General features: G+C 46.2%; 2 long non-coding RNA genes across 2 annotated transcripts; both read left to right on the forward strand.

Moving 5' to 3' along the window:
- Positions 1–27,892: 27,892 nt before the first annotated feature.
- Positions 27,893–28,420, forward strand: LOC141168875 (uncharacterized). The gene is made up of 3 exons (XR_012252278.1): positions 27,893–28,031; positions 28,123–28,195; positions 28,294–28,420. It is a non-coding gene; the product is annotated as an uncharacterized lncRNA (long non-coding RNA).
- Positions 28,421–34,790: 6,370 nt separating this feature from the next.
- On the forward strand, positions 34,791–56,389 carry LOC141168886 (uncharacterized). The gene is made up of 4 exons (XR_012252279.1): positions 34,791–35,210; positions 37,830–37,900; positions 52,016–52,126; positions 56,134–56,389. It is a non-coding gene; the product is annotated as an uncharacterized lncRNA (long non-coding RNA).
- Positions 56,390–72,089: the final 15,700 nt, after the last annotated feature.

Raw genomic sequence — 72,089 nt, forward strand, 5'->3', positions numbered from 1 at the left:
GAGATTCTTAATGATCCCATACATGGTTGATTTAGAGACAATATTTCAAGTAGCAATGTCCTTGCCTGTAAAGCCCTCTTGATGCAAAGCAATGATGACTGCACTGTTTCCTTAGATGTAAACATGGTTAACAGAAGAAGACAATGAATTCATGCCTCAGCCTCCTTTTAAAGCAACCAGACTGTTTTTATCATTTAATTTGCATGACAGAGTGAAATCAGATGCCTTGTCCTTGTGAACACTTTCTCCTGAGCTAACCAGAAGATACTGAATAAATGTAAGTAGAAAATTTTATGGCAGTGCTGAAGTTTAGTGAAAATGTTTTTTTGTTAATTTTCATGACAAGGAATGACATTGCAATTTATCTGATCATTCTTCGTAACAATTGTTACTATAAAAACTGAAGCGCAAAACTTCACTATAAAACTGTCAGTCTCAAAACTTTTGAAAAGTTAAAAAGAAACAGAAAGATGGAAAAGAGAGGGACTGTCACCTGTTTACCATGCCAAAGAGGGGCCAGAAGACCGCGGTGTTTGATTCCACATACTCCTGCACTGATTTGAAGCACTTCACCATCATATTAAATGGTGCTGGTTTATGCTAGCAGTGCAGGAGTTAAATCTATTCAATTGACAGTCTCTGAAGCCTTCCTGCTTTGATGATTTCAGCTGTTCAGTGTTGGCCACTCCCCTCTGCTATTTATACTCGCCTCTGGCAATCAAGATTGCCAGTTTTAGTTTTATACTGCCTGGTTCTGGAGTTGGAGGGGTTTGTTAAGGAGGTGTTTGGAGTGTTGATCTAAAGACTGTTGCTTGGTGATTTGTCTGTGTGGATATCCTCATCCTCTCCTATTTTGTTTTTTCCTTCCTTTTGCTTCCCAGTGTTCCACTCTGTTGTTTGTGAGTGCATATTTGCATGATTGGTATTTTCATTTATCCCTGTACGTCTTCTCTTGTTAGTCTGGTTTGTGTATACTTATATACATCTACTCCCCACTTCCCTGGATGGGAGAGGGGACAGGTAAGGGCTGATTCAGGAGCTCAGCAAGGTACGTGGCCCCGGCATCTTCACCATTAGAAGTAATCCGGGGAGCAGAGAGTGGTAGGATGCCCCTAGCTTTAGGGATAGGGAAGGAGCCCCTAGCCCCCGGATATCAAACTACAGTCACGTGACAGGGACCTTGAACTGGGGACGCCCCTCTAATGATGTCCATATGCCCTCAAGAACTATAATATTATGACTAATCCTTAGGCGACTACCATAGCCCAATCATTGTGACAACCAGTGTGGGTGCAGAAGGTTGGACTGCCATCAATCAAGAATAGGATAGAGACATAGTCCTGAAGGAGCAGCTGCAGGACTTTCTAACCAGAACTGAATTTTATCTGCAAATGCGTCAGACACAAAAACTTACAAATTAATGAATAAGAAGCTTTGAGAAAAGTTACCAAATCCATTCCATTGTTAACAGGAGCTCCAGCGTGCTGCGTTCTGACCTTTTACAGTATAAAGTTCTGACATTTTAATCCTAGATCTGTATTTGTGTTTTAAGCTGAATTTACTTCAATGCAAAGTCCTGCATTTACTTGTCTTGAAAGAACCAAATAACACATTCATCCAATATAGAGCTCGTGTGGCGGCGAGCACGCTCTGTGCAGAGGAAACAGCAGTGTCCAGCCGGGCCGTCTCTGTAATCAATGTAAAGTTAATATAATTACTGAATTTCACAGTTCACTAGGAACAAAGCCCAGAATGTCAGGACTTTCTGTTAATACCTTTGAGAACTGGGAGTGCCTAGAGAACTGAAATGTATTAAATGAAGAAAATAATTCATTGGCTACCGAAAAAAAGGGTCTCCAAGATGGTCTACAGACTGCACCACAAACTGATCGTATGACCATCCCGCCAAGTCAGGTAAGAATAAAGATCACTGTATCCATCCTAATTTTGAGCCGCCTGAACAGACTGGTCGAAAAAAATAGGTAATAATTGGAAATAAAATATACTGTTCATTTCAATGCAGTGCTCAGATAATAAGGAGTAGGGGCCCACATCACTGGACACCTCTGAATAAGAAACCCATTCAAGGAATTTTAATAGTAGGGCCACCAAACTATTTGACATAAGCCATGAATAAGTTCAGTAGAACTCAATGAATGGGGTCTGAACCACCAAGGTTACTAAATTAGCAATAGAAGATGTAGCCTGTAGGCATAAGGGATAAGTACCATAGATCCCTATGTATACTCATGCTCAAAAGTGTATCATGTAAGGATCTTCTCTGGGGCCATCTGCTCAAAGTATAATGCTGGTGGGTGTGGACTCACTGCTCCACGTGGCTTACTATAGAGGGGTATAACTAAGTGACCATCAGGTATTTACTAGAGCCTCTGGTGGTGAGGATAGGCTTGGCTGCCATTAGCCACCAGGTACAACTCCAGAGCAATCCTCGGGTCTGCAGCAGCTGACCGGAGGTTCAGAAACACGGGTACGAGGTACAGGTGGATGTAGGCAATACATGGTCAGACAATTCAAGGTCAGGGCAGGCAGAATAGGTTCAATGTACGTAGCTTCCATCTCACAGGAAGACAGGTTTGTAATATTGTTGCAATACAACAGAGCTCAGAGAGCTGCAAAACATGTGTTTGCAAGAAGTTAATTTCTCCTGTTTTGTGTTAGTTACATGTCTCCCTTTTTTTCAACTGTCTATAACCTGTATGCCCATATTAATAGTTTACATCGGTCAAATGTGGTGACAGATTCTCTTTAAATTCTTTCAGAAATTGGCCGCACCTCACTATAGCCAGGTGGAGACTTATCAGCAGCAGTAGGATTCAACAGTGTTGGAAACGCTACAAGAGGCAGCTCAGCCAGGTAGCCCACGATTGGGGAGAGCAGAGCAGTGACTGCAGTGAGTAGGACGGTGCTTACCAACTGCGTGAGATACCGGGCGAGGCACAAAACAGCTATCTCAGACAGACTTGGTGCAGGACACTCTGCTTAGTTGACCCCAGATGCATCCTGGCCTTCACCCTTCGAGTACTGTACATGGATCTGGACTTACAAAAAGGCCCCCTGAGTTGCGTTAAAGTGAAAAGCTGCTGGCCAGAAAAATGAGATTGAGGCAGGAGTGGTAAAACTTGCCAGATCAGTAACTGGAGTGTCAAAAAGGGACAAAATCTTGAGATGTAGAAAAGTCAAGGAAATAGATACCAGGAGATCAGTAAGATCAGAGTCACACAAGCCGAGGTCAACATCAGGGGATTCAAAAAATAAGATGAAGTTGAGGTCACAAGCTGGGTCAGGATCAGGGACAAAACAGCCAATAAATACCTATCAACCCCGATAGGGAGTTTTAATAGGGTGGGTGTTATCCTATTGGCCAAAGCAGGTAAACTAATTACATCAGTTGACCAGCCCAAATAAGCTGGTTAGCAGAAAAACCCACCATTGTGGTGGCACCATAATCCCCATCAACACCAATATACTTAAGTGAATGGCCAGTGTTCCGTCCAGGTGTGAAGGGTAAAGGGGCGTAGTTGTGGCGAGGGGCTGCTGATGTTCTCCCACACCCTGGCTCCCTACAAAGAGAAAATAGTAATGGTAATGGTGTAGTGCAATACACTCACTTTTGTAGCTGCTGTTGGCTCCATGATTCCGGATCCAGTCTTCATCCCACATACAACGTCAGACTCAGTTTCCTTTTTCAACAGTCCAACTTTACTTAACAATTGCACAGTCTCAAAAGCAGATACAGTACAGCACATGTAATGTTGTTCATCCTGAGCTCTCCCTGCATTCTCTGTTACCTCAGGCTCTGTAATGCCTTCCTCTTCTAATACAGGTTTCATCCTTCCTGACCCACTATTCTGCTGGTTCAGCATCCCATCCTGCTCCATTAGAGAGGTGAAAGAGGCATCTGCTTTTCAGCCTAATTCGGGCTGTAGGCCCCGGATTTACTGGGATATCCCACTGAACAAAATGGCGCCCGTCCGCACACTCTCCTTCAGTGTGCTTCTCGTACTTTCTCCTGGCCTAATCTGCTTCTCCTCAGTTCTCTCCTCTCTAGCACTCACTTAACAGTTGCAACTAATGCTACTGAACACTATCTGACTACACCAGGAAGTACTACTTCTATTTGTAACTTCACTGACCCTCCCAAATGGAAAAACCCCTGGACCTAATAACTAGACATTACAGTTACCTAACTTCTTACACTGCAGGGCCCCTATTGCATTTCCCATTCTTATTTTCTATATCTAAGACCTAATTCTTTACGATAATTGTATCATAATATCAAAAACATACAAAGTAGTTGTAAAACCCATACACAATATAATAATCACATTATTATAAGCAAGGTACACATAAACATTGTTTACATTATATTACAATTCCTACAAAGTCTCTTTAGGGGGAGAGGCACCTGACAGCTCCTGTCACACCCTTACACAGGTCAGATAGATGATGTTGGTGAGTCGGCATCTCTGCAGTCCAGTGCTGCAGTAAATCACCAGTGCCGCTCATAGATCATTACAAATGGATGTTACAAATCATTATATCATTGCAAAACCTTAACTCATTACATTCCTGTAATTAAAGCTGTAGAGTTAGTGATTGGAGACTACAGAACCATGTAATAGGTGGTTTTGGGGATCTCCTTTAAGCATGATTGTAGAACACAGTTGACGCCAGTAATCTTTCTTTTTCTTTTCCAAGAGGACACAGACATTTAATGGTTACAAGAAATGGTGAAGAATGTCTCAGCACCCAAAACTTTTATCAAGTGGTATTTCATGGGTACATTGTTGTTTGAAGCCTTTAGTAAATTGTATCTGCAAGCGCCAGGGGCAGAGGCATCTGCACATTAGGGTCCTGGCAGCCAAATTATCATGATTAAAATGGTCCTTGTAATTTCAGGCAACTTCATCTCATTTGATAGATAATGTGATACATAGGCACAATCTGCAAATTTGTCTTTATTTGAATCAAACCTGCAAATCTCTTTTTTAATAGTTGTTTTACCCTCAAAATATCACTCCAAAGAGACGGCCACAAGGTGTCTTCCTTCTGTATAACTATAATTTGTTGTCCACTGCCTGTGAAATACCGGAAGTGGGGATGGCTCATTATCTCTCTTCAGAAAGTAGGGGCGGGTCATTTTCCCTCTAGAGAAAGTGAGAGTGGGTCTTTGCCTCTGCTCCTGCTCTTCTATCTGGAAGGGGGCAAACACTTTTTCACACCACTGTATATGCAATGATCACAGCAGGCTTTCAGTATGGGTGATTTAACAATGACAGGTGCAGGGGATGTGGAAATTGAGGGAATGGAAGTTCCAGTTCCTATAATGCTGTCAGAATGCTGATCAAGAGGAACTGCCTACTGAAAAGGATTGGATTGCAAGTTATAGAGCAGGAGACTCGGGGCAATTACTGGACATATTACAGTGGTTTGGGCACCAAAAGAAGTTTAAATATGCTGTGAAGGATGAGGGTAGCCTAGACAAGAATTTTTATGGGACTTGTGTGGAAGAGCAGGTACATTTTAACTGTATGTCTATGCAGTATGTCTATGAAAAAATGCAAGAGCGCAATAGGGTCTTATCCAATTAATAATTGTTACAGAAGTATTAAAAACTGCTCACCTAGTAGGGTTGTGTGGGACACAACACCTATAAAGCCTGGACTCCAGATGCTGCAGCTTCCTATGTATATGTCAGAGATAGATGTCTACGCATTTCAGAGTCCACTGACTCCTTCCTCAGGACAACCATACAACCAGGTTATGTATGGCTGTCCTGAGGAAAAAGTCGGTGGACTCCGAAACGCGTAGACAATAAACCTACATTTTTACCCATACTAATGGTTTGTCGTGACTCCAGAGAGCGCAGAAACAACTTCCTTTCCCAGCATCTATCTCTATGCAGTGGATTTGGAGTTGTATTTTGCTTTGCCTTGTCATAAGCTTAACTAGTGGTTCTGCACTGGAGGGAGGATAAATACCTCTGAGACCCCAACCAGAAAAATTCATGTTTACAACTGAAGAGACACATCCTAATTATAGTCTGGCTATTCTGCAGGTCAGTAAGATCATGTATATAACTAGGTTTCTTTGTCTTTTACAGCTCCACTGCACATAAACGCTGTACAGTACTCGGCAAGTCCTTCCCCTGATGAGCAGAATGGCCAACACATCCTCATTCTGAACTCTATCAGCTTGGTCGCTGCATGAGCTCAGTAACGCAACGTCTGAGATGCTGCTTGCTGAGGAAGGATGGACTATGTTGCTTCCAAAAAAGTAGCAGGACTCAGAGAAGTCACCAGCTCTCTAATTTTCTAGTGGACCGCTTCATGGGAGTGGACCTGGGGTTATCAGCCTTCCCTGCCAGCTACGCCTGTGTTCTACTCTAGAAATCAGCCATGACTTCTTTGGTTCTGTCTTCTACAATTGAAACCAGAAGTTTACATACACTATATAAAAAGACCACATATGCATGTTTTTCTCAATATCTGACATGAAATCAGAATAAACCTTTCTCGTTTTAAGTCAATTAGGATTATCATAATTTTTAATATTCGTCAAATGCCAGTGTAAGAGGGTGTATATGTGTGTTGGTGATGACTGTGAGTGGAGGCCACACCTGTAGCGATGACATCTGACCACTAGATGTCAGTGACACTCACTGTTGATCTAAATTTTATTAAGTGTTAACAAAACAATACTTGCATAATTTTCTGAATGCTGCGATGCAAATAATAGACGAAATGTGCAGTGAAAATGCAATTTTGCTGCTTGAGTTATAAAATACTTTCATTGCATCATTGCTCTGCCACTCAAGCTGAGGATGGATAAAGTTTGTTTGGTGGAGAGGGGTTGGGTTGCCAGGAAGACGGAGCAGAGACATGACGCGTGTGGTCTGGGAGCTCCTGGTGGATGAGAAAAAAAGGAAGGTCCGGAGTAGGCGAACCTGGTTCCCCCTTGGAGAGCAGCAGTTTCGTGCTCCTGTGATTGGTGACGTCTGGGACAATAATCCTCTATTTCTGTTCGGTGAAGAGCGCGGGGAAGTGCAACAATGGGATAACATTGAAAAGAGCCGGCCATCTTGTGAAGTGTGACAAGGCGCCCGCGGAGGGTAAAGCACCCTATGTATTAAACAAGGATGAGGTACCTCATGTTCTTCTTATTAAATTCTCCCTGACCGGTCCAACGAGTTAGTTAGGGTCAGCTTGGTGTTGAGACCAATCTAAATGACTAGTCTCTATGGGACGGTGTCAGTGAGGCACGAACTGTGGTCATCTTGTCAACGACTGTTGATAGCGCGGTGTGAAGTGCAGAAAGGCCACAGTCCGTGGTGAAGCTCCCAATGCACCCACCTGTCTGGATTGAATTTGCTGTCATCTGTGTTCTTGTAAATGGGAATTGAATTTGGTTGTTTATTTTATATGTTATTCTTGTTAGGTGAACTTGGGCTGTAATCCGCCTAGCTGTACAGCTGAGTTTGGTCATATTGGGATCCCAGAAAGTTTATTGATTGAGAATAATATTAAGATTGTGAACCAGGAGACAAGACACATATTACGGCTTCCCCTTAGGAACTAGCCCTGTTTAAGTCCGGACACATTTAGGGGAGAGGGGTGGCATTATTGGCCCAAGGGAAGACATCCCCTTACTGGGACCAGGGATATGTGGCTGTTCTCCTGGTAAGAAAAATAAAACACAATTCTTTTGTACAACTTGTTGGATTAAAAATTTTACTTTTTATGTTATTTCACTTTTCTTCCCCATACAAACAGGGGCGAGTTTTGTTACAATAAATCTTTACCACCATTTTTCTTTTGAAGCTCATCTGTCCTGTCAGTGGCATCACTGTATCAAAACGGAATCTTAGCCCCGCCGTTACTAGTCGGGGCCTTTTACACCAGAATAATGAGAGAGAGAGAGAGAGAGAGTGAATGTTTTAAGGCATTTTTATCACTTACTGCAAAGTCAAAAGTTTCCATACATTTCATTAGTATTTGGTACCATTGCCCTTAAACTGAATGACTTGGGTCAAACGTTTGGGATATCCTTCCACAAGCTTCTCACAATAGTTGGTCAGAAATTGGGCCCATTCCTCCTGACAAAACTGGTGTAACTAATCCAGGTTTGTAGGTCGCCTTGCTCGCAGCCTTTTCAGTTTTGCCCATAAATTTTCAGAAGGATTGAGATCAGGGCTTTGTGATGGCCACTCCAAAACATTGACTTTGTTACCATTTTGGCAGTATGCTTCTGGTCATTGTCCATTTGGAAGACCCATATCCACCCAAGCTTTAACTTGCTGGCTGATGTCTTGAGATGTTGTCTTCAGTATTGCCACATAATCTCCTTCTCTCATGATGCCATCTATTTTGTGAAGTGCACCAGTCCCTCCTGCAGCAAAAACAACTCAACAACATGATGCTGCCACCCCCATGTTTCACAGTTGGGATGGTGTTCTAAGGCTATGTTCACACATATTGGGGTTTTTTTACTTCACAAATCTGCAGCAAAGCTGATCTCTGGCAGGAAATCAGCTGTGTCAAAAACGCAGGTTTTGCTGCATATTTGTGATGCGTTTTTTGTGCGTTTTTTCAGCCTTTTTTCCACTGTCCTTCTGTCTCTATTTATCCATGTACATAAAGTTCTGTGAAAAAAAAGAACCCCATTATATTTTGGCATCAAAAACGCTGAAAAAACGCTGACGTAAATTTTGGTGTGTTTTTGATGCGTTTTTTCAGCATTTTTTTCACCACACATTACTTCCTATGGGTGAAAAAACGCTGAAAAAATGCTGAAAGAAGTGACATAGTCTATTTTCCAAAAACCCAACCAAGGCACAAAATACGCAACAACAAAAAAACATGATGTGTGAACAGAGAATTCTGGTTTCTCATAGACTTTGCTAGTACTGCAAAACACAACTAAAAATTTGCATAAAAATCTGCAGCAAAAAACGCTGAAAAACACAACATGTGTGAACATAGTCTTAGGCATCCTAGCTTCTCCCTTTTTTCTCCAAACGTAACGATGGTCATTATGCCCAAAAAGTCCAATTTTCGTTTTATCAGACCACAGGACATGTCTCCAAAAATTAAGGCCTTTGTTCCTGTGTGCATTTTCAAACATTAATCTCACTTTTTTATGTTTCTTTTGGAGTAATGGTTTCTTCCTGGCAGAGTGACCTTTCAGCCCATGTTGATACAGTACTTGTTTCACTGTGAATATTGACAAAATCTTACCAGCTTCCACCATCATCTTCACAATGTTTTTTGCTTTTGTCCTTGGGTTGATATGCACATGTCAGACCAAAGCATGTTCATCTCTGGGACATAGAACGTGTCCCCTTCCTGAGCGGTATGATGGCTGGACATTCCCATCTTGTTTGTACTTGCGTATAATTGTTTGTACAGATGAACGAGGCACCTTCAGGTATCCTGAAATTGTACCCAAGGATGAGCCGGACTTGTGCAAGTCCACAATTCTCTTCCTGATATCTTGGCTGATTTTTTTAGACTTTCCCATGATGCTACACAAAGAAGCAGTGTGTTTCAGGTGTGCATTAAAATATATCCACAGGTGTGTCTCTAATTAACTCAGCTGTTGCCAAAAAACGTATCAGAAGCTTCCAAACACATGACATCATCATATGGGCAGTCCAGAATTGTTTAAAGGCATAGTAATCTTAGTGTATGTAAACTTTTGACTTTGCAGTAAGTAATAAAAATGTCTTAAAACAGTCTCTCCCTCTCTCATTATTCTGGTATTTGGCAAATATTAAAAATTATGGTAATCCTAATTGGCCGAAAACGGGAAAGGTTTATTCTGATTTCTTGTCAGATATTGAGAAAAACTTCTGGTTTCAACTGTATCTGTGAAGGAAATACATTGTTTTTACATAACTGTGCACTGTTCCCATTATCATTACTTATTTATTGTATGCTTTATGTCCAATGCTCCCATCTCATGAACACAAAGCTCAGTCAGAACCAATAGAAGGTGGAGGATTTTTCTCTCCAACGGGTGCAGTAACAATAACTAAATCTGTTTGTTATGCATATCTATACGTTGACGTAAAAGCGTCTGAGATCTGATGATTTCTTACATCCAAGTGGAGAAGACGATGGAGAAGATCGCCCTCCAGCATCATTCCCTACAATAAAAAGAAGCAACTTCAATAAATATCTCGCCAGTTCGATGTTTTGCCTTTGGTCAGCCTGCCCAGTGTGCTCATCTGGACTAACTTGGTGCTATTGCAGGAATTTCAACCCTTGCAATGTCATATACATTGGATGATACCATGTGCCTTACCTTCTCCAGAGCCACCAAATGTCATCATACCGTGCTCATATAATACCAACAAATGGTACAAATTTTGCCGATTCTAGTTCTGCAATAAGACAAGCAGCTGCATTTCCTCCAGCCAGATGAGTTCTTTGCTCCGGCCCGACTGCTCTGCTGCTCTGCTGGATACAAAGAAGCACTGGGTTGTGCAAGAATACATATTTTCCCTTCCTGGCTCTCTTCACAACTCCAGAATATGATGTTGATCTCGGCCTCGTTTTTGATTATGCTCCTGGTTTCTCCTTTACAAAGTTTGCTTTTTTACCTGTGTCCGGCTCATAGTTCAGACTCTTGGCTCTCTTCTGGACTACATTCTTTTCTTGTCCTTTGTGGCATTCTGAGTAGAAGCCACGTGGTGGCCACGGTGAGTGGGGTGGTGCTGAGGGGACATGCGTGTTACTGCCGTGACATAACATAAGCTCTGGAGGCAGACTCTCGGGGAGATCTATGTGCGGCCCATAGATCTTAACAGCTCATTTACATATTAATAAAAACAAAAACTTCTTTTGAATAAGACATCGGATTGCAGATATCAAGGTATCATTTCGTTCAACTTTCTAGGACCTACATTCCCATGTAGATGTTTTAGGCGGGATGATCCTACTGACAGATTCCCTTTAAGGCCAGGTTTAGATGTCTGAATCGTCATCTACATGTCATCCGTGTGTCCATATTTTATATCCGGATGACATTCATATTTATACATCAACTGTTTAAAATGTACATAATAAAATGCTGTTTCTTAGGCTTATAATGGAAATGTATCTATAAAAACCCGATGCAATATGGATGTTCCACACGGGATTCAATTTTTAGTGAACACCCAAGTTTATAAATTTGAATGGGAGTCTCTTCTAAAATACAGAAGAGAATAGTGCATGCTGCGTTTTTTTTTCAAATTGTACACTCGGATCGTGAGCAAAAAACTGTTATCTGAACAGCCCTATTGATTTACACTGGTCAGTAGTGAGCTGTCTGCTTTTTACATGGAAAGCGCAGGCACATATAATGCACTCATCTGAACGAGCCCTAATGATAAAGTTTCCGCATGGGATTATAAGCATCCCAGAAGAAAGTTCTTGCCGTTCAGGTAATTTTTGCAGAAATTTTCCAGCCAAATTTTTGCTATATCTGTCAGAAGCTGCAGGCTCAAAATGGCTGTCTCGGACAGATTTGGTGCAAGTCACTCCATCTGACAGATTCCAGAGAAACCTCGATTCCCTTTAATCTCTTTACAGGGATCTGGTTTAACAAATGGATCCAGTGGACAGCTACCACGGAAGGGCTTGTGTCCATAGGCAGGAAAGGTTGCCAAGCAGGGTCAAAGCCAAGAAGTTGTGTCAATGACAAAATCAGGAGGCAAGCTGACAGAATTCAAGTTTGAATCAGAATCAGGAGGTCGGTGCAGGGACAAAAACGTAAAGAATGAGAATAGTCAAAAAGAAAGTCAAGGTCAAAAGTCAAGGCTGTCCACTAGGAGAATAGCAAGGCAAGTTACACAGAAGATGGTCAGAATATAACTGGCAGTGGACAGCAGGATATCAGGATCTTAAATAGCTTGTAGCCCTACCAAAACCTCACAGCAGTGAACTTTATGTCTTCCAATATGGATGGGACTACAAGTAACAGAGACCACAAAACTAGACCTGCTGCCCCGCATCGCCCGCAAAGAGAGTGCGGCGCCGCCTGGGTACAGAAGCAGAGGCAGGAAGGGCAGGCGCTGATACAGATGTTGATCAAAAGAGCGTAAAAGCCATTCCACTGCGACAAATTGTACCTAATCAGGATGGTCCCTAACGTTTGTAGTTCACCTCGCTATCTGCCAGGAAGTCTCAAAATAAATGGGGGCAGAGCAGGACCCAGAACTGTTTTGCACCTGCCTGTGGAAAGATATATACACTGCTCAAAAAAATGAAGGGAACACTAAACAACAGAATATAACTCCAAGTAAATCAAACTTCTGTGAAATCAAACTGTCCACTTAGGAAGCAACACTGATTGACAATCAATTTCACATGCTGTTGTGCAAATGGAATAGACAATAGATGGAAATTATTGGCAATTATCAAGACACCCTCAATAAAGGAGTGGTTCTGCAGGTGGGGACCACAGACCACGTCTCAGTACCAATGCTTTCTGGCTGATGTTTTGGTCACTTTTGAATGTTGGTTGCGATTTCACACTCGTGGTAGCACGAGACGGACTCTACAACCCACAGAAGTAGAGTCAGGTAGCCTGACTGCCATTAGGTACCGAGATGAGATCCTCAGACCTCTTGTGAGACCATATGCTGGTGCGGTTGGCCCTGGGTTCCTCCTAATGCAGGACAATGCCAGACCTCATGTGTCTGGAGTGTGTCAGCAGTTCCTGCAAGATGAAGGCATTGAAGCTATGGACTGGCCCGCCCGTTCCCCAGACCCGATTCCGACTGAGCACATCTGGGACATCATGTCTCACTCCATCCACCAACGTCACGTTGCACCACAGATTGTCCAGGAGTTGGCAGATGCTTTAGTCCAGGTCTGGGAGGAGATCCCACAGGAGACCATCCGCAACCTCATCAGGAGCATGCCCAGGCGTTGTAGGGAGGTCATACAGGCACGTGGAGGCCACACACAATACTGAGCCTCATTTTGACTTGTTTTAAGGACATTACATCAAAGTTGGATCAGCCTGTAGTGTGTTTTTCCACTTTAATTTTGGGGGTGACTCCAAATCCAGACCTCCATTGGTTAATAAATTTGATTTCCATTGATGATTTTTGTGTGATTTTGTTATCAGCACATTCAACTTTGTACAGAACAAAGTATTCAATGAGAATACTTCATTCATTCAGATATAGGATGTGTTATTTGAGTGTTCCCTTTATTTTTTTGAGCAGTGTAGAAAAAATGGCCAGCCTAAAAAGGGGACCCATGTCCCAGTATGTACAAAGTGCCAAAAACTAAAGCAAAACCAAACATATGAGTCGAAACGTATATTGGTATAATTGCAATGTGTTGGTGCACATTCACACTCTGGCCATTAACAGACAAAACAAAATGAGCAAATACCCTGCAGTAAATGAATAAATAAATAGTAATAGCACTTGTAAATAATATAGGATACTTAGTTGATGTTGGAATAATGCTTATTATTGTATATATTGCATCAACTACTATTTAGTACTGTTTAATAGTGCATGAGTTTCTGTCTCCAGAAATAGTGTTATATAGCCAGTAAAGCACTGTTAAAGAAAAAATGTAAAAAAAACAGGAAGTTCCTGCTCACTGTGTGTGTAGCTGGAGCACATTTTACTTTCACTTTCCATGCTGACAGACAAGATGCTAAGATCCTAAGCCAGTGGTGGCGAACCTATGGCACGTGTGCCAGAGGGGGGTACTCAGAGCCCTCTCTGTGAGCACGCTCGCCAGGGCCGCCGCACGCACGCCGCTCCGCTCCCACGTTCAAATGTATTTGCGTCTTTTAGACATGAATACATTTGAACAGTGCTGCGCCGGGACTGAGGCAGAGGAGCACCTGTCAGCCCACCGGGTCCGGATGCAGCTGTGACGCCCAGCTGCGCTTGGTATCACAGATCCTAGAAGGGTGTATTGAAGGATTCCTCCACAAGAGGCCCCCATAACCATTGACACATCTCCACCTTCCACCTCAGACCACCAGAGGGAGCCCGTTAGGGATATAAAAGGGAAGGTGGAGCCAGGCAGCAGTTAGTTGGAGTCAGAGTCTGGTTTAGCAGTGAGTCCAGTGCAGTCTGAGAAGAGTTACCTCAGAGGACAAAAGCCAGTTCCAGCTCCTGCAATTGCTATCCTGCAGTGGAGCTTACCCAGATCAAGACTCGGTGTAGCTCAGAGAGGTGAGCTTCAGGTGTGCCGGCTCCATAAGATCGGTGAAACGCGGCATGCTGCCGTTAGTGTGAGTAGCCTATTGAGAGCCCGAGTAGACTGAAGGCGAGTAGAGAGAGTTAGCACATAGGGGGCAGAGGAGCTTAACTAGCTCACCCCGAAGAAGAATTTACCGGACACCGGGTCCAAAGCTTACCGGGATCTCCACGACCCAGTAAGATAAAACCGGAATCCCTGGAGGACTACAAGTCCCAGGATCGCTAAAGTGCTGATACGTACCAGAGCCAGGAGACACATAGGCCCCATAGGTCGGGAGTGTGCACTCCAAGAAAAGGCCCTACCACAAGGTCAGCCAGCGCAGTACAGAGACAAAGTTAGGCCTAGCTCCAGACAGGTCAGAAACTTACTGCGCAGAGGCAAGGAACAGGAGGCCCAAAACCCGCTCATTGGGGAGGATCCGGACATACACCCTTCACCCTACAGTGCTCCGGGGAGTGCCTGAATTTCCATCAGTAAAAGGTACTGAAGTGATTATTGTGTCCATCCCTGTTCTTGCTCTGACCCGGCTGAGTCTCTCCGTCCTGCATACCCTGTCCATACCCTGCCCTGAGGCCTAGCTCCACCTATGGGGAGCTATACCATCCAGCTGCCTTATCATCGGCCTCAGTGGACTGCGCAGCGCTGGTGATCCTCACCAGAAGCCACAGGTGGCATCACGAACTTTTATAAACTTAACATCTATCAACGCCTTTTTAAAGAGAGACCCCAGAGTACGGGCCCGGGAGCCGACCACCGCAACCTCCTTAAGGCTAAAGGCCCGGGTAACCGAGTCATCCCCCATCCCCTGGGCTAGTCACAGCAGTATGATGACGTCATGATCCTAGTCATCTCTCCTGGCGTCACGAACAGGATCACGTGCCCGCTGCAACGACAGAGTGTTGTGCCCGTTGCCACCGGGTACTGTGCGCCTTTATTCTGAACTGTGTACATAAAGTTGTGGTGAAGGTTGCCGCCAGTGTTCGGTCGCCGAGCGAGAAGAAGGGCGTAACCGCGGGAAAATAAGGGGCGTACCTGCAAAAGAGCGCGAAGCCCCGAACCCCCCCCACGCCTCGACGTCAAAGCGGGAAGCGCCAGGTCCTGTAAGAAGCGTCGCTGAACGCTCTGACGTAGGACGCAAGCGACGCAAGGTCCTGAAGACAACCGTCATGTGCGGAGCTGCGGCCTACCGGAAGAAAAACCAGAAGGTAGGCCACGGTTAACTAGGGGGGCGCCAAGATGTCCGACGAGCAACAGCAGAACGCCGACCTACCGGTCAACGTCCCTGAAGTTCAGCCCGCGCCCGATGATGAGCAGGCCGAAGCCGCCGCTCCACCAGCAGCGCCTGTAACACCCGTTATTCCTATGACTTTACCGTACATTCCTGGAGCAAAGTGGCTCCCCCAGTACAACGGCAAACCCGATACCCTGTCTGGATTCAAACGGAAGATATGTGGTATCTTGGACATGTACTCCATGACAGGTAAACAAAGAGCCGCCGTTGTATTAGGACAACTGACCGGTGCTGCAGAACGGGAAGTGGAAACATGGTCGGCCGCAGACCAGGAGTCAGTGTCCGCAATATTTCAAAAACTACAGACTGTCTTTGAGGACCTTACTGAGGCGGACCTCCGGATGAGGTTTTACAGCTGTTCCCAACAACCAGAGGACAATGTTCGGGACTACGCTTGGCGTCTACAGGGGGCCCTGCGGGCTCTAAACCAGGTTAGTCCAACCAGCGTTGAAAATGAGAACAAAATGCTGAAGAAACAGTTTGTCTGGGGACTGAGGTCTCCAGAGGAGAGCAGGACTGTGCGTTGGTGGTCCCTGGATCATCCAGATGCCACCTTTGACAATCTCAAGGACATGGCTATAAAAGGACTGCAGCCCCTGGAAACAAATGCCATCCAACGTTACCAGGGTGGGGCTACCCCAGAGCCTGCAACATTCACCTTTTCCCAAGTGACTGTTGAAGCTAAGGTTCCAGCAACGTCCCCTAGAGAGCTGGACAGTTTGCGCTCTGAGGTGCGTCAGTTGAGCAAAACCCTGACCACTGTGCTGAGTGCTCTGCAGCTGCGGACGGAGCCTGAGGAAGGAGGGAAGATCCTGTTAGCCGATAGCCCTGAGGATGTCCCCTGGATGCGGAGGAGGAGGAGACCAACACCACCCTCGCCGAGGACCAGTGACCAGCGCCGTCCAACGAAGGACCCAGCCTGCTACCGCTGCCGCAAGACCGGACACATCGCCCAGAATTGTCCTTTAAACGAGAAAACCCTGGGTCCGAGGGCCGACACCCAGGAGTAGACTCACCAGGCCCATCAGACTGGTACAACAGGTTCGACGGAGGAAGACCTTTCCTGTCCATTGTACTGGATGGGATACCGACGCATGCCCTGCTGGACACAGGATCTCAGGTAACCATCATGCCTGAAGTCCTCTACAAGAAGTTCTGGTCCATGGACGATTTACGTCCGCCAGCTCCGAATTTGTCTGTATATGCTTCAAATGGGCTCCCCCTTAACCTACTCGGGGTTAAGAATGTGACTGTAAAGGTGGGGAGAGTGGAGCTGAAGGACCAGGGATTAATTGTAGTGGAGACTAACCCTGATGACAGCAACCCGTATATGGTATTGGGCACTAACGTTGTTATTAACTGTTTGGGAGAAGTTGTGTTCTTGCTCCAACAGATCGCCGACACTGCCAGACCGAGACAGAGGAGGGCACTACAGAGGGAGATTTGCGTCCTGATGTATCAACAGCAAGTAAAGTTAACAGATGGTGAAATCAGTAACGTGCGGGTAACAGATCCCATACCCATTGTCGTTCCCCCAATGAGTGAGATGCTCATCTGGTGTAGAGCTGCCATAGGTCTTAGAGGACAGAGCTACCAGGCGGTAGTAGAACCCCTTTGCTCCGAACACAGACCCACGCTCTTAACCGCCAGGGGAGTGGTAGACGTACGTAATGGGAGGGTGCCTGTCCGTCTTCTTTACTTAGGGGAAGATGAGGTCAAACTGCCACGTTATGCCACTGTTGCTAAATTACATGCTGTCAACAACAACTGCATCCATGAGGCGCAGTCCTTAACTTCACCAGAAGAAGTGGAGGATAATGACCCTGCAACCCAGGTGGAGGATTGGTGTCAACAGCTCCTTGTTGGGTCGGACACCACTCCTACCCATCAAAAACAGGGTGTACACCGGGTGGTTCAAGAATACTCGCAGGTGTTCAGTAAACATCCACTAGACTTCGGGAGGGTTAAGGGGGTTCAACATCATATCCCCACAGGCAACCATTCCCTAATCAAAGAACGTTATAGGCCTATACCCCCAGCTCACTACCAGAAGGCAAAAGAAATGCTGCATGACATGAGGAAGGCGGGAGTGATAAGGGATAGTTGTAGTCCCTGGGCAGCTCCCCTAGTGCTGGTTAGGAAGAAGGACGGGAGCGTGAGAATGTGTGTAGATTACCGTCAAGTAAATCGCATTACACATAAAGATGCATACCCTTTACCACGCATAGAGGAGTCCCTAGCTGCCTTAAAGTCTGCAAATTACTTTTCCACTCTTGACCTCACTAGTGGGTACTGGCATGTCTCTGTGGCTGAGGAGGATCAGGAGAAGACGGCCTTCACCACCCCGATGGGACTCTGCGAGTTCAACAGTATGCCGTTTGGACTCTGCAACGCCCCCGGAACGTTCCAGAGATTGACGAAGTGCTGCCTGGGACACCGCAACTTCAAGACTGTGTTACTTTACCTGGACGATGTAATTGTGTACTCCAGAACGTACGAGGACCACTTGAAACACCTGGCTGAGGTATTTGAGTCACTGTCCCGGTACGGGATGAAGTTGAAGCCCTCAAAGTGCCACCTGCTCAAGAAAAAGGTACAGTACCTGGGGCACATTGTCAGTCCGGAAGGGGTAGCACCAGACCCTGAGAAAATCACAGCCATCCAGAAGTGGCCGGAGCCGAAGAACCTCAAGGAGGTGCGACAGTTCTTGGGACTAGTAGGATACTACTGGAGGTTTGTAAAGGACTACACTAAGAAAGCAGCTCCTCTGCAAGTCCTCCTGGTAAGGCAGTCCCCCAAAGGCAAAAACCCCCCATTCCATTGGGGTAAGGAGCAAGCCGAGTCGTTTCAGGAGATGAAGGAGATCCTGACAGGTGATGAGATCCTAGCCTATCCTGACTACAGCCAACCATTCCTGCTGTATACTGATGCCAGCAATGAAGGTCTGTGCACTGTCTTAAGTCAAAAGCAGAATGCCCAAGAGAAAGTGATCGCATACGCAAGAAGGAAGCTCCGCCCGACTGAGAGGAATCCAGAGAACTATAGCAGCTTTAAGTTGGAGTTCCTGGCCTTGGTCTGGGCCATCACTGAAAGATTCAAGCACTATCTAGCCTCCAGTAAGTTCACTGCCTTTACTGATAACAACCCCTTGACCCATCTTGAAACAGCTAAGTTGGCGGCACTGGAACAACGATGGATGGCTCGGCTGTCAAACAACCAATTTACAATCAAATACCGGGCGGGCCGTAAGAACGCCAACACCGATGCCCTGTCTAGGATGCCTCACCAATCAGACACAGAAGAAGAAGTGGATGACCTGGAAGAGATTGAGCTACCTGCCTTTTATCGGAGTGGGATGATCCATGAGCAACGAGTCTCCAGGAATCAGCGTGGAAAGACGTTAAACCCCCTGCCTCACCACAGCTGGAAAGAGACCCAGGATAGCGACCCGGTTGTCAGCCACATTAAACAGCTGATAACCCAAGAAGGTGCCGCCCTGGAGAAGGATGCGTCTCTCCAAGCAAAGCAACTGTGGAACGAGAGAAGCCAGCTGTTTATCTACCGTGAGAAGCTGTGCCGGAGGTACATCAATCCAAAAACTCATGAGATGGTATGGCCGATAGTAGTTCCTAAGACAGACATCCAGATGGTATTAGAGGCTTACCACGATCAGGCGGGGCACTTTGGCTGGAAAAAGCTAGAGACCCTGCTGAAATGTCAATTCTACTGGGTAGGAATGCGCAGCTCCATTGACAGATGGTGCCGTGACTGTGGACCCTGCGGCCTAAGAAGGAAAGACTTCAGCTGCCAGAAGGCACCCCTGCAACCTATCAAGACGACTCGACCCCTGGAGATCGTGGCCCTGGACCATGTCAAATTGTCCCCCAGCAGGTCAGGGTACTCCTATGCTCTGACCATGGTGGATCACTACTCACGTTTCTTGGTGGTCGCCCCCGTCAAAGACCTGACGGCAGAGACAGCAGCAAAGACGTTCCAAGCGTATTTCTGTAGACCCCATGGTTACCCTGAGCAAGTGCTGACGGACCAAGGCCCGGCCTTTGAGGCTGAGTTTTTCAAGGAGTTCTGCCATTTGTACGGTTGTAAAAAGATAAGAACTACACCGTATCACCCGCAAACAAACGGTCTCTGCGAAAAGATGAACAACATCATCATCGACCTGTTAAAGACCATACCACTTGAGGAGAGAAACCAGTGGCCAGACCTACTACCTGACCTAGTGGATCTGTATAATCATATACCAGTAAGTTCCACCAATTGCACTCCGGCATATCTCATGCGGGCAAGGCCAGGAAAGCTGCCCATGGATCTGGAGCTTGGTGTTGTTGAACCTGAAGCTGATATGACCACTGAGGACTGGGACAAGACTAGACAAGAGCAGTACAGAAGGGTACAAGCTTGTGTCAAGTACAGTCTTACTCGGGTGAGAGAAAAGCAGGAAGTTCAATACAACAAAAATGCACCCGCAGAACCTTTCATACCAGGTGAAACAGTATTAAAAAGAAAAAGACGTAACCACAAACTTGATGACCAGTGGGAAAAAGAACCCTACACTGTGTTACCGTCAAGGTTTGACAACAAAAAGTCATGCATAATTAGTCGTGATGGAGGAAAAACATCTGCTACAGTGTCCAGGGACCACCTAAAGTTGTGTCCAGACTTACTGAAACTCCAAGAAAAAGTGCCTCTCACAACCCAGGAAGAACCTAAAGAAGCAGTGATCCACACTGACCTAGGAGACTTCACAGTGGATTGGCCTCAAATAGGAGGTGCAGTAATTATTCCAGTACTCCAATTCTATGAACAGCCAGCAAACCCTCCACAGCAAGTTAAACCTGTAAGTGCTGCAGAAGAGCCAGCTCAAGAAGTATCCCCAGATGAAGGATCCCCGGCAGGAGCAGAGCAAGAGGGCCCAGCCAATGGTAGACTTGCCAGTCCAAGAGAGAGGTTAAGGCAGTTTTACAACATGGTTACACGTAGAACTGGTAGAGTAACTGAGGATACAGACACTGACACTCCACCAACCACAGCACTACGCAGGTCAATACGTAGTACAAGAGGTAAACCTCCTGTTAGATACACTCAGTAGACAGATAAAAAAATCTCTGAAAATATATATAGTTACCCCTGGGGTATTGTAAATTAAATTGTAATGTACTGCATAACTGTTTATTTTCATGCATGCTTATCCATTTGTGCTTTTTCCTATTAATTCTTTATTACCTACATAATGAACTTCGTGGCTGAGGACTGTGTGCAGCCCAAAAACTCTTATTGTACAGTTATATGAAAAAGTTTGGGCACCCCTATTAATCTTAAGCTTAATGTTTTATAAATATTGGTGTTTTTGCAACAGCTATTTCAGTTTGATATATGTAAAAACTGTTGGACACAGTAATGTTTCTGCCTTGAAATGAGGTTTATTGTACTAACAGAAAATGTGCAATCTGCATTCAAACAAAATTTGTCAGGTGCATAAGTATGGGCACCTCACCAGAAAAGTGACATTAATATTTAGTAGATCCTCCTTTTGCAAAAATAACAGCCTCTAGTCGCTTCCTGTAGCTTTTAATGAGTTCCTGGATCCTGGATGAAGGTATTTTTGACCATTCCTCTTTACAAAACAATTTCAGTTCAGTTAAGTTTGATGGCATGGACAGCCCTCTTCAAATGATCCCACAGATGTTCAATGATATTCAGGTCTGGGGACTGGGATGGCCATTCCAGAACATTGTAATTGTTCCTCTGCATGAATGCCTGAGTAGATTTGGAGCGGTGTTTTGGATCATTGTCTTGCTGAAAGATCCATCCCCTGCGTAACTTCAACTTTATCACTGATTCTTGAACATTATTGTCAAGAATCTGCTGATACTGAGTGGAATCCATGCGTCCCTCAACTTTAACAAGACTCCCGGTGCCGGCATTGGCCACACAGCCCCAAAGCATGATGGAACCTCCACCAAATTTTACTGTGGGTTGCAAGTGTTTTTCTTGGAATGCTGTGGTTTTTTGCCGCCATGCATAACGCCTTTTTGTATGACCAAACAACTCAATCTTGGTTTCATCAGTCCACAGGACCTTCTTCCAAAAAGAAATTGGCTTCTCCAAATGTGCTTTTGCATACCTCAGCCGACTCTGTTTGTGGCGTGCTTGCAGAAATGGCTTCTTTCGCATCACTCTCCCATACAGCTTCTCCTTGTGCAAAGTGCGTTGTATAGTTGACCGATGCACAGTGACACCATGTGCAGCAAGCTGATGCTGCAGCTCTCTGGAGGTGGTCTGAGGATTGTCCTGGACTGATCTCACCATTCTTCTTCTCTGCCTTTCTGATGTTTTTCTTGGCCTGCCACTTCTGGCCTTAACAAGAACTGTCCCTGTGTTCTTCCATTTCCTTACTATGTTCCTCACAGTGGAAACTGACAAGTTAAATCTCTGAGACAGCTTTTTGTATCCTTCCCCTGAACAACTATGTTGAATAATCTTTGTTTTCAGATCATTTGACAGTTGTTTTGAGGAGCCCATGATGCCACTTTTCAGAGGAGATTCAAACAGGAGAACAACTTGCAAGTGGCCACTTTAAGTAGCTTTTCTCATGATTGCATACACCTGGCTATGAAGTTCAAAGCTCAATGAGGTTACAAAACCAAAAAAAGTGCTTTAGTAAGTCAGTAAAAAGTAGGTAGGAATATTTAAAACAAGAAAATGATAAGGGTGCCCATACTTATGCACCTGTCAAATTTTGTTTGAATGCAGATTGCACATTTTCTGTTAGTACAATAAACCTCATTTCAAGGCAGAAACATTACTGTGTCCAACAGTTATTACATATATCAAACTGAAATAGCTGTTGCAAAAACACCAATTTTTATAAAACATTAAGCTTAAGATTAATAGGGGTGCCCAAACTTTTACATGTAACTGTATATAATTGTGCTCCCTGGAGTGCCCTTTAGGTGACCTCAGAAGAAAAACCTGTCTGGAGTGGCTCTTTTGGAGGTCCAACTCGGGATCTTCATGCCCTGCAGCCACCCCAGGGCCTACGTAGAGGGTTTAAGACAGGTCCCTCAAAAACCACCAAGTACTCTACCTTGTGAGATGGACATCCTTCTTGGGAGCCTCACCACAAGAGACTTGGATTCTGAGGACACTCTGTATTTGTTTTGCTATGCAACGTTTAAGATTCGTGCCTCCCATAAAGTTCTAGTATTGCTTATGTTCCTATTGTTATATAAAATGTACTTCATCCCGGGAGTGCTGAGTTTAACTAGGGGGGAATGTGACACCCAGCTGCGCTTGGTATCACAGATCCTAGAAGGATGTATTGAACGATTCCTCCACAAGAGGCCCCCATAACCATTCACACATCTCCACCTTCCACCTCAGACCACTAGAGGGAGAGGGAGTCCGTTAGGGATATAAAAGGGAAGGTGGAGCCAGGCAGCAGTTAGTTGGAGTCAGAGTCTGGTTAAGCAGTGAGTCCAGTGCAGTCTGAGAAGAGTTACCTCAGAGGACAAAAGCCTGTTCCAGCTCCTGCAATTGATATCCTGCAGTGGAGCTTAACCAGATCAAGACTCGGTGTAGCTCAGAGAGGTGAGCTTCAGGTGTGCCAGCGCCATAAGATCGGTGAAACGCGGCACGCTGCCGTTAGTGTGAGTAGCCTATTGAGGGCCTGAGTAGGCCGAAGGCGAGTAGAGAGAGTTAGCACATAGGGGGCAGAGGAGCTTAACTAGCTCACCCCGAAGAAGAATTTACCGGACACCGGGTCCGAAGCTTACCGGGATCTCCACGACCCAGTAAGATAAAACCGGAATCCCTGGAGGACTACAAGTCCCAGGATCGCTAAAGTGCTGATACGTACCAGAGCCAGGAGACACATAGGCCCCATAGGTCGGGAGCGTGCACTCCAAGAAAAGGCCCTACCACAAGGTCAGCCAGCGCAGGACAGAGACAAAGTTAGGCCTAGCTCCAGGCAGGTCAGAAACTTACTATGCAGAAGCAAGGAACAGGAGGCCCAAAACCCGCTCATTGGGGAGGATCCGGACATACACCCTTCACCCTACAGTGCTCCGGGGAGTGCCTGAATTTCCATCAGTAAAAGGTACTGAAGTGACTATTGTGTCTGTCCCTGTTCTTGCTCTGACCCGGCTGAGTCTCTCCGTCCTGCATACCCCGTCCATACCCTGCCCTGAGGCCTAGCTCCACCTGTGGAGAGCTATACCATCCAGCTGCCTTATCATCGGTATCAGTGGACTGCGCAGCGCTGGTGATCCTCACCAGAAGCCACAGGTGGCGTCACGAGCTTTTATAAACTTAACATCTATCAACGCCTTTTTAAAGAGAGACCCCAGAGTACGGGCCCGGGAGCCGACCACCGCGACCTCCTTAAGGCTAAAGGCCCGGGTAACCGAGTCATCCCCCATCCCCTGGGCTAGTCACAGCAGTATGATGACGTCATGATCCTACTGACCTCATCACACTGCTGCCTGCAACGGGGCTGCAAAGGGACATAGACAGTGCGCTCGGAGAGGGCACTGGTAAGAGCTCCAGCAGGGGATGAGAATTAAATGTATTAATGTGAAAGGGGGCACAGTTTGGCTAGAGACAGTTTGTTGGCATGGGGAGCTGCTTTATTCAGACGGGCAGTGTGTATATTTGTGTGTGTATTTATCAGAGGGGCTCTGTGTGTGTGTGTGGTTTTTTTTTCAGATGGGCAGTGTGTGTGTATATGTGTATATATACAGGGTGGTCCAAAAGTAGGTGGCCATAAAATAACATTTATTTTGATTTATATACAAAATATTTACTAACACAAGCATAACATTGACAATTAAATTTTATTCTGAACAATAATACAAAAGCCCTTAAATTTTATCAACGCAGGTGCTCAAACTGTTTTCCATTACAATTTGCACAGCTTTGAAGTCGCCTCTTACGCTTCGACAAACTTTTTTGCGCAAGTCTCTTTGGGTATTAATTTCTTGAAATGCATCTCTTATGTAATTTTTCAAATCACTGACACTTTTTGGTTTTCGACTATAAATTTTGTCCTTGAGTCCTCCCCAAAAGAAAAAATCCATTGGGGTCAAGTCTGGTGAACGTGCCGTCCAATCAAGTGGGCCTCTTCGGCCAATCCATTTATTAGGAAATGTTTCATTAAGATACTCGCGGACTACTCTTGAATAATCAGGAGGGGCCCCATCTTGTTGGAAATAAAGGTCATGTGAATTAGGCTGTTGCTGTAACTGGGGAACAACTTGATTCATTAGAATTTCGAGATACTTATCTCCTGTGACTGTTCCATCAAAAAATATTGGTCCTAAAACACCAAAACTTGAAATACCACCCCAAACATTGACACCAGGCTCATTTAGTTGTTGCTCTAATGTTAAATTCATGTTCTCATTATACCAGCAAATACAATTATGTCTGTTAATATGGCCAGATAATTTGAAAGAAGCTTCATCACTCCACATTATGTTATCTAAAATTACTGGATTTTCTTCAATTTCGTTAAGCATAACCCTATTATACTTTGGCTGCGTGCACACGATGCGTTTTTCATGCGTTTATGCTGCGGAATTTCCGCAGCGGAAACGCATCAAAAACGCATGGTAATCCGCACCCCATGGTCCCCAATTGCATTCCGCAATGTCAATGCACATGCTGTGGATTTTTCCGCAGCGTTTCTGCAGCGCTCATAAATCCGCAGCATGTTCATTAATTTTGCGGAAGCGCAGCGGAAGCGCCGCCATTGACTTGCATTGAGACGCATAGAATGCGCGTCTGTACATTTGTACAAGCGGATTCTATGCGTCTCTATGTGCGGATGGTACCCAGTTCTGGAGGAGAGGAGACTCTCATCCAGACCTGGGTACCATTGTACCTGTAAAAAAAAGAATAAAATAATAAATAATTTATATTCACCTGTCCGGCGGCCCGCGCAGTGCTTCTCCTTCCAGGACCTGAGATGACGTCGCGGTCATGTGACTGCAGCCTGTCTCGCGAGATGCCGGCAACCCGGAAGTAGCACGACAACACACGCGACAGCTCACGCGGCGGGGGATCGGTAAGTATAGCTTTATTTTTTTATTTTTACGGTCACACTGTATAAATCCATGCTGTTTGCATGGATTTATATAGTGTGACCTAGTTGTCAAGCACTTTCCAAGTGATGCTATCGCCTGGAAAGTGCTTGTCAGTCCGCATGCGCAAACACATGCGTTAACGCATGTGGATACGCATGTGAATCCGCATGTATTCCGCATGTATTCTGCAGGAAAAACGCATGCGTTTTTTCTGCCAGGGAGATGCAGAAATGCTGCAGAAATTTTCTGCTTCATTTCTGCATCGTGGGCACATAGCCTTTCTGTCCACCTACTTTTGGACCACCCTGTATATTGCAGAAGGGCAGTGTGTGTGTGTGTGTGTATACTGTATATGTGTAGATATATTTTACAGAGGGGCTGTGTGTGTATATGTGTATATATATTTTGCAGAGGGGAAGTGTGTGTATATATGTGTACATACAGTACAGACCAAAAGTTTGGACACACCTTCTCATTTAAAGATTTTTCTGTATTTTCATGACTATGAAAATTGTACATTCACACTGAAGGCATCAAAACTATGAATTAACACATGTGGAATTATATACTTAACAAAAAAAGTGTGAAACAACTGAAAATATGTCTTATATTCTAGGTTCTTCAAAGTAGCCACCTTTTGCTTTGATGACTGCTTTGCACACTCTTGGCATTCTCTTGATGAGCTTCAAGAGGTAGTCCCGTAAATGGTTTTCACTTCACAGGTGTGCCCTGTCAGGTTTAATAAGTGGGATTTTTGCCTTATAAATGGGGTTGGGACCATCAGTTGTGTTGTGCAGAAGTCTGGTGGATACACAGCTGATAGTCCTACTGAATAGACTGTTAGAATTTGTATTATGGCAAGAAAAAAGCAGCTAAGTAAAGAAAAACGAGTGGCCATCATTACTTTAAGAAATGAAGGTCAGTCAGTGCGAAAAATTGGGAAAACTTTGAAAGTGTCCCCAAGTGCAGTTGCAAAAACCATCAAGCGCTATAAAGAAACTGGCTCACATGAGGACCGCCCCAGGAAAAGAAGACCAAGAGTCACCTCTGCTTCTGAGGATAAGTTTATCCGAGTCACCAGCCTCAGAAATCGCAGGTTAACAGCAGCTTAGATTAGAGACCAGGTCAATGCCACACAGAGTTCTAGCAGCAGACACATCTCTACAACAACTGTTAAGAGGAGACTTTGTGCAGCAGGCCTTCATGGTAAAATAGCTGCTAGGAAACCACTGCTAAGGACAGGCAACAAACAGAAGAGACTTGTTTGGGCTAAAGAACACAAGGAATGGACATTAGACCAGTGGAAATCTGTGCTGTGGTCTGATGAGTCCAAATTTGAGATCTTTGGTTCCAACCACCGTGTCTTTGTGCGACGCAGAAAAGGTGAATGGATGGACTCTACATGCCTGGTTCCCACCGTGAAGCATGGAGGAGGAGGTGTGATGGTGTGGGGGTGCTTTGCTGGTGACACTGTTGGGGATTTATTCAAAATTGAAGGCATACTGAACCAGCATGGCTACCACAGCATCTTGCAGGATGTAGTCCTTAGGCTGATAGCTGCAGACACTCAGAGGGGAGCAGTCTGTGTAGAAAGAGGGGAGGAACAAGTGTGGAGTCCCGGCCGGTGACTCAACACTCAGGGAGCTTCTCCTGAGCGTGTGGTAGAGATTTTTGGTCCAACTAGGCACCCGTACAAGCTTGTACCACGTGACTGTCACGTGATTGTATTCCCTGCAGGTCCTCCTGACCTGCCTCTACCACACGCTCAGGAGAAGCTCCCTGAGTGTTGAGTCACCGGCAGGGACTCCACTCTCGCTTCCTCCCCTCTTTCTACACAGACAGCTCCCCTCTGAGCGTCTGCAGCTATCAGCCTAAGGACTACATCCTCCGGTAACACAGCACGGCACCCTGCAACCATTCTAACCGGTATCGTTGAAAACACGCCCGGACCTGCAAGTACAGACCTGTAAGTACAAACCCTCAATCGGCGTGACGCAGCGGGGCACTTTCTTACTACCTGGCACGCGGCACTCTGGGACCGAAGCCGCGGACATCTTTCTGCCATCTTCACCGTGCTCTGCCGTCAGCTGCATACCCCAGGAATCATCGTGACCCTATACACGCCGACTCTGTGTATTGACTCAACGTCCTTGTGAGTATCACTGCTCTCTTTTCCCCACAGTATAGACTTTGGACCTTGCCTCCATCACCCACATTTCTCCTATTTTACATTCCAGCACCTCACGTCGTGAGGTGACCAGTTTCTAAGTGACCAGTACACATTACCAATTTTCAATCTGAGGCACTTAGGAGACAGCCAATACTCCTGTAAAGGCACGTCACGATCCAAAAGACCCTTATCAGCCTCCTATATAATATAGCTACACAAAAGAGGTAAATAGTCCATAGAGCCAGTAAATCACATTGGCAACCCCTAATTAAGATTCCCCCACAGTACCCACTCTGTATTGATTGTCCCGTTCAGGTCTTCATTGGACCACTCCATACCTATGCGGACATCTACCTCCAACTGAGAGTCTTAGGATCAATAATACCAGGTACATATCGAGTCCAGGGAACTTACTTTGTACCACCTTATACTTCCTAAAAATAGACTCTGTACTCCTTTAACTTTTCTTGTGTCTCTCTCTTTAAGATTGATCCCTTTACTAATAAACAACCAAAACATATATCTGAGTCAGCTGTACCTCTTCTGTAAAGACCACATCTACTCCCCTATCCCACCAGGACATCCACCTACCTATCTTGGGACAACTTAGCAGGTATACCTTAAATACTTATTCTTATTGACGATTACCAATTCCCCTTTTAATTCCTAAACTTTATGCACCTCTTTTCAGAGTGAACTATCCCCCTGGGTCACCCACAACCTTCTTGGACTCCTCTGATTCACTTCTCCTCCTCGCCATCAGGAAAATCACCCTGATCTAGAAGCCAATTCTTAGTGTATCCGCTTTGAGAAGATCCACAGTGGACCAGCAGCCTTTTACCTCTACTACTAAACCCTATACCTAATATAAATTGCTCCCGTTTTACTTTATTTAACAATCGGGTTTTAATCAATTTCATCAATAATGAATTTGTGTCTTGATAATTGCCAATAATTTCCATCTATTGTCTATTCCATTTGCACAACAGCATGTGAAATTGATTGTCAATCAGTGTTGCTTCCTAAGTGGACAATTTGATTTCACAGAAGTTTGATTTACTTGGAGTTATATTCTGTTGTTTAAGTGTTCACTTTATTTTTTTGAGCAGTGTATATATATATTATAATATTAGGAGGGCTATGTGGGGCTCATCATAATAAAGGGAGGGCTATGTGGGGCCCATTATTTTATATGGAAAGCAACGTGGGGCTCATTATATTACTTGGGGGCTTATGTGGGGCCCATTATATTACTTGGGGGCTTATGTGGGGCCCATTATATTAAATGGAAACCTATGTGGGGCCCGTTATATAAAATGGAAGGCTGCGTGGGGCCCATTATATCATATGGAAAGCTTTGTGGCGCCCATCATATTAAATGTAAGTATATGTGGGGCTAATTAAATTAAATGTAAGGCTATGGGGGTCCTATTGTATTAAATTAAAGGCTATATGGGACCCATTATATTAAATGGAAGCCTATGTGGGGCCCATTATATTAAATGAAAAGCTATTTTGACCCCATGATAATAAATGGAAGGCTATGTAGGACCCATTATCTTAATTGGAAGGCTATATGGGGCCCAATATATTTAATGAAAAGCTATGTGGGGAACGATATATTAAATGGAAGCTTATGTGGGGCCCATTATATTAATTGGAAGGCTATGTGTGGCCCAAAATATTAAATCAAAAGATATGTGAGGCCAAATATATTATATGAAAAGCAATGTGGAGCCCATTATATTAATTGGAGGGCTACATGAGGTGCATTATATTAAATAAAGGGCTATGTGGGATCCCTTATATTAAATGGAAGGCTATGTTTGGCCCATTAAACGGAAGACTATGTGTGACCCAATATATTAAAAATACCTATTTAGGGCCCAATATATTAAATGGAATATTATGTGGGGCCCATTATATTACATGGATGGCAATATGCGGCCCATTATATTAAATGGATGGCTATGTGGGGCCCATTATATTAAATGGATGGCTATGTGGGGACCATTATATTAAATGGATGGCTATGTGGGGACCATTATATTAAATGGATGGCTATGTGGGGTCCATTATATTAAATGGATGGCTATGTGGGACCATTATATTAAATGGATAGCTATGTGGGGACCATTATATTAAATGGACGGCTATGTTGGGCCCATTATATTAAATGGATGGCTATGTGGGGACCATTATATTAAATGGATGGCTATGTGGGGACCATTATATTAAAGGAAAGGCTATGTGTGGCCCATTATATTTAATGAATGGATATGTGGGGCTCATTTAATTATAATAAATTCTATGTGGGGCCCATGATATTAAACTGAGGGTTATGTGGGGCCCATTATATTATGTGGAAGGCTATGTGGAGCCTATTATATTAAATAGAGGGCTTTGTGGGGACCAATACATTAAAAAATGCTATATTGGGGTCCATTATGTTATCTGGAAGGTTTTGTGGGGTCCTCTATATTAAATGGACAGTTATGCGGGGCCTATTATAATAAATTGAGGGCTATATGAGGCCCATTAAATTAAATAAAGGATTATGTAGGGCCCATTATAATAATTAAAGCGCTATATGGGGCCAATTATATTAAAAGGAAGGCTATGTTTGGCCCATTATATTAAATAGAGGAGTACCTTGGCTCCATTATAATAAATGGAAGGCTATGTGGGGTCCATTATATTAAATGGAAGGTTATGTGGGGCCAATTGTATTAAATAGATGGCTATGTGGGGCAAAATACAATAAATGGAAGGCTTTTTGGTGCCCATTATATTAAATAAAGGGATATTTTGGCCTCATTTTATTAAATGGAAGGCTATGTGAGGCCCATTATATTAAATGGAGTCTATGTGGGACCTATTATATTAAATGGAAGGTTATGTGGGGCTCAAAAAATTTAATTATACTACATGGAAGGCAATGTGTGGCTCATTATACTACAGTTGTGCTCAAAAGTTTACATATCCCGGCAGAATTTTTCTTTTCTTGGCCTTGTTTCAGAGAATATGAATGATAACAAAAAAATATTTTTCTCCACTCATGGTTATTGGTTGGGTGAAGCCATTTATTGTCAAACTACTGTGTTTTCTCTTTTTAAATCTTAATGACAACCAAAAACATCCAAATGACCCTGATCAAAAGTTTTCATACTTCAGTTCTTAATACCGTGTATTGCCCCCTCTAACATCAATGACAGCTTGAAGTCTTTTGTGGTAGTTGTGGATGAGGTTCTTTATTTTCTCAGATGGTAAAGCTGCCCATTCTACTTGGCAAAAAGCCTCCAGTTCCTATAACTTCCTGGGCTGTCTAGCATGAACTGCGCTCTTGAGATCTCCCCAGAGTGGCTCAATGATATTGAGGTCAGGAGACTGAGATGGCCACTCCAGAACCTTCACTTTGTTCTGCTGTACGCCCCGTGCGCAGCTTCTGGGCTGATGAGTGCAAATTTGCCTCCAGTATTTGCTGATAACGTGCTGCATTCATCTTTCCTTCAACTTTTACCAAGTTTCCTGTGCCTTTGTAGCTCACACATCCCCAAAACATGAGCTATCCACCTCCATGTTTTACTGTAGGAATGGTGTTCCTTTCATCATAGGCCTTGCTGACCTCTCTCCAAATGTAACGTTTATGGTTGTGGCCAAAAAGTTAAATTTTGGTCTCATCACTCCAAATTACCTTGTACCAGAAGTTTTGAGGTTTGTCTCTGTGCTGTTTGGCGTATTGTAGACGAGATACTTTGTGGCATTTGTGCAGTAATGGCTTTCTTCTGGCGACTCAACCATGCAGCCCATTTTTCTTCAAGTGCCTCCTTATTGTGCATCTTGAAACAGCCACACCGCTAGTTTTCAGAAAGTCCTGAATTTCAACTGATGTTATTTGTGGGTTTTTCTTTGCATCTCGAACAATTTTCCTGGCAGTTGTGTCCGAAATTTTTGTTGGACTACCTGACCGTGGTTTGGTTTCACAGAGCCCCTAATTTTCCATTTCTTAATCACAGTTTGAACGCTGCTGACTGGCATTATCAATTCCTTGGATATTTTTTTGTATCCCTTTCCTGTATTACACAGTTCAACTACCCTTTCCCGTAGATCCGTTGACAATTCTTTTGCTTTCCCAATGAATCACAATCCAGAAACGTCAGTGGCTGGATGCAAGATGCAAGAGTCTGTCTGAATCTCAGAAACTCACTCAGCTTTTATGTACATACACTCATTACAAGCAAACAGATCACAGGTGAGGATGTTACCTTTAGTAGCCATTCAAACCCATTTGGGTCAAATTCTGTGCATGTTATCAGGCCAAAATCACCAGGGTATGTGAACTTTTGATCAGGGGTCATTTGGATGTTTTTGGTTGTCATTAAGATTTAAAAAGAGAAAACACAGTAGTTTGACAATAAATGGCTTCACCCAGCCAATAACCATGAGTGGAGAAAAAGTTGTTTTGTTATCATTCATATTCTCTGAAACAAGGCCAAAAAAGGAAAAATTCTACCCTGATATGTAAACTTTTGAGCACAACTGTATATAGAGGGTTATGTGGGGGCCATTATTCTTTATGGAATTCTATGTGGGGGCCCATTGTACTTTTGCCAATGTGTGCTCTGATGGCACCCCAACGGTAAAGGTTGTGCTCCGATGGCACCCCAACGGTAAAGAGTGTTCTCTGGTGGCACCCTAACGGCCAAGGGTATGCTCCAGTGGCAGACCAACAGTAAAGGTTGTGCTCCGGTGGCACGCCAACCTCATAGGGTGTGCTTCAGTGGCGGACCAACGGTAATCTGTGTGCTCCGGTGGCAGACTAATGGCAAAAGGTGTGCTCCGGTGGCAGACCAAAGGGTAACGGTGTGCTCCGGTGGCACAACAATGGCAAAGTGTGTACTCTGGTGGCACACTAATGGCAAAAAGGCCAAAGAGTGCACCCCGGTGGCAGGCTAAAAAGCCCAGTAGTTCACCCCGGTGGTAAGTAATAAGGCCAAAGAGTGCACCCCTATGGCAGGCTAAACAGCCAAAGAGTGGCACCTCAGTAGCAATCAAAAAGGTCAGAGAGTACACCCCGGTGACAGCTAAAAAGTCCAAGAAGGGTTCCTTGGTGGTAGACAAAAAGGTGACATATTGGGCCCCTCTAGTAGGCCTACGTCAAATGTTGTGCTCCCATGGCACACCAACAGCAAAGGGTGTGCTTCTGTGGTACACCAACGGCAAAAGGATGTGCTTCGATGGCACTGCAACGGTAAAGGGTGTCACCTGCTCCGGTGGCACGCCAACGGAAAGGGCGTGCTGCGATGGTATGCCAACGGCAAAGGGTGTGCTCCGCTGGCATACCAGTAGCAAAAGGCGTCCTCCGGTGGCATGCTAATGGGAAAAGGTGTGCTCCGGTTGCAAGCTAACGGCAAAAGATGTGCTCCAGTGGCATGCTAATGGGAAAAGGTGTGCTCCAGTGGCACGCTAACGGTTAAAGGTGTGCTCTGGTGGCATGCTAATGGTTAAAGGTGTGCTCCGGTGTCATGCTAACGGGAAAGGGTGTGCTCCGGTGGCATGCTAAGGCTTAAAGGTGTGTTCCGGTGGCATGCTAACGGGAAAAGGTGTGATCTGGTGGCATGCTAACGGTTAAAGGCGTGCTCCAGTGGCATGCTAACGGGAAAAGGTGTGCTATGGTGGCACGCTAACGGTTAAAGGTGTGCTCCGGTGGCATGCTAAGGCTTAAAGGTGTGTTCCGATGGCATGCTAACGGGAAAAGGTGTGCTCCGGTGTCATGCTAATGGAAAAAGGTGTGCTTCGGTGGCACACTAACGGTTAAAGGTGTGCTCCGGTGGCACACTAATGGTTAAAGGTGTGCTCCGGTGGCATGCTAATGGTTAACCCCTTCCCGACCTGGTCAGTAATAGTATGCACCAGGTCGGAAAGGCAGGTTCAGCGCGGGCTCCGGCAGTGAGCCCGCACTGAACCGGGCACATGTCAGCTGATTCTTACAGCTGACATGTGCCCGCAACAGCCGCGGGTGGAATCGCGATCCACCCGTGGCTGTTAACATGTTAAATGCCGCTGTCAATCTCTGACAGCGGCATTTAACTTGCGCTTCCAGGAAGCGCATCCTAGGCCCCGCCCATCGGTGACCCCGTCACGTGATCACGGGTCACCAATGGGTGGGCATGACAACCCAGGGTCTGCAGCAGACGCCTGTGGTTGTCATGTCTCAATTGCTATGAGCGCCACCCAGTGGTCGGCGCTCATAGCAAGTGAGCATTTCTGCTGCATACAGGCGATCTGCTCACCGCCTTTATGCAGTAGAAGCAATCTGACAACTGCTGCTTCTAGTCTCCTATGGAAACTATTGAAGCATGCAGTAAGTGTAAAAAAATGTTTTTAAAAATATAAAAAAAATAAAAAAAATATAAAAGTTTAAATCACCCCCCTTTTGCCCCATTTAAAATAAAATAATTAAAAAAAAAACACATAAACATATTTGGTATCGCCACGTGCAGAATCGCCCGATCTATCAATATAAAAAAATAATTAATCTGATCGGTAAACGGTGTAACGAGAAAAAAATTCTAAACGCCAGAATTACGTTTTTTTGGTCGCAATAACATTGCAATAAAATGCAATAACAGGCGATCAAAACATTGGATCTACCCCAAAATGGTATCAATAAAAACGACAGCTCGGTGCGCAAAAAATAAGCCCTCACCCGGCCCCTGATCCCGAAAAATGGAGACGCTATGGGTCTTGGAAAATGGCACCATTTTAAAAAAAAAAAATTTGCAAACTTTAGATTTTTTTTACACCACTTAAATAAAAAAGAACCTATACATGTTTGGTGTCTACGAACTCGGAATGACCTGGAGAATAAGAATGTCAGGTCAGTTTTAGCAATCAGTGAACGTGATAAGAAAAGGACCCAAAAAACAACTGTGGAATTGCATTGTTTTTGCAATTTCACCGCACTTGGAATTTTTTCCCATTTTCCAGCACATGATATGGTAAAACCAGTGGTGTCGTTCAAAAGTACAACATGGCCATATTAACCGAAAAATAAAAAAGTTCTGGCTCTGGGAAGAAGGGGAGCAAAAAAGAAAAAGCAAAAACAGAAAAACCCTGTTAAAGGTGTGCTCAGGTGGCATGCTAACGGGAAAAGGTGTGCTCCGGTGGCACGCTAACGGTTAAAGCTGTGCTCCGGTGGCATGCCAACAGTAAAGGGTCTTGGAAATGTCACATGTGAAGTCATACTTGCACACTGTCTCTTGTTGCAAGGATTAAAACAGCGACAGGTGCAACAAGATATGGACACTGAGCGGCAGAAGGTGGTGAGAGGACAGCAAACAGTGAAATAAGACCAAGTAACAGCGAGTAAAAAACAATCCAAGAAGCGACGCAGCAGACAAGTAAGTGATTGTGATTCTTTAAACGGTGATGTATGGTCAGATGAAGAGGAATGCAGTAAGTTAGGAAATATGATTAACATGTTAATAAAGTGTCTGAAATGTACAAGAAAGAGAAAAGGTGGATAGTTACAGGGCAAACGCTGAGAATCATGAGTTACAGAGAAAGTCCTTGTAATTAGGTTTAGGATGTATACAGCTGTTTATTGTCTCCTCCACATATAAAGGCAGGAGATGAGACTATCAAACTATGGAACTTGGAGTTGTCAGTAATGTTGGAGGAGAAATTAATGAAGGAAGTAAAATGGGAAGAAAAAAAGGGGGTTGTATGTTTGTCTGGTCAGAAGAATGTTTGCTCCACGTTAGGGAAGAGGGAAAGGACTGAATGATCCGGCACCTGTCCTATTCACAGAATGGTCAGCTAGTGCCGCCATAAGGAAAGAACTGACGTAGTGTCACTATCAATCATCTGAGTCTGCAGTACAACTGATCAGGGGTCCGGCACAGGGGCGTTGATGTCACAGGTGGACCTTGGGGCAGTTTTCCGGTTGGGGACGCTGCACCCAGAGGGTTTCGAGCTTACTGATTGTTGGTTTAAAGCAGGGGTCTCAAACTTGGCTGGGTATATGGGCCGCACACGGAAAAAAATTTAATTTGGGGGGCCGCATTCTTTGAAGGACAAAGTGACATTTTTAATGATACCATTTTTTTTTCCTATACACCTTTTGAACATTTTTGCTGTTTTATTTTTTATAGCTTGGGTCGTTATGGATGTGGCGATAATAAAACATGCCCTTTTTTTGTTTACTTTAGTTTAGATATAAAGCAGCATTTTTAGTAGCAAAATATTTTTTCATGCTTTATTTTGAAGTTTTTCTGCCAAAATATTGTAGTAATGTACCCCACCCTGGTCTGCATCTTGTAATGTCCCCCATCTTTGTTCCCATCTTGTCGTAATATTCCATACTGGGCCCCATATTGTCATAATGTCACATACCGGTCCCCATATTGTAGATATATCCTCATCTTGTAGTAATACCCCACCCTGGTCCCCATCTTGTTGTAATGTCCCCATCTTCTAGGAATGTCCCCAGCCTGGTCTCCATGTTTTAGGACTGTCCCCAACCTGGTCCCCATGTTTTAGGACTGTCCCCAGCCTGGTCCCCATGTTTTAGGACTGTCCCCAGCCTGGTCCCCATGTTTTAGGACTGTCCCCAGCCTGGTCCTCATCTTTTAGGACTGTCCCGAGCCTGGTCCTCATCTTTTAGGACTGTCCCCAGCCAGGTCCCCATCTTGGAGGACGGTCCCTTGTGCCGTTCTACACATACAAGGGAAAAAAAAAAGATTCTTCTCACCTGTCCTCCGTTCCCTCGGCGTCCTTTCTGTACCTGTGGCCCGCAGGCACCATAGACCCCGATTGCAGCCCGGTCCAGGAGCTGCCGACAGCTGCGCTTCAGTTCAGTGTATTGCCGCGCAGAGACCGGCTCTCTGCACAGCAATACCAGTGCTAGCCGCCGGCCTATCAGAGGCCAGCAGCTGACATCTGCGCATGTCAGTGACCTTCTGATGCGCTGGGACGCAGATGTCAGCTGCTGGCCTCTGATAGGCCGGCGGCTGGCACTGGTATTGCTGTGCAGAGAGCCGGTCTCTGCGCGGCAATACACTGAACTGAAGCGCAGCTGCCGGCAGCTCCTGGACCGGGCCGCGATCGGGGTCTAAGGTGCCTGCGGGCCGCATGAAGCAGCCTGAAGGGCCGCATGCGGCCCGCGGGCCTCATGTTTGAGACCCCTGGTTGAAAGAGTAACTAAACTTTTCTTCATGTAATTATCCTCCTCACATTGCAGACTTGTGAATGTTATAAATATTCTTCATTAGCTTATTTTCTTCCTTCTCTCTCAAACACGGTGCTGAAGTGCTGTCTCACCTCCGGTCCAGAAGCTTCTTATGTAATGACAGTGATGCGCTACTCTGCCATTGGTCACACAGGTGGTGTGCGGGTATTACCACTTCACTAAGGCAGGAATAAAAGTAAAAGAAAATGTAGTTTGTGATGCCAGGGTGCACTGTATTAACTTTTGTTTCCTGGTGTGATGTTATGGAGTGCACCCAATAGTCCAGAAAACAGAGAGGCCAACAGGCTATTGATAAACTTTGCTTGTTGCATACAAATACAGGTAAATCCAGACAAACAATGATTCAGCAGAGATTCAATTCCAATGCAGCAAGGACAGTTACTTTCCAGTAAGATAATGCAGATACATAAATGGTGCAGTGATTCCTGAGTCCTAGCTTCTGCTTATCTGCACAGTCTATTACAAAGCTGATTGCAGCTGAGGCTGTGGTCTTCTCATCATATATAGGAGCTCTGAGCTTCCTACCTGCTCCTTCAGCTTATCACAGGCAAGACCACACTTTACTCTCTCATGTCTCACTCTCCATCTCTCTGTCTCTGAGATCTAAGCTCAGGCATGTGTCGGGGCCCTGAGCAGGCTGTGGGCCTACTCAAGGTCGGGCATCCCGCTGGGCTATGGGTGGAGGAGAGCAGTGCCAGCGCCCACCCTACTCCTCCGCTTGCTCAGGGCCCCGGCTGCTGGATACTTACCTCTCCCCGTGTCTCCGCAGATCTGCTGTGCGCTCCCTGTGATGTCTTTCCATTGCGTCCTCCCCTGAGTCGTCACAGCGCAGAGCGGGAGGTGAGTATTTGATTTTTTTAATTTTTTAATGTATGGAGGCATGGAGCATTATATGGGGGGGTGATATCCTGCATGGGGCATTATATGGGGGGGTGACATCCTGCATTGTGTATTATAAAGAGGGGGGGGTGACATCCTGCATGGGGCATTATAAAGAGGGGAGTGACATCCTGCATGGGGCATTATAAAGAGGGGGTGGTGACATCCTGCATGGGGCATTATATGGGGGGTGACATCCTGCATGGGGCATTATATGGGGGGAGGGACATCTGCATGGGGCATTATATGGTGGGGGGAAAGGGACATCCTGCATGGGGCATTATATTGGGGGAAAGGAACATCCTGCATGGGGCATTATATGGGGGGAAAGGGACATCCTGCATGGGGCATTATATGGGGGGAAGAAGTGACATCCTGCATGGGGCATTAAAAAGAGAGGGGGTGATATCCTGCATGGGGCATTTTAAAGAGGCGAGTGACATCCTGCATGGGGTATTATAAAGAGGGGGGTGACATCCTGCATGGGGCATTATAAAGAGAGGGGGGTGATATCCCGCATGGGGCATTATAAAGAGGACGGGTGACATCCTGCATGAGGCATTATATGGGGGGTGACATCCAGCATGGGGCATTATATGGGGGGGAGGGACATCCTGCATGGGGCATTATATGGTGGGGGAAAGGGACATCCTGCATGGGGCATTATATGGGGGAAAAGGAACATCCTGCATGGGGCGTTATATGGGGGGGAAAGGGACATCTTGCATGGGGCATTATAAGGGGGGTGACATCCTGCATGGGGCATTATATGGGGGGGAAAGGGACATCCTGCATGGGGCATTATAAGGGGGGGTGACATCCTGCATGGGGCATTATATGGGGGGAAAGGGACGTCCTGCATGGGGCATCATAAGGGGGAGGTGACATCCTGCATGGGGCATTGTATGGGGGGGAGAGGTGATATCCTGCATGGGGCATTATAAAAAGAGGAGGGGTGACATCCTGCATGGGGCACTATATGGTGGGGGAAAGGGACATCCTGCATGGGGCATTATATTGGGGGAGAGGTGACATCCTGCATGGGGCATTATATGGGGGGTAAAGGGACATCCTGCATGGGGTATTATATGGGGGAAAGGGACATCCTGCATGTGGAATTATGTTACGCTCACACCCGGACTGACTGGCGTGAGCGTGGTTAGTGATCCCACTAAACCATGAACCGAGGAGTGCCTGGAGGGGCGTGACTAAGTATCAACTCAGTCCGACCAAGGTCGCACAGCAGCTCAGTCGACTCCGTGAACCAGGGAGGAACCGAGCAGACAGACCAGGTGCTACTCCAGGTCAGATCCTGGGCACAGCTGTTGACCCACACCAGGGAATGCAGGAACAGGCAGGTTAGGCTGGCATACTGACAGGTGGGTACTGGCAGGCACGGCTGGTATGCAGACAGGTGGGTACTGGCAAGCACGGCTGGTATGCAGACAGATGGGTACTGGCAGGCACGGCTGGTATGCAGACAGATGGGTACTGGCAGGCACGGCGGGGTACTGGCAGGTATGAACGCCGGAAAGATAGGGACCAGTACAGACTGGGATACAGGAACAGAGCCGCAAGTGCGGTAGACAAGCAGAGCAGAGCAAAACCCACAGGTGCGGTAGACAAGCAGAGCAGAGCAAAAACCCGCAGATGCAGTAGGCAAGCAGAGCAGAGCAAAACCCGCAGGTGCAGTAAACAAGCAGAGCAGAGCAAAACCCGCAGGTGCGGTAGACAAGCAGAGCAGAGCAAAACCCGCAGGTGCATTAGACAAGCAGAGCAGAGCAAAACCCGCAGGTGCGGTAGACAAGCAGAGCAAAGTAAAACCCACAAGTGCGGTAGACAAGCAGAGCAGAGCAAAACCCGCAAGTGCAGTAGACAAGCAAAGCAGAGCAAAACCCGCAGGTGCGGTAGACAAGCAGAGCAAAACCGCAGGTGCGGTAGACAAGCAGAGCAAAGTAAAACCCACAAGTGCGGTAGACAAGCAGAGCAGAGCAAAACCCGCAAGTGCAGTAGACAAGCAAAGCAGAGCAAAACCCGCAGGTGCGGTAGACAAGCAGAGCAGAGCAAAACCGCAGGTGCGGTAGACAAGCAGGGCAGAGCAAAACCCGCAGGTGTGGTAGACAAGCAGAGCAGAGCAAAACCCGCAAGTGTGGTAGACAAGCAGAGCAGATACACACAAGGTACTTACAATGAAGTAGCGAGTGGACACTAAACTCACAAACAGAAGTACAGAGACAATGAGTTGGAGTTAGGTGCAGGTTCAGACACTGCAGGAAAAGGAAAGATACGAACATAAAGACAAACAAGTAACGGGCTAGGACACTGTTCAGACAGGAACTGCACCAGGAACAAGATACAAGAACAAGTCTGGGAACTCAGCCCCCAGGGTGGCGGAAACAGACTAGAAGTCACAGATACAGGCAACGGGCCTGGGTATACAGCCCCCAGGTTGGCAGAACAGACTAAAAGTCACAGATATAGGTAACAGGCCTGGGTATACAGCCCCCAGGGTGGCGGAAACAGACAAGATACAGAACAGGACCTAGCAACTCAGTTGCACAGAACACACTGAAAGAAAGTGTTGCTCAGGCACCTCCTACTGGGTGGAGGGGGTTTAAGTATCCAGTGACTCACAACAATAGGCTGGGGATGCATCAGGAGTGTGCACAAAGTAACTATAAGAATCAGGCAGTAACCGCGCCGCCGCCCTAGGCAATCAGACAAGAGACATGCATACAGCAGGTACTAGAGCAAAGTGTGCAGCCTGGACTGATAAGTAAGATGGCGGTCTTGCATGGTGGGAGGTGGTAAGCCATGCCAGCACGCCACCAGGAATGTTACACATTATATGGGGGGGGGTAGAAGTGATATACTGCTTGGGGCATTATATGGGGGGAGAGTGACATCCTGCATGGGGAATTTTATGGCGGGTGACATCCTGCATGGGGCATTATATGGGGGGGTGACATCCTGCATGGGGCATTATAAGGGAGGGAACAGCCTGCAAGGGGCATTATAAGAGGGGAACAGCCTGCATAGGGCATTATGTGGGGGGGAACAGCCTGTATGGAGCATTATATGGGGGCCAGTATCCTGTATGGAGCGTTATAAGGGGACCGGTATCCTGTACGGAGCGTTTTATGGGGGCCAGTATACTGTACAAAACATTATATGGAGGCCAGTATTCTATATGGAGCGGTATATGGGGGCCAGTATTCTGTATGGAGCGTTATATGGGGGCCAGTATTCTGTATGGAGCATTTTATGGGGGCCAGTATTCTGTATGGAGCATTTTATGGGGGCCAGTATACTGTGTGGAGCATTTTATGGGGGCCAGTATACTGTGTGGAGCGATTCGCCGGTTTCTGAGATATTGTGGAATTTACAATAGATATCGCTCATGTAATGTAAGAAGTGAAATCTTTGCATTGTACTATATATATATTTCTCTGCGGTATCTGTGCATCATGAATCGTGGTATGTGTTAAAGGGGCCCACTGAGACTCTTTCGCCCTGGGCAGAAAACCTGGAGCCGGCCCTGCTCAGGATCTTGGTCAAGTAGTATAACCATGTGACCTTATTGCCATATATGGAACACAGGGCTGAATAGTTAACTCTTTAGTAATCTGATAGCAGAACGTAATAAGTACATCACTCTATGCATATATAAACCATTCTGTACATTATCTGCAAAGGGGAATAAGATCATTGTGCAAACTTAAAGGCACATACACATATAGCTTTGGGGCACTACATATTCACCCACTTTAAAAATATGCATGTCCTCATGCATATTTGTCTTACTGAGTTTTGGAATAACCTATAAGAGAAACACACATAAAATGCAAACAGTGAAATATTATGAGTCCATAAGTCTCTGAATAAGTGCAGTAACCTGGAACAAATAACATCATTCAAAAGTCTTTGAAGGCATGTAGCATGAACGTTGCATAAAATGAAGAAAATGAAGAACATGGGGCTGTAGTATAACAGTCTCTTGTAGTGGGCTATTTTCTCATTTAATAGTCCCAATTAAAGTACATACAGTAAAGCATTAACTCAGTCATTTAAGGTATCTTGCTGGCACAGGACTTTGGTCACTCTCTCTGACCTTATCAATGAGTCACTTGTGGTACCTTATGAGGGCTCATCCTCAAGGGGTTCAGAGTCAATATATTCAGTGGGGGGTGACTGAGAGTCAACATGTTCATACTGTTGGCAGACAGGTTGTGGGATAGACCACTGCAAACAAGGACCAAATAGCCATCCAAGAGGGAACATATTACCTTCTGGAGCTGTTGCTGACCTTTTGTCAGGGGATACCTGATCTGGAACGGCATTCTCTGCAGGATTCTTCCTGGAATCATCTCTGAAGTCATCTGGTGGATGGTTGGCGATGTCATCTCCGCTGTCATCTCTGGAGGGATCTTGGACGTCATCTGTCAGGCAAAGCTTCAGCTGGCTACGATGCACCACCTTGGTTGTCTCTCCATTCTCTTTAGAGATATTGTAGATTTCTACTCCAGGCAGAGGTATAGCTCGAACGATGTATGGGCAAGTTTCCCACTTCTCATCCAATTTGCTGTTGCGATGATTCTTCTTAAGCCAGACTCGATCTCCGACTGTCAGGGGTTTTGCTTTGGTATTCACGTTGTAGTTCTCTTCTTGTCTCTGACAAATGACTTTCATTCTCTCTTCCACAATGGCATTTGCTTCTTCTAGTCTTCGCTGATGGTCTGTGACCCAATCAGTTTGTGACAAAAGGTTAACTGTCTCTGGAACTTGCACTTCCAAAGCAACATCTGCTGGTAGTCTTCCTTGTCTACCAAACATCAGGTAAAATGGCGTATACCCGGTGGAACAATGGACCTAGTTATTGTATAGGTAGACCAATTCTGACAGTACATTTAGCCAATCAGTTCTCTGCTGAGCAGGTATTACACATAGCATGTCAATTAGAGTTTGGTTCATCCGCTCACACAAACCATTACCTGTGGATGATATGCAGTTGTTCTCACTTTCTTACAGCCATAGAGGGTACCCAGTTCTTGGAACAGTTCAGATTCAAATGCAGCACTTTTATCAGTTAGAATCTTTTCTGGATATCCATAAGGTTGTATGTGTAACATACCTGGCGGCGTTCTTGCATAGGGCACCATCTCCCACTATGCAAGATCGCAGACTTGATCATCAGTCCAGTCTGCTAGCCTGGCTTCTTTCCATGCTGTCTGTTTGTCTCTGTTCTGACTGCTTAGGGCGGCGGCCCGGTCACTTCCTGTTTCTTGTAGCTGCTGTAGGCACACCCCTGATGCGTCCTCAGCCTATTTCTGTCAGTCACTGGATATTTAAACCAGCTTCAACTGGAAGCTGATGCCTGAGCAACGCTTTCATTCAGTGTTCTCCTTGACTCTGAATGTGTCAGGTCCTGTTCTGTTCTTGTCTATTTCCACCACTCTGGGGACTGTATTCCCAGACTGGCTCCTGTATCTCTTTCAGTAGGAGTTCCTGTCTGAACTGTATCCTAGCCTGTTCGTCCCGCCTTCTAGGGGCCGCATATCTAGACCTGTTGTCTGTGTTTTCTTGCCTGTCTGTCCGCCTTCCTGGAGGCTGTATTTCCAGGCCAGTCTGAACATGCTCCTAGCCTGTTCGTTCCGCCTTTTCTGGGGGCCACATACCCAGACTCGCTCCTGTATCTCGCTGCAGTGTGAGGTTCTGTCTGAACACTCAGTTCCTGTCTGAACACTCTCCTAGCCTGTTTCCTGTTTTTATCTATGTCCGTATCTTCCCTTTTTCTGCAGAGTCTGAACCTGCAGCTAACTCCTACTCGTTGTCGCTGTACTTCTGTTTGTGAGTTTAGAGTCCACTCGCTACTTCATTGCAAGTATCTTGTGTGTATCTGGTTCTGCCTTTCCCTTCCAGTCTGTTCCGTGTGAACAGAGTCCTGTCCCCTCTGCTCTGCCTTGCTCACCGCTCCGGCGGTTCTTGCCTGCTCTGCCTTGCTCACCGCTCCGGCGGTTCTTGCCTGCTCTGTCTTGCTCACCGCTCCGGTGGTTCTTGCTTGCTCTGCCTTGCTCACCGCTCCTGCGGTTCTTGCCTGCTCTGCCTTGCTCACCGCTCCGGCGGTTCTTGCCTGCTCTGCCTTGCTCACCGCTCCGGCGGTTCTTGCCTGCTCTGCCATGCTTACCGCTCCAGCGGTTCTTGCCTGCACTGCCTTTGCTCGCCGCTCCGGCGGTTCTTGCCTGCTCTGCCTTGCTCACCGCTCCGGCGGTTCTTGCCTGCTCTGCCTTGCTCACTGCTCCGGCGGTTCTTACCTGCTCTGCCTTTGCTCGCCGCTCCGGCGGTTCTTGCCTGCTCTGCCTTTGCTCGCCGCTCCAGGCGGTCTCACTCTGCTCTGCCTTTGCTCACCGCTCCAGGCGGTCTCGCTCTGCTCTGCATTTGCTCACCGCTCCAGGAGATCTCGCTCTGCTCTGCCTTTGCTCACCGCTCCAGGTGGTCTCGCTCTGCTCTGCCTTTGCTCACCGCTCCAGGCGGTCTCGCCCTGCTCTGCTCTTGCTCACCCCTCCGGCGACCTCGCCCTGCTCTGCTCCTGTTCACCGCTCCGGTGGTCTCGCTCTGCTCTGCTTGTCTACCGCATCTGCAGTTCTGTTCCTGAGTCCCAGTCTGTACTGGACCTTATCCAGTCTGTGCTCCAACCTGCTAGTGCCTCCCTGTCGGCACTCCAGCCGTGCTTGCCAGTACCCCCTGCCTGCATACCAGTAGTGCTTACCAGTGCCCGCCTGTCTGCATACCAGCCGTGCCTGCCTATACCCACCAGTCAGTGTGCCAGCCTAACCTGCCTGTTCCTGTATTCTCCGGTGTGGGTCAACAGCTGTGTCCGGGGTCTGACCTGGAGCAGCACCTGGTCCCTCTGCTCGGTTCCTCCCTGGTGCACTGGCGTCGTTAGCCATCATGCGACCTTGGTCGGATCGGGTAGATACTTAGTTACGCCCCTCCAGGCACTCTCCGGTTCATGGTCCAGTGGGATCACTAAACACGCACACGCCAGTCAGTCCGGGCGTGTGCATAACAGTATGAAAGTCTTCCAGAAGATTTTGGCTGTCGTTTTCGCTGTAATGTCCTTCACTGGCACTGCCACAGCAAATTTTGTATAGTGGTCGATGATAGTCAGGGCATAGGAGACTCCAGTTGCACTAGGCTGTAGTTTCACATGATCCAATGCAACCAACTCCAATGGCTTGTGAGTGACAATTGGATGCAAAGGTGCTTTCTGATCAGAGCTTTCTCCACGTCTCAAGGTACAAGCGGTACATTCACGACACCATTTTTCTATATCATTTCTCATTCTGACCCAATAGGATCTCTTTCAGAAGTTGGACTCAGTTTTGTGACAACCAAAATGTCCAGATTGGTTATGGTATGCTTCTAAGACAATGCTGTCATCTTGCCTTGGCACAACGATCTGGATTACTCGCTCATGGGTAGCTGGATCAATGGTTCTTTGAGCCAGCAGTCCTTTTTCAGTGAATAGCCATTTCCACTAATTCAAAAGTCTGTTCAACTCAAGGTCCCCACAGTTGTAGCTACCTTGGCGTCTATGGAGTCCGTTCCTTCTACTGAGGGTGTCTTTTAGAGAGTTCAGCACTACTCTCTTCCTGGATTTGGATCTATTGGACTCTGTCGGTTTGCAACTGTTGCTCTTGCTGATGGGATAAAGACTGAAGATTTCGTCTTAACCCACGGGCTCTTTGCTTTACAGGCAGTTGGTGGAAAACTGGCATCTCCACTTCTTCCCAATCATCACCTTCAGGCTGTGTACAAGTCGGAAGACGGGACACCGCGTCAGCATTTTCCTGCTCTGTATTTGATACTGAACTGGTAATTTGCCAGTCGTGATGCCCATCTCTGTTCTAGGGCTCCCAGTCGGGCTATGTTCAAGTGTGCCAATGGATTGTTATCCGTGAAGGCTATAAAAGGAGTAGCCGCCAAGTAGTCTCTGAACTTCTCTGTCACTGCTCATACCTATGCGAGGAACTCAAGCTTGAAGGAACTATAGTTCTCAGGATTTTGCTCTGTTGGTCTGAGGGAACGACTCGCATAGGCAATTACCTTCTCCTTACCATCTTGAACTTGTTCAAGGACAGCACCTAATACTTTCTTACTTGCATCAGTATAAAGGTGGAATGGACAGTTGTAGTCAGGGTAGGCCAGGATAGGAGCTTCTGTCATCATTTTCTTCAGTTGATTGAAAGAGACATCCAGTTCTTCAGTCCAGGTGATCAATTGACTATTTCTTGTCTAATGTGCAGAATGACCTCTCAATAGTTCTTGCAGGGGTGCAGCAATTTGGGTGAAATTTTTAATGAAGCAGCGGTAGTGTCCTGCAAATCCTAAGAAACTTCTGACTTCTAGGACAGTAGTAGGGACAGGCCACTTCTGGACAACGGCGATCTTTTCAGGATCTGGAACCACTCCTTCAGAACTCACTATGTGGCCTTGATACTGCACTCTTGGTTTCAATAGGTGGCACTTAGAGGGTTTGACTTGTAGACCAAAGCTAGTGAGAGTCTTGAAGACATCTGACAGGTGCTCAAGGTGTTCTTCATATGTTCTGGAAAACACAATCACATCATCCAGGTAAATCAGGACAGTCTCAAAGTTCTTGTGACCTAGACAGTATTCCATTAGTCTTTGGAAAGTTCCTGGGGAATTGCACAGTCCAAATGGCATAAAATGTAATTCAAACAGACCCATAGGCGTTGTGAAGGCTGTTTTCTCTCGGTCTTCTGGGGCTACAAGTACTTACCTATACCCACTGGTCAGGTCCAATGTTGAGAAGAATGCAGCAGACTTTAAAGCTGTGAAGGACTCTTCAATACGTGGCATGGGGTAGGCGTCTTTGTGGGTGACACCATTCAGCTTTCTATAGTCCACACAGAAATGGATGTTCCCATCTTTCTTTCTCACAAGGACAAGTGGTGCTGCCCAGGGACTGTAACTGTCTCTGATAACATCTGTGGTTTTCATGTCCTGGATTAGCTTTTTCACTGGCTGGAACATCGTTGGGGGGATGGGCCGATGTCTTTGCCGAATAGATGGGTGAGAACCAGTGGGGATGGTGTGCTGGATGACTTCCATTTTCCCAAAGTCCATGGGATTTTTATTGAAGGCTTGATGGTGTTCTTTCACGACCTTTAGAACTCCACTCCTCCACTGGTCTGGGGTGTTCTGGTCTCACACATGGATTTCTTTCCACCATGGGATTTCAGGGGTTTTCACGGGACTAACCTCTGTCTGGGCACCTTGTTGACAGTTCAGTGCCTCATGACTCAAGATATCCTGGGCGGACACTCTTGGCAGTTTGGCAACAGCGTGGTACTTTCCCAACTTCACCTGTCGATCACTAAGATTCAGCAGACGAATAGGGACTCTCCCTCCGGTTACCGTAGCTAGACTTCGGGCTGTCAGAACAGACACTTCACGATTCGGCGGGACCGGTTCCACCCGCACATCATAGTCTTGACCTCATGGACCTATTCGTGCTTTGCACCAAACCACCGTCTCAGCACCCGTGGGCAAAAAGATAGGATGTCTACTCACCACCCGGGCCACACCAATAGTTCTATCTGGACCAGAAAACTTTTGATGTCCATGCAGTACGTGGATGGTCCTCTGGATTACCTCTGTTTCTGTGAGTGGGGCCAGAGTCAGTTCATGCTGTAGGGCATCCAGCATCTCTTGCAGGCAGTTTTGCAGAACGTTCATACCCAGGACAACAGGGGGAAATCCATCATCCTGGACGTCAACAACAATTAGGCCCTGTCTTGGAAGTTTCGCTTGGCCGATTTTTATGGTGGGTTCCCAATAACCTTGATGGGGGGACAGCTTGTCCATTGCTGGTGATAACATTTATGGAGGCTTTTGGAAAGTGCAGTAACTGGTCATGTTTCCAGTGGCATTCATAGTAGGAGGCTTGAATGGTGGTGACTTGTGAGCCAGTGTCTAGCAAAGTTGATATTGGAATTCTGTTGATTTCAATGGTGATTACTAGACAACTGCCAATATATTTAGGGGCCCATTTTGGACAGTCTGGACCTAAGTGTTCTTCTCCCGAGGGTTGGCCCTCCCCCTCGGGGTATTCCAGTCTAACTGTTGGCACCCCTACTTCTCCGGCACTTCCTGCAGACAGGCCTCCCTCGAAAGTCAAACTGATCCGTAGGCCATCTGCCTGGGTTGTCATAGCCACTTTCTCAGAGCCATAGAGCCATCTGTCTCTGTGGATCCAGAAGTCTTCAAGTTACCGATACTGCTGTTGCTGTAAATCTTTTAGCTCCTCACACACCACTGTCAGTCTCTTGGTGAGTTCTACCACTTGTTCACGCAGGTCACCTGCAGCATCATGGGTTTGAACTTGAACACAATTGGTAACAGTTTCTTTGATGCCAGTTGGTGGCACTATTTCAGTTTTAGGGAAAGCACTCATTTGATTCTTAGGCTGGTTACATGTGCTACTACAAGTGGGAACTTGGCTGGAATCTGCTTCTACTCCCAGGACTTTAATGGCCATCTCCTTGAAGTCTAAGAATGAGCTGTCTGGGTTCTGCAGTGACAGTATTCTCAGTTGCGTTTTGATAGACTCTGTCCTTGCCACTTCTACAAACTGGTTTCTTAGTGCGTGATTTGTATTCATTACTTCATGAGGGTCCACCTGATGTATGGCATGCAGTGCTTCTTGCAGGCTAAGAGCAAAATCTCTGAGTGACTCATCAAGCTGCTGTTTTCTGCCAAAGAATCGCACTTTTAATTCTGGGAGAGTTCTGGTATCAAAAGTGGCACTCAGTCTCTCAAAGATTAGTTCCACAGTTCTTTTCTCAGTAAAGGGCAAGGACTTCACCTACCTTAGAGCTGCTCCACTCAATTGCCCAATTAATATTTCCACCTTCTGCTCTGTGGACACTGGATAAAGCCTTAACATAGCTTGCATCTTTTCTCTAAAGTCTCTTAGTTCATGGGCATCTCCTTTATAGCTTGGGAGCCATAGTGCTCCAAAATAATATGGCATAGTTATAGGCATTGTGTGGGCCATGCTGTAAGCTTCACTATTGCTGGACAGATCACACTCTTTATCATCAGACATTTTGTACAGTCTATTATAGTCAGATGCCGGTACAGTTGGCTTATCCTCTTCCAGGGGTGCTGTGCCTTTTACTATGATCTGGTTCTATATTACTGCAAGAATCACTGATGCTGCACTGTAATCTGTGTATGAGGTCGGGCTTCCCCTTACTTGGTATGCTGTGCTGAAATTGGCTGAAGCACCATGAAGAAGGCAGGACTTCCTTCTGATGCTGTGATTGTCCTTGCGGGGGCCATTAGCACATGTACAGTTCATTAAGCTCGGCAGTCACAATGGCTGGGGTTTCTTGCGCACCTTTCATTTGGAAGGATCCTGTTTGTGCACGGCAAAAGATTGTATTGCCAGTGATCTCTGCCACAGATCACACACAGGTGGTGTGCGGGTATTACCAATTCACTAAGGCAGGAACAAAAGTAAAAGAAAATGTAGTTTGTGACGCCAGTGTGCACTGTAGTAACTTCTGTTTCCTGGTGTGATGTTATGTTATGCACTCGATAGTCCAGAAAACAGAGAGACGGATAGGCTATTGGTAAACTTTACTTCTTGCAAACAAACACAGGTAATTCCAGACAGATGATTCAGCAGAGTTTCTCTTTCAATGCAGCAAGCACAGTTACTTTCCAGTATGATGATGCAGATACACAAACGGTGCAGTGATTCCTGAGTCCTAGCTTCTGCTTATCTGCACAGTCTATTACAAAGCTGATTGCAGCTGAGGCTGTGGTCTTCTCATCATACATAGGAGCTCTGAACTTCCTACCTGCTCCTTCAGCTTCCAGGCAAGGACGCCACACTTTACCCTCTCCTGTCTCCTTCTCGCTCTCTGAGTACTAAGCTCAGGATCTTGGTCAAGTGGTATAGCCATGTGACCTTATTGCCATATATGAAACGCAGGGTTGAATAGTTAACTCTTTAGTAATCTGATAGCCGAACATAATAAGTACATCACTCTATGCATATATAAACTATTCTGCAAAGGAGAATATGAACATTGTGCCAACATAATGAGATAGCTGCTAGCTCTGCTACATCTTAAAGCACATTGATTATTCGATCCTTCCATGTCACTTATTTTTATATTCACTATTTATTATTTTTTATTATTCATTTTTTATTTATTATTTTTTTATTTATTATTTTTTTACCTGATAAACAGGCTATATCGCAACTAGTATAGCACATCCCCACTTTCACTGATTTTATACAATTTTACACAAATTTGGGGATTAATATAGGGTTTTTTTCATATATATCATCCGCTATCCAAGGTTATTAATCATAAATATCATTAGCATTCACTGCGTGGATCTGTTTGGTGCATCCATGCATTATGGCCGTTCTTCTGCGCATGCGCTGCCTGTGCTCCGGGCATCTTGTGCTCTGTCTCTCTATGTGTCAGGTGACTCGGCTTTCTTCCGACGTCGCCTGTCACATGACGCGGAAGCCCGCGATCTCCGGTCCCTCCTGACGGCGCATGCGCGATAACTCAGTCCGACCATTCTGCATTGGTGAGTATGCATTGCCGGCGTGTCTATCATCTAAGGTATCCACCCCTTCCGGCCTATGTGCCGCTATGTTTCCGGCAATGTTTTTTGCGGTCAGCCTACTACCATCTACACCTGTGTCTATATCCGATTGGCCACACAATCCTTTTTAACCTCTCCGGTTCCAAGGAACTTTACCCCCTGACGAAGGACTTTGCGTCCGAAACGCGCGTCGAGGAGCGCTCCGCATTCAGTTCCTGGACTGCCTATCAGGTATATTATGCCGCTTTTCTTCCTTTTTCTCCCTTTATAACTACTTCCTTTTACATCTGAGGTGGCCCCACATTAGGTGCTTTTACATTCAGCAACATAGCAACATTATTTTTGTGTCAATTTGGTGTGCATGTTCACTAACATTAGCACATGCTTTATATTATACGTTACTGTTATATTATCTTTTGCATAAACTGGTGGGCACATTGCACTATGTAGTGCGCATCTAAATTGGCGCCTCTTTTCATCTACACATAATAATTTTTTCATATTTTTCTTTATGATGTTGTAATATGACAGGTCATCATGTTTTATATGGGCTGGCGGTCCTCGTTTCTATTTTTATTATCTGTTGTATAGACATTGTTTCTATGCATATTTGATATTTGATGTATTAGTTCTTGATTTACTATTCTGAAAGTGGGCATTCTTGTGCTTGTTGTGCCATTGTAACCATTTCTGTAATAAAGGTTTTTTATTCATGGATTCAAATATGTCATGCTTATAATTGGACCCTACATTCGGTGATTCTCTTGGTTGCTGTGTGTTTTAACCGAATGGTCTGCCATTCATATTTTATGTCCATATAGCACACAATTCATGATACTATGGGTATTTTACACTGACCAACTGGTCCTTGCTGAAAAACCCCTATATATATGTAGCTATACCCTTGGTGTCTTTTGCATCTTAAAGCACATACAGCTTTGGGGCACACTTGTAGCTGCTGTTCAGCGAGATTCACCCCCTATATACCAGCAGTCTGTGTATGGGCCTGTCCCTGTCTGATCCTCTCTGCTCTCCACCCCTGCACTCAGACATGGGAAACCCTGTACTCGGCTTATTTCACATTTTGGTGAACAACAGCTGAAAGGAGCCTATAATGGAGCCTGTACCAGGCAGGTGACAGCAGTGCAGCATTGTGCTTGTGGGGGCAATCGGGCGGTGGAGTAAGAAATTGGGGAATACTTGGGTGCACTCTGCACAGACTATATTAGTGCTGCAGTAATTTGTACAAGTTTTGGCACAGAGCGGCCACTAATATAGAATAAAGAAAAACAATTGCGCTCTGTAAATAATGGCTGTGCTTTGTTACAAATGCTTCTTGTTTGCAGCAGGATTTTTTTTCCTCATTAAATTTTATTTAATTCATAATTAATTTTCTCTCTTTCTGACGGATATCAGGACATGATAGAGGCCGTGCGGGACCGATATAAGAAGTTCTTGGCTGAGAAGGAAAGAAGCTTCATTCCTCCATGAGCTGCAGTTCTTTGTGTCCGGTCGGGAGCTCTGTTAGTAAGTAGATTTTATCACCGGCGTAGACCTTCCCGGGGAGGATCCAATTGGTCGAATACAAGACGTTCAATAAACTCTTCATTTGAAATCATCTGGTAATCATCCACAATACTTAATACCAGTCACTTGCCATAAATTTGTACACTTTTTACCTGTTATAAAATGCCGCTGATCCCTTGAATCTTGGTGTTTCTTTTTTTTAGTTATTTTTAGACCAGGTAAAACATGACATATTTCTGACAAGTCCCAGGTCTTTTCACATTCCCCGTTTTTCAGGCTCTTTAACCCCTTTACCCTCGAGGGTGGCTTGCACGTTAATGACCGGGCCAATTTTTACAATTCTGACCACTGTCACTTTTTGAGGTAATTACTCTGGAACGCTTCAACGGATCCCGCTGATTCTGAGATTGTTTTTTCGTGACATATTGCACTTCATGATTGTGGTAAAATTTCTTCGATATCACTTGCATTTATTTGTGAAAAAAACGGAAATTTGGCGAAAATTTTGAAAATGTTGCAATTTTCAAAATTTAAATTTTTATCCCCTTAATTCAGAGAGAGATGTCACACAAAATAGTTAATAAATGACATTTCCCACATGTCTACGTTACATCAGCACAATTTTGGAACCAAATTTTTTTTTTATTACGGAGCTATAAGGGTTAAAAGTTGACCAGCGATTTCTCATTTTTCCAACAAAATTTACAAAACCATTTTTTTAGGGACCACATCATATTTGAAGTCACTTTGAGGGGTCTTTATGACAGAAAATACCCAAAAGTGACACCAGTCTAAAAACTGCACCCCTCCAGGTGCTCAAAACCACATTCAAGAAGTTTATTAACCCTTCAGGTGCTTCACAGGAATTTTTGGAATATGGAAGAAAAAAATTAACATTTAACTTTTTTCACAAAAATGTTACTTTAGACCCAAGTTTTTTTATTTTCGCAGGGGTAACAGGAAAAAATGGACCCCAAAATTTGTTGTGCAATTTCCCCTGGGCATGCAGACACCCCAAATGTGGAGAAAAAACACTGTTTGGGCGCACGGCAGGGTTCGGAAGGGAAGGAGCGCCATTTGACTTTTTGAATGTAAAATTTGATTGAATAATTAGCGGACGCCATGTTGCATTTGGGGAGCCTATGACGTGCCTAAACTGTGGAAACCCCCAACAAGTGACACCATTTTGAAAACTAGACCCCTCAGGGAACTTATCTAGATGTGTGGTGAGCACCTTGAACCCCCAGGTGCTTCACAGAAGTTTAGAACATTGAGCCGTAAAAATAAAATTTCAACATTTTTCCCACAAAAATGTTTTTCAGCCCCCACTTTTGCATTTTAATAAGGGTAACAGAAGAAATTGCACTATGCAATTTGTTGTGAAATTTCTCCTGAGTTAGCAGATACCCCATATGTGGGGGAAAACCACTGTTTGGGCGCACGGCAGGGTTCGGAAGAGAAGGAGCACCATTTGACTTTTTGATTGTAAAATTTGCTTGAATAATTAGCGGATGAGCCCCTGATGTGCCTAAACAGTGGAAAACCCCATAAGTGACACCATTTTGGAAACTAGACCCCTCAGGGAACTTATCTAGATGTGTGGAGAGCACCTTGAACCCCCAAGTCCTTTACAGAAGTTTATAACATGGAGCCGTGAAAATAAAAAAATCAAACTTTTTAGAAAAAAAATGATGTTTTAGCCCCAATTTTTTTATTTTCACAAGGGTAAGAGGAGAAAATGGACCCCAAAAACTTTTGTGCAATTTCTCCTGAGTACGCCAATACCCCATATGTAGGGAAAATACAGTGTTTGGGCCCACGGCAGAGTTCAGAAGGGAAGGAGCACTGTGTGACTTTTTGAACGCAAAATCGGCTGGAATCGAGAGCTGACGCCATGTCACGTTTGGAGACCCCCTGATGTGCCTAAATAGTGGAAACCCCCCACAAGTGACCCCATTTTGGAAACTACACCCCTCAAGGATTTTATCAAGAGGTATAGTGAACATTTTGAACCCAGAGGTACGACACAGAATTTGATAACATTAGGTCATTATATTGAATAAGTTGTCATTAGTCTTGAGCGCAAGTGCTCGCTACTTGAGTTTGCATCGGGTACTCAGGTATGCACCATGTATCACGGGTGCTCAAGTGAAATGCTCGAGTCCCCGCCCGCATGTTTCACGGTTATTAAACAAAAAACATGCGGGGATCGCTCGTGCATGGCAGGCAATCCCCGCGAGGTTTTTTTTGGGCGGAGACTCGAGCACCCGCGATACTCAGTGCATACCCGAGCACCCGATGCAAACACAAGTAGCGAGCACTTGCGTTCAACACTAGTTGCCATATCGTCATCTTTTTTTTTTTTTTACTTTTGGAAAAAAAAACAACCCCAACCCCAGCCCTAGCATTTATTTTTTACGCCGATCCTAGTGCGGTATAAGTGATTAGACGACCTTATTCTTCGGGTCGGTGCGACTACAGAGATACCAGAATCATATCGGGTTTTTATGATTGACAGCTGTCACACACTAAGAGACACATATTTTGTAAAATCAAGTTTTTGCATCGCCATATTTTGAGAGCTATAATTTTTCCATATTTTGGCCGATTGAGTCATGTGATGGCTTGTTTTTTGCGGGATGAGTTGACGTTTTTATTGGTGCCATTTTCAGGCATGTGACATTTTTTGATCGCTTTCTATTCCAGCTTTTGGGACTCAGAATAAACAAAAAACAACAATTCAGGAATTTTTAATTTTTTATTTTTTTTATTCTACTCCGCGTGTGGTAAAATTGATAAGGTAGCGTTATTCTTCGGGTCAGTACGTTTACAGCGGTACCACATTTATATTGTTTTTCTATGTTTTGGTGCTTTTACACAATAAAAGCTATTTTATAGAAAAAAATATTTTTTTGCATCGCTTTATTCTGAGAGCTATAACTTTTTGATTTTTCGGATGATGGAGCTGTGTGGCAGCTTGTTTTTGCGGGACAAGATGACGTTTTCAGCTGTATCATTTTTATTTATATTCGTCTTTTTGATTGCGTGTTATTCCATTTTTTGTTTGGCAGTATGATGATAAAGCATTGTTTTTTGCTTCGTTTTTTTTTTTTTTTTTTTACCGTGTTCACTAAAGGGGTTAACTAGTGGGACAATTTTATAGGTCAGGTCGTTCCGGACGCGGCGATACCAAATATGTGTACTTTTATTGTTTGTTTGCTTTTTTTTCATAATAGCATTTATTGATGGGCACATTATATTTTTATTTTTGGTTGATTATTATTATTTTTTTTTATATATTTTTACAATTTTTTTTTTTTTTTTTTCACTTTCTGACAGTTTTTTATTTGTTTACTTTGTCCCACTATGGGACTTTAATTTTTTTTATTCTGATCGCCTGCATATCATAGGGATGGAGCACCATACCTGTTCTATGCAGGCTATCAGCGCTGCACAGTGAGAAGACAGTTTGGTCATGCACTGCGCATGATCAAAAAATCCTCCTGCTGTCTGGTGACCCGGATGTTGTCATGACGACATCGGGTCGTCATGGCAACATCCGGGAAGCCGCGGCAGACAGCGCTGGAGGCCGGAAGAGGAGGTGAGTATTGCGATCACCTCCCCTTAGCCACCGCAATGCTGCGATCGACTTCGATCGCAGAATTGCGGGGGTTAATGTTCTGGGAGAGGTGCGGGACCGCTCCCTGCATATAGTACCGGGTGTCAGCTGTGACAATCAGCTGACACCTGACGGCGACCGCGCCCGCACAGCCTGTGTGCGCGCGCGATTGCCATGACGTACTAATACGGGTCAGGCTCTTAAAGCCCAAGGCACTGACGGGTATTAATACGTCATGGGCTTTAAAGAGGTTAATACTACAGCACTTAGGTTATTGGGGTCATTTTTGTGCAGTTTGCATTTTCATGATTTCTCATCCATGTTTTTAGCTTTGTCTTGTTATTACATCACATTCATCTTTTTCCTCTCTTGTTTCCCTGAACTGAAGGAAACATATCTCCAAGTCATTCTGAGCTGCCGGCCAGAGAGATGGACCCTCAGGAGACTCCTGGTCTTCAGAATCCACATGAAGGAGAAGACTAAGAACAAGCAAGGCATCCGACAGCAGAGCAACCTGTTCGCCAAGAAGTCCCAGAAGAAGAAGCAATGGGCCTGCGGCTCATCTGTGTTTTTCTTAAATGTGGTTTATACTTTTACTGATTGTAATTTTCTTGGTCGATACCAGATAAAGTTTTGGATGAGAATTGTCTGGATTTGTGTCTTGTTTTACATTTCTTCTTTTTTCTTCTTGCTTCCCCTCCAGTGAGGGGCATTTTTGCAGCAGGCTGGAGATTGACTTTCTGGATGATAAGTCGCCATAGTCTCAGGTGCCCATACACCAGTTGTCTGTAGACCGGACGCTTGTCCACACAACACATATCTCTCCCGACTCCCCCATATACATGAATCCGGTTATATGTGTGGTCCCCATACAGAGCACATTGTCGGCTGCTCCAGCATAAGCCCTTGGGTTTGGCCAACCTTCCTGTAATATGTATGGGGGCCATTAGTTGGATGTTTCCAGGACCCTTGTTTGGCCGACAGCTCCCTCTCCAGACGTCCCAGTGCACATGTTCAATTGTCTTGTGTTTTACATGGAGAAGGGACTAATTCAAGAAATCTCAGCCAGCTCAGCACATTTGAGAACAAAAGAATTGTGATTTTTTTTTAAATTTCCTGTCCTTCTCCAAACCAACATAATTTATAGGTGGACCAGAGACATATCTGGGGGAGGCAGCAGAGGCAGGTGACCCGGGCGCAGTTGGCAGGGGGACGCAGTCGGGCAGCCTTATGCAACGGTCCGAGGTGTCTCCCTCGGCGCTTGCATTTTGCCGCCCCTGGACTGGGATTCGGCCGTTCTCTGACTCAGTGGCCAAGCTGACAGCCGGCTCACAGAACGTACAGCGCTCCGGCTCCCAGTGATTGTACTTGCATCCTTCAGATGCGAGTACAATTGAAGCACTTGACCGCTGGGTCACAGCGACGCCAGCACCGTGATCAGGTGATATGACTATGGTGCTGACATCACTCGCCGGCACCCAGAAGCACACAGAACATTGCTGGAAAGTGCTCCACTGAAGACACCGAAGATCAACTGTAACGGGGGTCTGGGGGATATTTACTGTGTGTGGGGGGGTATTTACTGTTTGTGTTGGGGGGTATTTACTGTGTGTATGGCGGGGTATTTACTGTGTGTGGTGGGGTATTTACTGTGTATGGGTGGGGGTATTCACTGTGCGTATGGCGGGGTATTTACTGTGTGTGGTGGGGTATTTACTGTGTATGGGTGGGGGTATTCACTGTGCGTATGGCGGGGTATTTACTGTGTGTGGGGGTATTTACTGTGTATGGGTGGGGGTATTCACTGTGCGTATGGCGGGGTATTTACAGTGTATGGGTGGGGGTATTCACTGTGCGTATGGCGGGGTATTTACTGTGTGTGGGGGTATTTACTGTGTATGGGTGGGGGTATTCACTGTGCGTATGGCGGGGTATTTACTGTGTATGGGTGGGGGTATTTACTGTGTGGGGGTATTTACTGTGTGTATAGGGGGGGTATTTACTGTGTGTTAGGGGTTATTTAATGTGTGAGGGGAGTTATGTACTGTGTGTGGCAGGGGTATATACTGTATGAAGGGGTATTTAATGTGTGGGGAAGATTTAGTGTAACGGGGCTGGGGTAGATTTACAGTGTGGGGGGTATTTACTGTGGTGGGGGAGATTCAGTGTAACGGAGCTGGAGGAGATTTACTGTGTGTAGGAGATTTAGGAGATAAAATACTGACCGAATACTGACGAAATACTGATAGTGGGGCCGTGGCCTAAGTGTAAAGGGCGGATGATTTGAGGACACAAGTTTGAGGAGCAAGGAAGGAACAGGTGCAGACACTATGAGGATCAAGAAGTGAGATGGGGGCATGTATGGGGGATGGGTGCAGACACAGTATGAGGAGTGAGGAAAAAATGTATGCGGACCCAGTATGGGGATCGACGGTGATGGCATGGCAGCAGACACCGTATGGTGAGTCGGGGGTATGTGTTAGGAGGCAGTATGGAAAATGAGACGGTAAATGTATGAGGAGGGATGGGGAAACGTGTGAGGAGACTATTGAAGGGAATAGTGCGAGGAGACAGTATGGGCAGAGAAAAGTGTGAGTGGGCACAGAATAAAGACTGAGTAGTGTGGGGGTAGCATGGGGGGACCGTATAAGGGCACAGCCAGGAAGGGATTGTAAGTCAAGGAGGGGGAGTGTGATGAGGGGGCATAGTATAGAGACTGTGTCCCCCCGACAGTGTGTGAGAAGACAGCGTGAAGAGGGGGCCCAGTATGGTAAGGAGGGGGTAGTGTGGAGGGCATGTACCATAAGAGTGAGAGTGTGGGGGTCATATTTTGTGTAGGGAATATAGTGAGGGGCAATTATATATTCAGGGGCTCAGCGTAGGGCAGATATTTGTATTCAGGAGCATTGTAATGACACTGCTATCTTTAAGAGCATCGTGTGGGGATGTGCTGCAGAAGACCGGAGAAGATGGAAGTCTGCAGAGAAAAGGTGTGGATGTGAAAAGTCCTCAAGGGGTCTGGACAAGAGGAAGAAGAAAGAGAACGACTCCAGAGACAATGTCATCTATCAGGTACCTGGATGTAATGTTATTTGTAATACTGACTGATTCTCATATTTTTATTTATATTAAGAGCATTAAATGGGTTGTCCAAGTTTGTGATGAGCCTGCAGTCATTCTATGTGACTGCAGACTCCTGACTTCTCACAGTGCGCACTGCACGCTGTCAGGATTCTCTCGTGCTGTCGATTTACATACATGCTATCATGTGCCGACTACACATGCGTGGCCTCACTCAATGAAAATGAATTGAACGAGGCTGGAAACGTCTAGTTGGAATGTGGCCAGAAGTATACAAATCGCATAATTGTACGACGTAGGATCCTAAAAGTGTGCAGTGCGTGCACTGTGAGAATTCAGAAGACTGCAGTCACCTAGAGTCATCTCAAACATGGAATAAACCCTTAATTATAAAATGAAGCCCTGTAGCCAATCCTAACAGTGTGTAATATCCTGACTGTCAGGATTCAGCTCTGCTTGCAGGTTTCATCAGTTATCACACAGCCACTTCATTCAAATGCGATTTTCATACTTACAGTCACCTGACAACAAGCTTCTCTCAGTTTTTCACTGAGCATTGAAAGAATTAGGAAGAGCAGCTTGTCGGCATGTGACTAAGGCCACAGCCCCATTATCAGTATTCGGTCAGTATTTTTCTCAGGAGTGGGAGCCAAAACCAGGAGTGGGTGATAAATGCAGAATTGGTGAGTTGTTTCTATTATACCTTTTCTCTGATTGTTCCTCACTTGGTTTTGGCTCCCACTCCTGAGAAAAAATACTGACCAAATACTGATAGTGGGGTCGTGGCCTTAGTGTGAAAATCACATATGTGCTTGGGATGTGGGATGAGGGACGCCAAACTGAATTCTTTCCCCGGGTGCCAGAAAACCTACAGTAGATACACCTCTGAGGTGGACAGTTCTTTGCACCTCATACACATTAGATATTCCTGCAGTCCTGACATTTTTGGTTCCTCAAACTTTAAAGAGATTTTCAGCATTTTATAAATCACCATAATCTCCTTATCGATTCTCATCGTTACTGAAGGTTTTGCTGAAACGCGTTGTAAATTCTGTCCCATTAAGAGCGTCCCGTGTGTTTTACAGAAGAGAAGCCAATAGATGGGTCTTTTCTGGGAATTGTACACTGGATCTGTGGCACCCCAGAGGGTCTGGTTGCCACAGTGGTAGTAATGCCATGTCTGAGAGCAAACAGGGGTTTCCTGGTCAGGGACACAGTGCATGCAACACCTCCTGCTCCAGACCAGAAAGGGGAGGATCCTGCCCTTTATAACTGGGTCCGGAGGCGGGGTTAGGTTAGTCAGAGTCTAGTGTCAGAGTCGAGTTGTGGACACCAAGGAGTAAGGAGCTGAGGACTGGAGCTGGAGGTAGCTCGTCCTAGCCAGAGTCTACAGAGAACCGGACACCGGAGTCCGAGGCTGTGGGGATTGCAAACCCAGCAGCAGATACCGCAGGGCAGGAGATTGCAGGTCTCCTGGCCCCATCAATAGCCCGGAGGCTCAGCAGCACAAAGGGACCAGTACCGCCACAGAGGAGCGAGGAATCCACAAGGCCCGAGTTGCCAGCCATACGGGTGAGCACAGCACGTTACACTCAGGGACGTGGGCTACAACACAGCTATAAGCAGGATAGCCAAAGAGCATAGTAAGAACAGCAGGCCTACAACTCCACCTGGCCAGGAGGACTCTATGCTTGCTCCCAGACCGACCGGACCCTTATTACTAGTCAGTACTCCCGTTGGGGCCTGTATAATTGCCACCAGTAAAAGCCCTGGGACTTTACCACGTTGACTCCGTGTGATTACTGACTACCTGCACCATAACCACCATCATCTACACACGTTGCCCTGAAGCTACACTCTTCCTGTGTGGAGTTACACTACCTTAGCTGCTATACCACCAGCTTCAGAGGACTATTCCTCAGCTGCGGTTCCTATTGACTGCATTCCACAGGTGGCGTAGTCGGACATTAACACTTATACCCAAATACTACCCCTTTGGTTTGACCACCTGGGTCACGGACCGGGTCACAGCCACTGTGACTACAACCTCCAGCATCTACCGGCCCGGCTCCGGGTACCCCACGGCCCAGGGGGCGCGTCAACTTTGGTGTAGTCGGCAAGATTTCGTGCCCGTTGCCACCGGGTGCTGTGCGCCTTTACAAACTGTGTCGCATACCGTGGTGAAGTTTTCCCGCCAATTGCCGCTGTTTCCCCGCCATTGTCCGCCATTTCCGGGTCGCCGTGCGGGAAGAAAAGGGGTGTAACCGCTGGAAGCGCGTGAAGCCCAAGCCCCGCCTCACGCACTGACGCAGCGCCAGGTCCTGGAAGGAGCCCCAGCGAGCGCTGACGTCAGACTCGTGCGACGCCAGGTCCTACAAGGAGACCATCACCTGCGGAACTGCGGCCTACGGAAGAAAAGTGAAAGAAGGTAGGCCACGGTTCACTAGGGGGGAAGCAGACGCCCAATATGGAGGGAACTTCAACCGCCGGCGCGGCCGCTGCCGCAGTAATGCCTTTCTCCATGCCATATATACCGGGGGCGGCGTGGTTGCCCCAGTACTCAGGAGAGTCACACACCCTGAGTGATTTTAAAGAAAGACTGAGCAGCTTATTTAAAGTGTATCCCCTGTCCGAGGAGCAGAAAGTGAGCATCCTCATAGGCCAGTTGATTGGTGCAGCCCAGAGAGAAGTAAAGTCCTGGTCGACCAGGGACAAAGGGACTGTGAAAGAGATAATGGCCCGCCTAAAGGACACTTTTGACACCCGCACTACAGCTGAGATAAAAATGAAGTTTTACGGGTGCAAACAACGGGCGCAGGACAGTGTACGGACTATGCTTTAAACCTGCAGGAGGCGCTGAGGGCCATCAAACAGGTAGACCCCGACAGTGTGCATGATGAGAATAGACTGTTAACTGAGCAGTTTATTGAGGGGCTCCTGTCTAACGCTCACCGGACACAGCTGCGCATAATGGCTCTGCAAAACCCTGATCTGGACTTTGCTCAATTTAAGGACAGAGCCATCCAGGTGCTGCGAGAACCGGCACCAGGTGGTGCTATATCTCACCAGCGCCCAGCTATCACCTACCACCAGGAGGTGGCTCCCTTTTCCCCAGAGCCTGTAGGAGCTGATGCACAGACTCTGGGCAATGCCCCGTCTACAGACCTGCACCTTCAGGTCCAAGAGCTAACTAAAAGTGTCGCTGCGCTAACCAAAACGGTGCAGTCCTTGCAGGTGTCTCCCAAAGGAAAGATCCAGCAGGCTTCCAGTCCGGAGAACGTCCCGTGGCGCCGACAGAAGAGGATTCCACCATCCAGAGGGAGGAGCAGCGACCGCTACGACCAGGACGGACAACCCATCTGCCGCCGCTGTAACCAGCCAGGTCATTATGCAAGGTACTGTCATTTAAACGAGCAAAACCTGGGGCAGAGGGCCAACCCCCAGGCATAAGATCGCCAGGCCCATCAAGCTGGCGAGACAAGTACGTGGGAGGACGACCGGTCCTACCAATCGTGGTTGATGGCTTCCCCATGAGCGCGCTGCTGGACACTGGATCACAGGTGACCACTATCCCCCACGTTCTTTACCAACGATACTGGACTGATTCAGATATCACCCGCCGTCCAGATGAACATTTGAGTATTTATGCCAGCAATGGTCAGCCCGTACCTCAGGTGGGGTACAAAGAAGTGACCACAAAGGTTGGCAAAGTGGAACTGCCTGCGCAAGGAAAGATAATTGTTGACATTGATCGCCGAGAAAGTCATCCCATGATAACCTTAGGCACTAATGTCATTGAAAATTGTCTTTCAGAAATAATTGTATTGTTACAGTAGGTTGCGGAGACTGCCAGTTCCAGCCAGCAGTGGGTTCTGCAGAGAGAGATCAGAGCCCTGATGAAAAGATAACAGGTAGAACTGTCTGGTGGTGAAATTGGCAGTGTCAGGATGAGTGACCCATTCCCTATTGCCATGCCCCCAAGAAGTGAAATGCTGGTATGGTGCCGTAAAGCCATTGGCCTCAGAGGTAGAGATTACCAGGCCCTGGTAGAGCCCGTCTACTCTGACAGTAGGCCCACCATCTTGACAGCCCGGGGGGTGGTTGATGTCCGCCATGGGAGAGTGCCCGTCCGCATCCTGAATATTGGGGAAAGAGAAGTCCATTTGCCCCGGTATGCTACCCTGGCCAAACTATTCACCGTCAGTCAAAATTCTATAAAAACAGTGGAACCATTACCTCCATCCCAACAGGCGGAGGATAATGGCTCCAAGGGACAGATGGAGGACTGGTGTCAGAAGCTGCATGTGGGCACTGACTCTACCCCTCAACACCAAAAACATGGAGTATACCGGGTGGTCCAGGAGTATGAAAGGGTCTTCAGCAAACACCCGCTCGATTTCGGGCAGGTGAAAGGGGTTCAACACCATATCCCCACGGGAGACCATCCACCCATTAAAGAGCGGTTCTGGCCTGTACCCCCTGCACACTACCAAAATGCCAAAGGGATGTTGCGAGAGATGAAGGAGGCTGGGGTAATAAGAGACAGTTGGAGCCCCTGGGCAGCTCCATTAGTTCTTGTAAAGAAAAAGGATGGCACTATGAGAATGTGTGTAGACTACAGGCAAATTAACTGCATCACACACAAAGATGCATACCCACTACCCAGGATTGAGGAGTCACTAGCTGCATTAAAATCTGCTAATTATTTCTCTATTTTGGATCTCACTAGTGGGTATTGGCAGGTTCCTGTGGCAGAGGCGGATAAAGAAAAGACCGCATTCACAAGCCCGATGGGCCTCAGCGAGTTCAACTGCATGCCATTCGGGCTCTACAACGCCCCAGGAACCTTCCAGCGGTTGATGGAGTGCTGTCTAGGACATAAGAACTTCGAGACAGTCCTGCTGTACCTGGATGACGTCATAGTATACTCTAAGTCCTATGAAGATCACCTGAAGCATCTGGCAGAGGTGTTTGAAGCCCTAGCTGGTTTTGGCCTAAAGGTGAAGCCGTCAAAATGCCACCTGTTGAAGCCCAAGGTACAGTACTTAGGTCATGTGGTAAGCGCTGAAGGTGTAGCACCAGACCCTGACAAGGTCACAGTAATCAAGGACTGGCCAAGACCCTCCACTATCAAGGAAGTGCGGCAGTTCCTCGGGTTGGTGGGCAACTACCGAAGATTTATCCAAGGCTTCACCAAGATGGCGGCACCAATGCAGGACCTCCTAGTAGGCCAGTCCAGGAAGGCCAAAAACCCGAAGCCTCCATTCAAATGGGATAAGCTGGAAGATGAATCCTTCAGCAGGCTGAAGATGGCTCTCACGGGAGACGAGATCCTGGCCTACCCTGACTATGGACAACCTTTCATACTCCATACGGACGCGAGCAACGTGGGGCTAGGAGCGGTACTGTCCCAGATACAGCAAGGCAAAGAAAGAGTAATTGCCTATGCCAGCAGGAAGCTCCGGCCCACAGAAAGGAACCCTGATAACTACAGCTCCTTCAAGCTGGAGTTCCTCGCCGTAGTCTGGGATGTGACAGAGCGCTTCAAGCATTATCTCGCCTCCTCCAAATTCACCGTCTTCACGGACAACAACCCGCTGACACACCTGGACACTGCAAAACTTGGTACCCTGGAACAAAGATGGATGGCCCGACTGTCTAATTATGAATTCACCATCAAGTACCGGGCTGGGCACAAGAATGCAAACGCAGATGCGCTGTCCAGGATGCCTAACTTGCCACATGGGGGAGAAGACCCGGAGGAGCTGGAAGAGATAGAGATCCCCGCTTTCCGCCGCCATGGGATAACTCAGTGCTCCCATTGTGTGAAGAACAGGTGCTCTGCCAACAGGGAGGCCACATTTAATCCATTGCCCCACCATGGATGGGCAGAAACACAAGATAGTGACCCGGCTGTCCGCCTAGTCAAAGAGTTGCAGACACGAGCTGACGCGCACCCTGATCCAGATGCTCCTGAGGAGACCAAGCAGCTGTGGAAAGAAAAAGGCAAGCTGTTCATCTATGAAGGGAAGCTGTGTCGAAGAGCCATCAACTCCCGGACACATGAGCTGGTCTGGCAGGTGGTAGTCCCGAAGCGGGATGCGTCAATGGTCTTGGAAGCGTACCACGATGGAGCAGGACACTTCGGACGGAAGAAGCTGGAAGTCCTGCTACGTGAACGGTTCTATTGGGTTGGCATGAGGAAAGCAGTCGAGAGGTAGTGTCGAGAATGCGGACCATGCAACCTGAGAAGAAAAGACAGTGACAGCCAGAGGGCTCCTCTGCAGCCCATCATCACCAAATAGCCACTCGAACTGGTAGCCTTGGACCACGTGAAGCTAGCCCCAAGCAGGTCAGGCTATGTCTACGCCCTCACCATCATAGACCACTACTCCCGGTTCCTGGTAGTAGTGCCAGTAAAGGACCAGACGGCTCAGACAGCAGCCAGAGCTTTCCAGCAGCACTTTTGCCACCCGCATGGTTACCCAGAACGTGTGCTAACTGACCAAAGTCCAGCCTTCGAAGCGGAGGTGTTCCAGGAATTCTGCAACCTGTACAGCTGCAAGAAAATCAGGACAACGCCTTATCACCCCCAGACCAACAGGTTGTGTGAGAAGATGAACCAGGTGGTGATAGACCTGTTGAAGACGTTGCCCCTGGAAGAACGCAGCCTGTGGCCAGAGAAGTTGCCAGACCTGGTGGACCTATACAACCACATCCCAGTGAATTCCACCAACTGCACACCTGCTTACCTGATGCGAGCCAGACCTGGTAAGCTGCCCATCGACCTGGATATGGGAGTCCTAACACCAGAGACGGCCTCGCCAGACGCAGATTGGAATACTGAGCGGCAACTACAATACCGCAAGGTACAGGAAAGTGTTGAAAGAAGTCTGTCTCAAGCAAGACAAAGGCAGGAGAAGACTTACAATCAACATGCACCTGCTGTTCCCCTGTCACATGGAGAGCAAGTCCTAAAGAGGAAGAGGCGACTCCAGTGGGAGGAAGAAGTGGGACCAGTGGGAGGAAGAACCGTACACCATTCTACCCTCAAGCCATGGTAACCCCAAGGTGTACCTCATTAGTAAGGATGGAGGAGAAACATCAACAACAGTTTCCAGAGACCACCTGAAGAAATGTCCGGAGCAGCTGCAACATCCTAAAGAAGACCAAGATAGCCCTCAACCCGCAGAGGAAGTGGAAGAAATGGTCAGCACGGTACTCGGAGAATTTCCCCAGTCATGGACACAAGTGAATAATGCAATAGTTGTGCCAGTCCTTACATTTCTCCAACCAGCCCCTCAGGAAACTGCAGAAGTCCCAGTAGAGTTGGAAGAACAGTTGGCCCCGGAGACAGAAGATTCCTCATCAGCAGACCAGGAGAATCTACCCTCTGCTAGTAGCGAACCTGTCGTACCCACGGTAAGCCAAAGAGTACGTAGGAAGTTGTCCAACCTACCAGTGTCACCTCAAAGTACCTGTAGTGCAGTTCATGCAGAACCCGCCACACCAGGGGTAGATACAGGGGACCAAGGTAGAACACAGACAGACAGTGTGTTACGTAGGTCTACCAGAAGTACCAGAGGTCAGATCCCTGCTCGATGGAGAATTTAAAGTGTAATGTATAACTGTATTATTGCAAATGTTGAAATGTTTATATGTGTGTACTAAATATATTTTTCCAGTTACCCAACAGGGTTCAAAGACTTTCAGGTTATGGACAGTGGATAACCAAAAACTTTGCCTGTAAATAGTTGCACCTGTAAAGTGCCCCTTTGTGCCGGACCACTGAACAAAAACTCGTGGAGGTGGCTGAAGACGTGGTCCAACACAGGATCATCAATGCCCTGCAGCCACCCCAGGGCCTCCGTGAAGTATTTGAGACGGGTCCCTCAAGAAGCGCACCTTGTTTCAGTGAAATGGACACCTTGTTAAGGATAATGCCGTGACCTCTAATGACTATAATGCCTTGTAAATATTTCTAATGTATCCTTATTGTTGTTGTTACCTGTTATTTTGAAAAAAATGTGTTCAGTCCCGGAGTACTGAAATTTACTAGGGGGGAATGTGGCGCCCCAGAGGGTCTGGTTGCCACAGTGGTAGTAATGCCATGTCTGAGAGCAAACAGGGGTTTCCTGGTCAGGGACACAGTGCATGCAACACATCCTGCTCCAGACCAGAAAGGGGAGGATCCTGCCCTTTATAACTGGGTCCGGAGGCGGGGTTAGGTGAGTCAGAGTCTAGTGTCAGAGTCGAGTTGTGGACACCAAGGAGTAAGGAGCTGAGGACTGGAGCTGGAGATAGCTCGTCCTAGCCAGAGTCTACAGAGAACCGGACACCGGAGTCCGAGGCTGTGAGGATTGCAAACCCAGCAGCAGATACCGCAGGGCAGGAGATTGCAGGTCTCCTGGCCCCATCAATAGCTCGGAGGCTCAGCATCACAAAGGGACCAGTACCGCCACAGAGGAGCGAGGAATCCACAAGACCCGAGTTGCCAGCCATACGGGTGAGCACAGCACGTTACACTCAGGGACGTGGGCTACAACACAGCTATAAGCAGGATAGCCAAAGAGCATAGTAAGAACAGCAGGCCTACAACTCCACCTGGCCAGGAGGACTCTATGCTTGCTCCCAGACCGACCGGACCCTTATTACTAGTCAGTACTCCCGTTGGGGCCTGTATAATTGCCACCAGTAAAAGCCCTGGGACTTTACCACGTTGACTCCGTGTGATTACTGACTACCTGCACCATAACCACCATCATCTACACACGCTGCCCTGAAGCTACACTCTTCCTGTGGGGAGTTACACTACTTTAGCTGCTATACCACCAGCTTCAGAGGACTGTTCCGCAGCTGCGGTTCCTATTGACCGCATTCCACAGGTGGCGTAGTCGGACATTAACACTTATACCCAAATACCACCCCTTTGGTTTGACCACCTGGGTCACGGACCGGGGCACAGCCACTGTGACTACAACCTCCAGCATCTACCGGCCCGGCTCCGGGTACCCCACGGCCCAGGGGGCGCGTCAGATCCATGCGCCATGTATCTGAGCTCTTCAGTCTAAGGGTTTAGTACGTTTTGGCTGTGAGCACCGGTGGTAGCAAACACCACATAGTGTGCTCCGGGGGGACACAAGTGCTAGACTGTGCTCAGGGGGCAAGAAAACCTCAAGGCTTGTGCTTCAATGGCTGCAAATGCAAATCTGCCAAGCCATGTGCTCTGGTGGCACGAAACACCTGATCTGCGGCTCCAGTGGCTCATAAACACTGGCCTTTGCTCGGCTTTTGTGGCCATGTGACATTTGCAGACCCCCCTGTGATACTAATACAGTAAAAAACATAAAAAGTGACCTGATTTTAAAAACTGCACCCATCAAGGAATAAGATGTGACCCAACAGGTGATTAAGAAAATATTAACAAGAAAAAATTAAAAAGCAGAAAGCCGCTGCCTCCCGAACATGGCGCTGACGGAGCAGTAGAGTGGGATCTTCATGTGCTCTCGCTGGTTAAATGAAGCTCGGCCAAGTACAGGATTCCTGGGAAGACTCCAGAACAACAGTGGGTGTGTGTGAGCGTGTTAATCCTCACCTTCTCTTCTGCATTCAGTAATTGTGTTGTCGTTCCTGTGCAGAAGGGGTTAACCCCTCAGACTTGCTCCCTTCATGCAGTATAGTATGTCCCATATGGATTATACTAGTGTATACAGAGCGGGCTCAGCTCCTGAGTCTGCTCCATACACCTGCACCCCTCTATAATGAATATATATGTCATGAGGTGTGAAGAGGTTTATTTCCCAAATTTCTATTATTTGTAATCCTATGCTGCCCTCTTGTGGAGAAATAACATATTACACAAGTTCAACTAAGAGGAAAAAAATAGTCCTTTTTTTCTAGAACAGAATTTAATTTCTAGTAATAACATAAGTACCCACAGAGAAGGCCCATGAGAGGTCGGCCTCGGTGGGAGAGAGAGGGAGAGATATGGTCTACATTGCTCCCTGACCTATCAGCACCAAAAATCCCAGGGACAAAACAGGACTGACACTGTAACGCGTTACCCGCAACAATGGAGCAGCTCAGACTAGTGTCCAAAATAGAAACAGAGGCGATAGGAAGTGGCACAGATGTTACATTTGCCCCCCTCTTACATGGGGCTTCCAGACACGAAGGTTTACCAGGGAAAGACCCATGGTACTTTCTGATAAGATGGTCAGCATTGATGCTATTAGCTGAAACCCACAATCTTTCCTCTGGTCCATATTCTTTCCAATTCTTATGCTTAAAATTTTATAGCTTATTTTTATTATCAAGATATATATTTAGATTTAATAACTTTGTGTTTTGTATCAGCTTTATAAGTCTTGTTCATAAAAGTAACATGACAATGTGTTGACTTAGTTTAAAATTGATGAAGACATTGACAGATGGTTTAAGCTCGTTCTTGGGGGAAGTCCATGATTTATGGCCTTTGAGTATGAGACCCCCTTGTGTCTCTCCTAAAGCTTTCCCTAAAGATGGGTTTCCACAACACAATGAACAAGGATCGACAGTCTATCAGGGAATCAAGGATTTTTTCCAATTCATACTAAAGGTTGCCTCCAAACCAACACAGCCCAAAAAGAAAAAAGAAAGTGCATAAACACAATAAAGTAAAAGGAAACAATCTTTATTAAATAATTAATAAAGATTGACAAAATATACGGATAAAAAGAGGGGGAAACAACGTGACATCTAACCCAGTCATAGTCACAACTCACTAATAGGTAAAAAAATAGGTACGAGTAAACCCTCAGATACTTGAATCTATCACAAATAGGTTTGTTATAGTGTTATAGGGCCATCTAGAGGGCAGTCAATGGAATACCAGGTAGCTATTCACAAAGATACGTATAAAATATATATACAGTTTCAGCATACCAATATTGAACTGCAAATTTATACCACTATGCATTTCTCAAAAGTAATTAAGATCAATAATTACAACATTCATGAAGCTCCAAGCAACAATACAGTAGAAGTTGTATGTATATACTGACATATCAAATACAAACAGATATGCACAACACTATGTATAAGAGGTCATCAACCTTCCATGAATATAGGAGGAAAGATTCATAATGATTGAATGGCAGCAGCTCATAGACAGTGTGAGAGGTAAGTGTAAGATATATACACAAAGTGCTAGACAGTAAAGTGCTCATGCAGAGACCAAATCCAAAGTATGGATGGTAAAGCCCATTATAAAAAATAATGCAGAATGCAAAGATCAAATAATTGAGAGTTGGTGGGTCTGCAGGGTAGGCAAGAGCCCCGGTGTGCATTTTCCTGGGGACTCTTAATTACTTACTTTTGAAAAATGCATAGTGTTTCCATTTTCTATAAATTTGCAGTTCAATATTGGTATGCAGAAACTATATATATTTTATACTGATCTTTGGGAATAGCTACCTGTGATTTCATTGACTGCCCACTAGATGGCCCTATAACACTATAGCAAACCTCTTTGTGCTATTCAATTATCTGAGGGTTTACTCGTACCTATTTTTATGGACAGGTGCTTCTCACTAAATTAGAATATCATCAAAAAGTTAATTTATTTCAGTTTTTCAATACAAAAAGTGAAACTCATATATTATATAGAGTCATTACAAACAGAGGGATCTATTTCAAGTGTTTAAAGTATTATTATTATTTATTATTATTATTATTATTATAGCGCCATTTATTCCATGGAGCTTTACATGTGAAAAATGGGTGAGGATTAGTGTTGAGCATTCTGATACTGAAATATCGGGTATCAGCCGATATTCGCGGTATCGGAATTCCGATACTTAATTCTGATACTTTTACAATATCGAATACCGGAATCGGAAGTTCCCATAATGCCTGCGCTCTGCAGTGTCTCTGAAGGATGACAAGCTGGGTGGCAGCGCTCAGCTGCGATCCAGCCTGTCATCAGAATGCCATCCCAGCGTGAGAGAATTCTCCTGATTGTTTAAAAGCCGGCGGGCGGTAAAAAGCCGGCGGGCGGTAAAAAGCCGCCGGCTTTTAAACAGTCACACAGCCCCATACTGCTCCCCGCCGCAGCCTCCCACCCCGATCCTCCGCTCCCCTCGCCACCTCCCATCCCGATGGTAAGTTAGGACCGGGCGGGGAGCGCAGCACCAGGGAGCGGGGAGCGAAGGACCTGGGCGGGGAAGCCGGCAGTGAAAAGACTTCACCGCCGGCTTTCGCGTTCTGTGCTGCGCTTTCCCGCCGGTTATTTCAAATGAACAGCTGAGGTATCAGGTGATGCCGATCAGCTGTTCATTTGAAGTAGCCGCGGTGCCCTCAGAGGGTTCATGTGAGTTCATGCTTGACTGCATTGCATGAACTCACATGAACTTTCCCACGGCCGCACAGGTCAGCCTCACCTCCCAGACCATCAGCCCGTCATGATTAGTGTGTGCGCGATGTCTGCGGGTGTGCGCGGTGTCTGTGCGATGTCTGGGGGTGTGTGCGGTGTCTGTGCGATGTCTGCGAGTGTGTGCGGTGTCTGTGTGATGTCTGGGGGTGTGTGCGTGCAGGCAGACATAGGCCGATGTGACACTACTACTCCCATCGGCCTATGTCTGTCCCCCGTCCACTCCTGCCAGCAGGATCAGCTCGATGGGAGCAGTAGTTCCCATCAGCCTGATCCTGCTATTTAAATTGCCCTACTGTGTCCCCAATAAATTTTAAATACATTTCATTGGTGGCCAGTGGTTACCTACAATAAATTAGTTTATACATTACCTGTCCCCGCCGATCGCCACCTAAAATAAAGTAAAAAATAAAAAACTACACCTATACTCACCTAGACACCTAATTCCCCGAAGCCATCGATCTCCTGTAATAAAATATAAAATAATAAACCACAACCTTATCCTTACCCCTCCGCAGTAGTCCACGAGTGTCCCACAATGATCTCCAGTTTAGAGCAGCCACATAGAATGTGACCGCTCTGAACCGCTGCCCCCGCTAGAATGATGGGGCCGTAAAGCAGCCCCGTCACTGCATAAGCGGGTTCGCCGGAGTTCAGGCAGTGCTGCTCCGGTTAGCTGCTTTACGGCCCTGCTGTATCGTGATAAATTCCCACGGTACAGCACTGCCGTACAGGAGGTCTCCGGAGCTGCGCTGCCTGAATGCACTCCGGTGACCTCAGTCAGTGGCTCCCGCTGCCAGGAGCGGACGTGTTCCCGGCAGTGTGAGCTTACAGCAGCCATGCACAGCTGTCAC

This window comes from Phyllobates terribilis, unplaced genomic scaffold (assembly GCF_046119375.1).
Source record: "Phyllobates terribilis strain yellow unplaced genomic scaffold, ASM4611937v1 Scaffold_1__5_contigs__length_1240528914, whole genome shotgun sequence".
Classification (NCBI taxonomy): Eukaryota; Metazoa; Chordata; class Amphibia; order Anura; family Dendrobatidae; genus Phyllobates; species Phyllobates terribilis.